The following is a 72,089-nucleotide window of genomic DNA, read 5'->3' as shown; positions in this document are numbered from 1 at the left end:
TGCGCTCAGCAAATCAATTATTTCTGCAATTTAATTAATTTAACTGGTTATAGCAATAATTGAAAATTAGAAAATTTTGCGCATTTATCTAACAAATATTATATGAATAATGATTTTTGCGATTACGGCTATGACAAATGAAATACATTAATTAAAGTGAAAATGCGTGTATTTATCGAAAAATGATACTTATGATTTTTAGATTTTATTTAAGGGCTCGGTGGTTGTGGCCATTTTTAGACTGTATTGATCTCCTTTTAAAGAAAAGCTTTGAAAATACAGGAATTTAAAGTACCAACATTTTCATAGTAAAAACAAAGACTTTTTTGACCTAAAATATAGTTTATAACTTAACAATTAATATCTTAAATTTTTTGGAAGATCTGATTATTAAATTGTTGAATATCCATCCTCCTTAATCTTCTTGATGAGAAGAAGAGCTCTGTATAACGATATAGAATAAAACATTTTTAAAGCTTAACTATCTGGATATTTTCTTTACTGGCTAAACATATTATACCTAAACATTTAAGGAAGATCTTACAGATAATTTGTTGGATAATATCTCGGATATTCAATTGAGATGTGATTCTGATTTTGTATGTGCGAGATCTCAAGGTTAAGGTATCTCACTACACATATACTAATACTTTTTAAGACACTACGTCACAAGATGGTGATTTAAATGTTTGTAAAATTGTTTTTCTAAAAATTGATTTGGTTACCGGTTGAATATCGTCATAGCTCAGTGGTTAAGTATCGAGTCTGTGAACCGCAGATTATGAGTTCGAATCCGCTTGGGGTTTTTGCTCATCTGCTCTAAACTAAATTTTTGAAAGCATTTTTTTTAAATCCAGAATTACATTTTTTTGGTCTATTAGACGTATCTACTTCGTCTTTATCATGACATCTATCATAATCAAGTAATATTCCGATGATTGGAGAAGCTATTGCAAGTGTATATTGTAGCCACCTTAGGTGATTGAACTTATTGAACTAAAACAGCTGTACAAATTAGATCTTAAAATTGAAAGGTGCGAAATAAGTATCAGCTATTTCTCCTTCACATATTTTTCACTTTTTTTGCATAACAATGCATTTTTAGGGGTGTATATCATCTATGCATTGCCAGATTTAATTTGCAACAAACATGATAAATAATATCAATGTATTACAACACCATGCACTGTCAAAAATTAACTTTAATGGAGGTATCCAAATTTTTTTTCTGTTTTCAGGAAATCGGTATGTTGCTGTACTGACTGACTACCTGACGAGGTGGGTTGAAGCAGAGGGCATTCCCGACAAAAGTGCGCAATCAGTCATGTCCGTTTTCATAAAATTTGTTTGCGCACATGGTGTACCAAATATCCTTATTACCGACCAAGGCAGAGAGTTTTGTAACGAAATAAATGATGCTTTCTGTGAGCAAATGGGAATAGAGCACAGAGTTGCAACAGCTTACCACCCGCAAACTTGTGGTCACACAGAAAGGTTTAATAGAACTCTTTGCACTATGCTAGCCAACGTTGTTAATCCAAAAAGTGATGACTGGGATGAACAAATACCGATGGTACTTTTTGCATACAGAACAGCTAAACATGATTCCACGAAAATGGACCCGTTTTCGTTGGTTTATGGACGACAGGCAAGATTGCCTGTAGAACTAGATCTCCCTGTCACTGATAGCTCTAGTGCCAACATAGAAGACAAAGATCTTGCATTAAAGCGACGCGCCGAAGCGTTTCTGACTGTTTCTGAGCAACGAAAAATTGCCAAAAAAAGAATAAATGATGCACAAAAAAAGCAAAAGAAGTACCATGACAGGGGTGTCTCTAAAGAAAGATTTAAGAAGGGGGAAATTGAAAAAAGAAAATAAAAGCAGCTTTTTTTTTTTATCATAGTTAATTAGTTTATTTACATTATCGGTAATCAAAAAGTTTGTTCACAACTTATGCACCAAAAAAAAACCCGTCGATGCGTTATATTGCTGATAAAAATTTTAAGATATGTAAGTAAAAGGTTTTTACGAAGGGACTTCCCTGTTAACTCTTTGTCTACAAGATTTTTGTATTCAGTTGACCAGACAAGTTGTTTATTGGTAACATGTATAATACACTATTCTTGTCCCTCTGTCGAATAAATACTGTTTACATCTGTATAACTGCCGCAGGTATGCCATTATTGTGGCAAGGATTGCAACGACAGATCTATCTGTTGAAAAGATGACATTTGTTGACGTGCTAAATGATCTCCATGAAAATGTGTAGAATAAAATTGACATTCAATTTTCCAACAATCTGTGGATCTACACATTATCAGACAGTTTTTTATTACTTTATAACAACTATTCGGATAATTATAACCCCTGCATTAAAAAATGATGTCAGATAGATATTTTCGAGAAAGTCTACTATTTTACCAGTTAAATTACATGTATGTTGGACTCGTATTTCAACTTGTAATATATATCGACAAGTTGATTTCAATTAAGGGACAATTATTTGACTCTGAGCTAGAGAGGCCTATTCGAAGGGGCTGTCTGATTAAAAAAATGAAGAAAATAAATCAGTTACAAAGAGGCATGAATTTCAATTAATGCGCAAAAATTAAGCTGCAAATCGTAATAATCGTGCCATGTGCGTGTCCGAAAATTCCTTAAATTTTATTTTATTCGATAAAGAATCATTATTAAAATGCAAAAATCAAAACCGATCAATGCTGTAAAATTAAAAGTGCTGACATTGTCATTGACATCATATGGCCTCAAACATATTTAACCGTGTATTGCTGAACTTTGGGTGTCTCAGACGAAATTATATTAATCTTCTGGGAAAATTAACTTTTATATTTTAAATTTGATAAGCAGCTTCGTAACATTTTATTTGTATTAAAACACATTCATTAAATTCAAAATTTGCAACATGACAGTAGATAAAGACCAGTCTCATAAATCAAATTTCACTGAAAGATATGTAAACAAAAATATTGTGTAGCTTGGGTCAATTTTCAACAGGGTCAATTTTCCATGTGTTGAGGTCTTCAGCAATTAAAAAAAAAATATCAAACCGTTGAAAAATGACCCCGGGTATAAATTTCACGTCTTTTGGTCTCAGTTTTCAACATTGAAAAAGCACCCGAGGGTCAATATGCAACGTTGAAAAATGACCCCCTTCAGCTGTCGAGGAGCACCAGCAGGCAGCAACTAGCACAGGCATTCAAAACCCGACAACTAGTGCAAGCATATGGCAAGGTACGCCTGAAATGCCCCAATTGTTGGCAAGCACTATGTACCAAATAGCAATTAATCATGTTTCTCAAAATATTAAGGCCAAAATTATTAGTTCAGCTTATGTAGACCTTGCTTTGCTGTTGAGTAATACAAATGTAATTCCTACAGAAAAATCTATCTGTATCAATGAAAAGGGGGAACTGATGACGAGAGAAACAAGTAAACCATCGGTCAAAATTGACAGTATTGAAAAGTGGACAGATGCGTTCATTATATATATAGCAGTATTTATTCATCAGCCCACATTCAGTTCAAGGTTTATTCAAATATTTGCATGATGTTAGATTGGGAGCGGTAAGAGTAAGGGGTCTGGGTTTTAAAAGCTACGATGAACAATTCCGCCTACGGCGTAACACGGATCCCTCAATTTCCATGGGAAAAGGTAGACAGCGAACTTTGGCTTATTTACATGTCTCCATCTAGCTCATTGCAAATTGCTTCCACTGTTTTCCAGCAGTCTACCAATTCAATTCAGCCGCTTCAGATTTTAACTTTATATTCGTATTTAATCCATTAAATTTATCTCTTCTCAGCCAAAGGCGCATCATTTTGAATACTGTTGCTGTTGTTGTTTTGTATTCATACGCGCCGCTTTATTTAAATCATTTCATTTTTGATCAATGACACTTCACATTTTTAATGAATTAAAATTGTTTTATTAAATGATAAGAAGTGAAAATTATAATTTTGCTATTGATCGACGTATCAAAAGAAAAAATGACCGGAAAACTTTTTCGTCTAAGCGCTACGCGCATTGTTGAAGTTTTACGATCAATTTTTCTTTTATACGTCGATCAATAGAAAAATTATTAATTTCATTTCTTAAATCATTATAAACACCGCCGTTATTCATATTAAGGTCATACACTGTATTATTACGTCATTATCGTTTACATGTCAGAGAAGTAAACGATAGAAGTGTTACAATGCACGTGCAAATCCAAATTTCACGCACTTTAAAACAAAATCAAAGTGCGTTAATCCTTGAAAAAATCAACTCTTTTGAAGCGTTCGTTGATATGGCTGAAACTAAGGCATTTTGAAAAAAAACAACTGTACAAGGCATAGTCTGAATTCTAAGACTTTGAATTATAATGGATTATTAATAGCAAATAAATATTAAGTGATATTTATAAATAAAAAGGTTTCAATTAAAAGAACCAAAATGCATGTTCCTTGTACAAAGTAGCATTCAAAAAGTAACATCCCTGAAACCATATATTTTCACATAAGGTAATTAGCAATTTTTATTAAGAATCTAAGGCTCGATTTCCGCTTAATTTTGGAAAAAAGGAGGTTTTTTTTATGAAACAGAATAATTACATTGATACCAATTACGATAAGTTGGGTTTTCCGTATGAAAAAGCGTGTTAAAGGCAGTTTAGATGAAGAAATAAATGAAATTTTGAGAGTTTTTTTGTTTACAAGAAGGCGTATGGAACTTACACATGCAATGTATCTCTGTTTTAAAGACAAGAAATTAAAAAAACAACTTTGATCATGCTAAGTGAAATATCAGTTTGTTACAAATTAAAAAAAGACAAACGCATGCAATTTTAAAATTTATTCTGTTTATGATAGATTACACAATAGCATGCATTGAATGAAACAAACAGAGAGTAATTGCTCCGCTTGAAAAAAAGATCATAACGAGGATATGGACAATAAATAATGAGTATTTATAGCAAGTATTCGAATGAACACAGAGCAGATTAAGTAGACTATAGTAAATGGTGCGGCTTTTTACAACAGAATTCCAGTGAATCCAATAATCTGTCAACAAAATAAGAGCAAAGTTTGAAATTGTATTGTGTTTGTTTTAAAATGAGTGTTGTTGTAAAAATTACTGACTAAATACAGGAATGAAGTGAATTGTAATAGTAAATTAAAATGAACTTGACATAATATGTGACAAAAACAGTTCTTAGAGGGTATAAAATTTATTTTATGAAAACAATAATTCATATACGATGAAAAAATTCAAGAAATGTTATTAACAATGAAACATACAAATTGCATCTATGGACCTAACAACTTTCCACAAAGATCACTTTAATTTTAGTTTTGGTCTATCCTAAGGAACTGTCAACCATCTCAAAAATCCTTTTAAATGATAGAAATAGTGCCAGGTCCCTAGAAGGAGTGAGCTTCCTCTGCTGACCGGTCACATCCGCCGTGTGCTCTTTGTCGGGAAAAAGGAAAAGTCCATAGACAATTAAGTTATCAATTATAGTCTAACAATAAGTATGAAAAAAAAGTATGAAAAAAAACCGTCAGTCAGCATGCGGCCCAGTGGAAGATTGTATTTGCGGACAAGATCGTTGTATCGTCCATAGAATTTATAAAAAGATGGTTTAAAAGAAAGTGTTAACAATCAACATCAAGAAAGAAACCACCAAAAATAGATAGATTTTCAAGTTTCAAATGAAATGTTTCAGCGGTTAAAATGGGGAAATTTCAGGGTAGTGGTATTTGACCGTAATCACAAAAATGATTGCATTTTGTAGGGACATTTCTTTTGCATAAAGAAAAGAAAAACAAGTCACACTTGCTTGATTTTTTTAACAACCCTTCTAAATTTTGACAGTGAGATATATGGATTATATCAATGTAATACTGTTGTTACTACTGGTGTTTCATTGTTCTGTTCTTTAAGAACGTGATTGAATAAGTATGACAATAAATCTTTTTTCCCCTTAAATCTAAAAATAAATTTCTACCTTCTTCAAACACTATAATTATCTTTCATGGAATTCAAATAAAAACAAATTAAACAAACATGGCCAAAAAGCAAACAATGTACAATGTAGATTGAAATTAATCATTCAAATTGCAAAAGTCATAATTCTTATTTAATGATAATATTAACGAGGCCGAGTACAGAATGAGATGAGTACGCACGCTTTCGCGCAGTGTTTTATTTGTATTGTGACGTCATCTTTTTGCTTGATTGATGCCATGGCGTGATAGTTTCAAACAACTGCAGATATTCAGCGAAATTTGTTGAAAATAGCTCGTTTGATGCGTAAAATTAATGTTTACTTATATTGTGGAATAAACGTAAATGTCTCGAGGTATAAGCTATATTTGGGCTCGGGTCGAAAACGTGAAGAGGGTTCAGCAAGCCTCGCCCTCTGTCACGTTTTCTTAACCCGCCTAAATATAGCTTAATTCATATATATTTTAAGACAGTGACCATGTATTTTATATAAATGACCCTTAATAGGTGATGTTATATATTTATTTATTACTTAAATACGTCTGAATGTTTTAATAATACTATAAAGATGACCATTTCCGCCTTTGTCAAAGAAAAATAGACGTTATCTGACATATCTAGGAAATTGGGCATACAAAAAACAACTTTGATAATACCCCTGGAACAAACCAGGAGGTAAAAGGTTTTTTTTATTTGACCATTTGATGCCTTTTAGCAATACCTAGTATGTAGAACAGAAAAAGAAATACCTAGGGCAGAAGTTTAAAAAAAAAAGATGTAAAAAATGTGCAAAATTGATACATTTCAAGTAAAATCCCATAGGTCCTATGTTAAAAATTAACAAACCTTGAGATAACCCCCTAAACAAACGGTGTGGTTAATGTCTTATTTTTTTTACATTTTAAAATAAAGATAATATCAGTAGAAATGCATGTTACTAATTTCATTCAAAATTCTAGGGCAGAACAAATTAGACCCGGCCTCGTTAAATACATTCTTATAGAAAATATCAATTGTATTCAAAGATAATCACGTACAAAATGTTCAAGTGAATCGGTCCATTGGTCGCTTTTGTACGTTTTGTATCCTCTCATTTGAGAATGTCTTTACATGTTCTTTAAGTGGGAACACTTGAGGATGTCCAGGAGAACCAGGCAACAAAGTATGAGAACCAGAATCACACCACCCACGTACCCTGTGGCACGGGATGACGGACGCTGATCACCAACGCTTTTCTTTGTATTAAGATAAGCTGTCAGATTTTTGGTTTCCATCTTCAATATGTTCTTGATTTGGGCAAGTTCCTGACTCAATTCGTTGTACTGTTTAATTTGGTTAGCTTCTTGACTCCAGTATTCGATTTTGTCGAAATATTCACAACTGCAAGGACACATGGCTTTGAAAAAATAACGAAAATTATTAAGATTATTATCAGTTTTAAAACAATACAATAAAGCAATAAATGCTCATTAAAGTTAGCAGTAAAATGAGAGAGAGAGAGAGAGACAGAGACAGACAGACAGAGACAGACAGACAGAGAGAAAATACAACACAAGTCATACAGAATAAGAATTGTGGCCTCTCCGTCTAGGCCTTTAAGCGATTTTCAACTATATTAGGTTACCAGAAACAAGTAATTCCTTCCTTCTAAAGATGTGTTATTCAAAAAATGTATTTCTTATTTATCCAATTAGACTTTATCCTTAGTGTTAAATATTACATTAAACTTTTTACATATTGTGTGTTCTTTACAATTAGGGATGGGTTAACCATAATCAGTAGTCGTATTCAGCTGTAATCGATTACTGGTTACTGAATTATCATAAGTAATCAGTAATCATTCGTTTTATTGATTACAATTAATCGTAATTTTTGTTTTACTTTTATGATTACGAAAGTAAAAAAAAAAACACCCTGATTAAAACCATAGATAATTCGAAATATTAGGTGAATAAGATTCAATGCTAGGTATGAAATAGTTTAGTAATGAATGAGTGTAAGTATGTAATTCAGCATCTCAAATAATACATGACTGTTTGTGTTAAGTCTGCAATACGATCTGTGTTGTAAGTCAACTAAGATGGGCGTGTTCCAAATATTCTAATTCAAACTTTGTAAAAACCGATACATAATTTCAAATAGCTAGTGGTTGGTGAATTTTAGTATCCGAATGTAACAACAAAACTGTATTATCAGAATGAATTTAAAAGTTTAAAAAAAAGTAAAAAAAAACAAGTTTTTTAAATCATAAATCTAAATAGGGTGCACAACATGTAAAATACATGTACAGTATTATACACTTAACTCTTTTTTCAAGTGCATTTGAAAAAAAAACAACATAAAAAGCAGACTATAATTGATATGAAAACACATTTCACACCTATTGTTTTGTGCCAAATTATCAAATGAATGGAAACATTAACACACCCTATGATGATACTGTTATATCAGAGTATTTGTCAACCATTGCGTGTGTAAAAGCATAGACATCAATTTTTAGTCGAAGTTCAACACATATCTGTAAATGTATCAGTGCAGTCAATTATGAGTAAACGGTTTTTCAGTAAAATCTATTTAATTAAAATTGTGTCTTATTTGATGTCTGAATAAATGTCCTTTCTTTTTAGAACACAGAGATCTTCACGCAACTCAAAAAGGTGGTAATGATGCTAAAATGACCCCAATTTAAAAAAAAAGAAAGAACAAAATTACTTTATATTAGTTTTGAAACTCCTACAGAAAATGCATTTATCTTTCCAAAACATTAAACAACTAAACTCATAATAAAAAACAGATAAAACGCCCTATCAAATACTGGTAATGTAATCAAAAGTAATCATAAGTTATCATAATAACGAGAAGAAAACTAATCTTATGGAATTCATTTCTTCTAAAATTGGATGTAATCAACTTGTAATCGATTACTATTAAAATCCTAAGTAATTGTAATCTAATCAATATTTTTTTTAAGTAATCGACCCCATCCCTGTTAACCATGAAAGTGAACATATTTATAACAATTTTACCATCACTTGTAGCTTGGTTCTGAACAGTATGTTCATTAGAAGATGTAATAAATGTGGTCTCGAGAGTTTCTGTTGATGACAAGGTCGTACTTTCACCTATGTTTATAAACAATAACGTATGTAGCTGACATGATATTATAAATCAAATAAATATTCAAAATTTATTTAGAAAATTTATTGCTTACAATAAAACATTAGCTTTATATCAACTATAAGATATCTCATTAAACCTTTCACGTTTTACCATTTTGTAATAATTATTTTTTTTAACCATGAAATTTAAAATATCTATAACAGTTTTACCTCCACTTGTAGGATGATTCTGAGAAGTATGTCCGTTAGAAGCTGTAATAAATGTGCTCTCGGGTTTTTCTGTGGATGACATGGTCGTGCTGTTCCCTATGTTAATTAACGTTAAAATGAGTAGCTGACAGAGTATTATATATCAAAAAAATATTCAATCATAAAATTGATTGCTTTCATATAATTATATTTAAGCCATATTTTTAAGTATGAATTATTTTATCAAAACTTATCACGTATTACAATTCATAATAGTTTTGCCAACGGTTGTAGCTTGATTCTTGACAGTATTTTCAGAAGCTGTCATTAAAGTGGTCTCGTGATTAACTGTTGTTGTCAAGGTCGTACTATCACCTATGTTGATAAACATAAAAATGTATATATTAATTTCGAACAAAGTCCATTTCATACAGGTACATGCATTTTAGATATGTTTACTCCTAAATACATGTAGTTCTCAAATTTGATTTCCTAATTTTTTAACCGCATTGTGCGCACGTTTTATTTTTTGTTTGTTTTTTTTTTTGGTTTTTGGGGGTTTTTTTTTATTAGCATTGATTCCCGGTCAAATGTGTGGCATCGCATAGTTTTGGAGTTGCAAAGGATTACTTCACCGAAAATGATCTATTAATCAAGAGCAAATTATAAAAAGGTTGAAATATCGTAAAGATATTTTTCTTTATACGGTAAATTTTATATAATTAATCATCAATCAATATTTTTTGGTTGAACTACCATTTTCTTTATTGACTATTGGTCTATAGCCTTTAGAGTTTAATAGTGATACATTGTATTATCCACTGAATTAAACATTTATAAATTCTCAAAAGGAAACCTGTTTTTCGAAGTCAGATACTGTATTCAGGGAAATATTCGCCCCGTTTTATTTTTGCCCTTGTCGTCAGCGGGCGAATTTGAGAATTCCAATGTCTCAAATTATCACTTTTTAAACAGAACTGAATCTGGACGAATTCAAAAAGGGGCAAAACTGTTTGCAAGTGTAGAAGGATACAGAAATTATGCGGGTCGAAAATAACCATGTATTCATTAACTTTTGGCAAAGAAAACAAAATATACATGCATTTTTTTAATTTGACGGAAATTGACTGTAAATGCACCAGCATAATAGTATGCCAAGGACGAAGCCAATCCAAGTTTACAAAGAAGAGGAGATCTATTTTATGCTAAAAATTATAGTGACATCACACCATATTCATTGATTGTAATAAAGTGGGATTATTTTGATACATAAGATTTTTTATCAATGAAAATATAAAACAAACGCTACAAAAATGTTAAGATATTAAATGCGAAAATATAAAATAGTGAAAATTTGTACAAATCAAGTTAAAACAGGATCATATCTAAAAAAAAATATTAAAGCATAATAACCTGTGAGTAACTGCCTACATGTTGTCTCATCTGGAAATTAAAACACTTTAGTACTTTATAAAGGTTAAAGAGAAGTTTATATTGTAACATTTACAATTTCCAGTGTATGCGATAAAAATAGTAAGATCGATATTTCAGAATTGGTCATGTAAAAAAACAACATTTTAATTTATTTTTGTGATCAATAACTCTCATAATTTGAAACAAATATATTGAACGTTATATCTGCATTAATTTATTGTGAAAATTCTCTGCATATGTATTTGAAACATATGTTTAACCGCGTCAGATAAAAATATATTATAATACCTGTCAATACTAAGGTTTTATAAAACTCGAGATGATCGACGAGCTCTATTAAAAAATAGTAAAATATGTCAGTATAATAAGGCACAATAAAATTCCTCATTATTCATTTCTTCATTTAAATGCACCACGATCATTAGTCGAAAAAAATAGAAGGATTTATTGACGTTTGTATTAGCCTCGTCATTTTTTATTTAAATGTTATAAATAAAATTACTGGTAAAATACAACGAAAAAAAAGATATCATTTTATTGTGTCCACCTTATGATTATGTACTCACTGGTATAAAGAAAATTATACAGACATTCCACAGCTTGATTGGTATCTGTATCTGATATAAAGACATTACTTTTTTTAAGTTTGACTTTTCGTAGTTGCATGTACAGTGTGCATTTACAGACAAAAAAACAAAATGACTGCAAATATTTAACGCTATTGGCATGCAAAATATTTTGTTTCTCCTTTTTTTAATGTTTATTTAAAATTGCCTTTGCTTGCGATTTTTTTTCCTTCAAATTAAAGTAAATGTTGTTTGCGTTCAAATAATACATATATAATTTAGTTAAATCTTAAAGATAAAAAATGCTTTGGCTTACTTGGACAACTGCAAATTAAGGAAAACGATTCTATAGTTGAGTCTACTTTTTTAATTTCGCTTGTTGTTGTTTGATACCAGTTATTCTTAATGCAAACACACAACTCATTTCTTTGGCAATGTCCCCAAAACCTGCCATCATCACAAGCATATGAACCTTTAAAGTAAAAATTTCGCAAATCTTAATATATTTGTCAAATGAACCTTCTTAAATTGCTCGTGGTCTTTTTTATACATTAAAATGAACCATTTGTCAAAACCTGCTCACAAAAAAAAAGAAACTTACTTGTTCCCGAAAAAACAATGATGCCAATAAGAACAACGTTCCATTTCATAGGCGGTTTAGTAAGCATTTTAGTCGCTTTCAGACTAGTCAAATTCACAGCGGTGTGGCTTTTAACTATCAAGCGCAGCAATGTAGATCGATACTAGACCACCTGATTTAAAACGTCTGCCCCCACAGAAAATGAAAACAAATGGTTTTTAAGATTTCTTGAAATATTTTATGCATATTGATAATGTCTGTTAAGTTCGCGAGAGTTATCTTTCTTGCGGTATTGTCAGAATTATACAGCATCTTCATAAATGGACAAAAAAAACAACGTCGCCGGATGTAACCAATGATTTTATTTCGCGGTAAAATCTTGGGAGCGTCATTTTAATAGCGTGGGTTCTCACTTTCTTTCAGGACGCCGATAGCTAAGCATTGGAAATTTTCAAAGCGACCTGTAAAGCGGTAAGGTTTATATTTTGGGTTTATTTTACTGATGGAGCCCATTGAAGTACTTATGTTGGGTCATTCTATTGTGCGCCGCTTTCAACAATTCCTAGTAAGTAATGACAGTGTTAGGTACTGTGAGGATCTTGGTCTAAGAGCAAATCATAGGATATTTTACAGAGGAATGGGAGATCGCACTATTTCGGGCGTTCTCCGCGAGGATGCGAGTTTCATTGAAAAAAGTAAAACCTCTTAACATTATTCTAATTGTTGAGGGCAATGATGTTCGACGTGTGACGTCTTCCAAAGAATTTGCAGCAAACATTGAATCTCTTGTATCGGTACTGCCCTATAGATTTGGAGTCGCTCAGATCCATGTATGTAAACTGTTGCCACGATTTAAGCAATGTTTTGATTACAACAGTACTTTAGATAAAGTAAATATCCTTCTCAAATCTTCTCTGCACACATTTTAATTCGCTTCATTTTGGGAGCATAATTACCTCTTCCCTTCGCGCAAGTTCAAGGCGTGTGACCATAAATTTCTTTTTGACGGCGTCCACCTCAATAAACAAGGCAATGTTTATCTCTAGAGAAGTTTGCGCGGACTTATTTTGTCTAGAATGCGTTTAAGTTATCTCTTGTAATTTCAAAGTTATCATATATATATATATATATATATATATATATATATATATATATATATATATATATATATATATATATATATATTTATATATGTATACTTAAATAAATAAAACAGAATGCGACAGTCCAAATTAAATAAATTGTTTACTGTTAGCGCTTTCAGCCATGTCGGCTCTTCAGACAGTTATACAAAATTAAAAACGTTGTTTGTAACGTTGTCAATGACGTCGTGTTTTTAAAGTTCATTATGACGTCACAGTGTACATCAAGGTAGCGATGGCGTAAACTTTATTAACGCCGTTAAGCAATGCATAGACATACCGGTATAATACAATACATATAAAAAATTATATATATGATAAATCTATTTTCGATTAAGTTTCGGGTTAAATATTTTTAATAAAATAGTCCTCTTTTATGGACAAACCACAAACAACAAATAAAGGACGAAACAGTGAGAAACACTCCATGTTCGGAACAAGTGCGGAAAGGGAACATTTAAAATATTTCCGTTTTACAAAATGTGGAATTCAAATGAAATCGCCCGAACCACAAAAGAGGACTATTTTATTAAAATATTTAACCCGAAACTTAATCGAAAATAGATTTATCATATATATAATTTTTTATATGTATTGTATTATATGTCTATGCATTGCTTAACGGCGTTGATAAAGTTTACGCCATCGCTACCTTGATGTACATTGTGACGTCATAATGAACTTTAAAACACGACGTCATTGACAACGTTACAAACAACGTTTTTAATTTTGTATAACTGTCTGAAGAGCCGACATGGCGGAAAGCGCTAACAGTAAACAATTTATTTAATTTGGACTGTTGCATTCTGTTTTATTTATTTAAGTATTTTTTGCTGTACCAAGGCTTTTTTTATCTACATATATATATATATATATATATATATATATATATATATATATATATATATATATATATAAATATAAATATAAATATATATAATATATATATATATATATATATATATATATATATATATATATATATATATATATATATATATATATATATACGTGTGTGTGTGTGTAGATTTACATACATATTTGAGTATTATTTTATTTCTTTGTAATAACTAAGGAATGGGTTTTTACGTATTTGATATCCATCACATAGTCTTATCATAATTAAGGTCTTCCGTTTCCAACGGAAGACCTTTCTATTATTGTGCGGGGAAAGATAATGAAGATTATTTTTTTTTTCTTCCTATACGCGAACTTTGAGGCTTCATATCGTGCTCATTTCTGAACGGTTTTTGCTCAAATTTTCAGGGCTAATGGACTTTACAAAACACTATCTTCATCAATTCATAAAAGTTAGAATTCCCTTTCCGTTAACGAGTTATTCCCCTTTAAAATTTTTTTAGGGCCTTTGGTTTCCAGACAAAGGCTCCGAGACTATGATAGCAGGGAATGGGAATCCAACGAATTTGAATAGCAGAGACATTGTAGTGGCGCACATCGGTTTTTGTTTTTAGATTACGTTTTTTATTTAGGAAAAGGTAGGGGGTCAAAAAACAGGATTAAAAAAGGTGCAAAAATTTCGACATATTTTCCTTTATATCTTTTTAACAAATAATATTTTGTTAAGACGTGTAGAATAAAAGTTGTGCAGCATATGAAGGGCTTTCATTTGACACCAATAAAAAAGGGCTGGCCAATTAAATTAAGGGCCAAAAGCTCTTAAAAGTTTTTGCTTAATAACTCAAAAACGGTTAGGATTTTGATATGGCTGTCGCTGGAAAAGTTGTTTGTTGGGATCTCATAAAAGTTGTAACAATGTTATTTTGTAAGTGATTTGTGTAGTATGAGTGTAAAAAGCTTTACATGTTGACATGTACCTGTTTTCATTTGACAAGTTAACGAAAGTCTTTGTGCGTACAACTAGCATAAAGTTGCCGCAGAAAGTATGCTGGTTTATACAAGAGGCATTAATTTATAAGAATTTTGTTGTTGTTGTTGGAGTACATGCTTTTTTTTAAGGAGTTTAAGTCATTGTTGTTAAGTTCTTGTAGTGCACAATCATTAAAAACGGCAATTGGAAAACAAAACATTCTTTTTCTTTTCTATTAAACCACAAAATATGGAATTAAACAATTCTATGCATTACATTTTATTTATTAACTCCATGCATTTAAAATCTACCTTGAATCAGAGCTGTGTGTGTGGGTACCATTACGTAAGCTCTCCCTCGCCCGCGGCCGAGAAAATCGGTCACCATGCTCGCGGCTGGACTACCTAGCGGTCAGCGGTTATCTAATACACGAGAGCTGTGTCTCTCATATACATGTATGAGTTTATATAGCCGCGAACTCAAGAATTGCTTTCGTTTTGATTACACATAATTTTTCTATGGATTAAACGATTGGGTGTCAATTAAGAAATCGTTCAGTTAATTGATAAAAGCAATGTCATTCTCAATCTAAAGCAATAATAGACACAGATCAATTGTGGGTTTTAAGTTTAAAATAAATAACTTTTATTTGATAGAGTATGGTCATTATACTGCAAACTTTTCAAATCTTCCTGGGTTCTGAGCTGTGCCTGTCTGTGCGTTGTACATGTACCTTTACGTAATATATCCTTCGCCCACGGCCGATGAGATCAGCCACGGCTGCACTACCTAGCGGTAATTAAGCGGTTATTGTATACACAAGATTCTCACACCGCGACGCACACTTACATGCATATGAACGTGTTTGAGTTAATATAGCCGTAAAAACAGGAACTGTATTATTTAATGCTATAAAAGTTTGTCCATCTTGTATTTATTCGATTGAACATTTGAGTGTAAATGAATATTAATGAGCGATATTACTCCAAATCGTAAACATCGTAAGACATAAATTAATGGTTAGTTTGTTTATGTAAAATATTTTAAAAACTGCACAAATAATTTTTTAACCCCCCCCCCCCCCCTCACACACACAAATAGTAAACCTTTAAATGATGATCGTCCCTCGCACATGGCTGAGGAGAACCGGCGCGAGTGGACAAGTAATCCGCGGTCGGCTCGTGTTCTTCTACATATACCTTATATCACGCGTTCATGTTTCTTATTTTGCACGGACACAACTATATTTTATTATGTTTTCAACTATTATATTCGTTTAAGATGAAAAGATAAATTCATTACATGTACAGTTGATTAAGCATTGATTTATAGATAGCGTACAAGGTAGTTTAAAAATCAAATTATAATCAAAGTTCCATGTAACATGTTTGCGGTAGGTGTTAGCACGATAAAAAAATGTCCTGAATTGAGGCATTCGATGATTTTTTTTTTTAATTTCACATGAATTTTAAACAACTTTAGATTAGATTCTATCGGTCACATATTTATCACTTCTGTAGTTTTTCTACATGGTCGTGCGTTTCTTTGTAGAAGCGAACTCATTGCTGCCCTCCCCTCCCCTCCCGCCCCGCTGACAGGAGCTCGCGCTGGAATTTTTTAATTGTCAAAACGATATCAAGATCTATCGAAAATCATTTTTGGTGGCTTCTTCTCATGTGTAACATTTTGTTTCACTTTCCAACCCGTTTGTTTATTCGGTCAGTCTGTGTAAATTCAATCGCCACGTGCGACCGAGAATCTTGTGTCGCTTCAGCGCACACAGCTCGGAACATATATAGCCCAGGTCATCAATTGTTATATAATTGAGTAACAGTTGGAATGGTGCTTTTACATAAAATAATGAATAATAAAATCATCCAGACCGTAACTCAATAGTCAATACCAAAAATAAAATACGTATGATTGCAAACTGAAATCGGTTTTTCAGTATTCGGCGGGATTTGATTTTTCTGATAACATTAGTATTATTATTGGTTTCAGAGATTACGATTTAAAAACACAAACAGTTAATACACCTGATATTATTTACATTGATAATGTTCAAAAATATTTAAAATTAAATTCAATTAAATTCTACGAACAACCATTTTTTTTCCTATGTCGTATCATTCGCGCGTAAATAAGTATGTTATGTACATATATGTACATGTACCTCAGAAAAAATTCAAATGATTACAAAAAAAAGAAAGTTGTAATTAGTATTTCGGAATATTTTCTGAAAGTAATTTCACATTGTATTGAAAAGAACAAGAAATAAAAATGATTTAATTTTTTGACTCAATATTCGTATATATTACCGGCGCTTCGTACATGTGTAACGGTGTACAGTGTATAGATTATTATAATCTGTTCGAATTAAGAATCATGCGTAAAGATTCCCATAATAATTACTAGTAATTGCATGACTGTGTACATTGTAGGCAAATCCATGTGTGTTAATTACTTCTAAGACTCTTAGTTTTCCGTTAACAGTGGTTTAAATAATTTTCAGATAATTAATAAATTGTTTGTCATTCAAATGGATGCTTCATCAAATACTGATTCCGATTACATTGAAGTCATTAATTTTCCATTGGCTATTGACAAAAAAAGAGACGCTTGACCACCCAATGAAAACAAATACACAGAGTTTGATTGACAGGTTCAGCCAGGTGCAGGAGACACCCGATGTCCGAAATTATGTGTGCTGCTTGTACAAAGTCGAATGGTCTCAGTAAGAGTTATCGATGTAAATAAATTAAAAAATATATATATGCTTATCAAAACATGATCGTTTAAGTTACAGCGAAGTACACTGAAGCGTTTAATAGGAGTTTACTCCAGAAAAGTTTCTACCTAATGTTTTGACCGACCTTTGTCCAATCAGATCGTAGCTGGGCGGAGTTAAGACATTGCCGCTCATGACTTGAATGAGAGAAAGAAATGAGAGAGGTTGAATTGAGTAAATTATAAGTGGTGCCGATAAAGAACTAATCATTAGTTACAAACTTGCAAACAAATTAATTAAGGTCTGTATATAAAAATTACATGTATATCCTATATTGTATAACTTTAAAGCGTTTTAAAAACGATTGTGAAAATTTCTTTAGCCGCACGCAGTCGACAACATGCACATGGATAAGAATGACGTAGCTTATATCCAACTAAATTTCCTAGCATGGAGTCCGAGAATACGGACATTAAGTATTTTGAAATGCGAACGAATGATCACTTATGAACATGATGAATTTAGATGTAGTGTTAAGGAAAGGCAACGAAGGCGGATGCTTAGTGGAAAAGTAAAACGTCTAAGGTAAAGAATGTTTCACACTGAGTAACCATGAAGAAAGTTTTCATACAAAGTAAATTTACAACCTATGTTTAATTCCAGGAAGATTCGGCAAACTTTGATTTGATTATTAACGGTAACACTTGTAATAAAAACAGTTTCTTAAAATTTAATATTTGTACAGTCTTCGATGTTTGACATTACCTTATCCTATTACTGATCTAGATATAGACATTGTTGTTCCCTGGTTAAAGAATTTCAAAACACTTCAAAGTTTCATGAATTTATAAGATATACTATACTATGTCCCAAGTTTTTTCTTCCACCACTTTTTGCTTGATATTTCAATAATAGTAAATACCTTTTTGCTCAAACTAAGTTCATCCACTTATATGAAAAATGTCCAGATTATATGTGTTGAAACGCCCCCTCTACCGCTTCAGGTTTCAATACACATCCCAATATTGAAAGTCTACGGGGATTTTGCATTGCATCAGCCATTAATAAGCCCGGATGATAACGTTAAAAAATTGCGCGAGGTATCCCGAGTACTTCCGAATGGAGAAAGTAGTTTATAATCTGCATTTGAATTATGCACATTTTTATAGTATGAATTCTCTGACTTTTCCGATAAGAATTTCGAGAAAACCTCTAATGAATCATTTTGTGCAATATTTTAAAATAGAACTGATTTCATCAAACTATGTTTTGGTATTCCAAATATTTCAAAAATTGTATGGATCCAACCAATAATGAACTCTAGTCTCGTTCAACCAGATGATCGACTGTATCCGTTAATCTTCGACAAGGAAGAGATACCAGGTCACATGGTAGCTTGATGATGCGACCTCTAAATAGAGACTGACTCTCTACTTGCCGGAGATGTAAGGACACAGCCGATGGTTAAACGAGACTTTATATTAAACTCTGGCGTAGGAATACACACGACTATAAAACACTTCTAATTGTTCGTACCGTTTAAAATCTGACTATTTCCAAGGTATTTATAAGTTTCCTTTAAAAAATGCTTCAGCGTACATAACATCGAATTTATCGATTATTTTCAAGAACTAAGTCTTGTCAGCAGCGATGATTTGTGCTTAGGTGCAAACACACAGTTTCGGTTTGCTAGAGTAACTGCATAGGAGAGTTGATTAAAATCAACTCCTAAAAAACACAATTCTTGACATCAATCATGAGTACATGTAACAATGCTTGCTACCCTCTGAAAATTTACAAGCCATTAAACATCTCATTTTTTAAAGAATGTTTGAAACGATTGCATAAACTGTGTTCGACAGATATTTTTCCTAAAACATTTTCTTTCTTTCTTTTTCAAAACATGTTTTATATACAGGCTTTCAATCACAACACATTTTTATAACAAAAGCAGAACTGAAAGTTTAGTCATTATAATTTATTGACACCATATCACATACATTTTCAACTCGCAGCAACAACGGAAGACCTACTCGTGGCTTTGCCACGAGCTCTGCTCTAGTTTACTTGTGTTTTCCTGAAATTTGCAAATTTATATTGAGGCAGATCTCATTGCACTGGAATCAGCACAATTTACTAGTGTTTTCATTATAATTTTCATATTTATTTTTAGCCTCTCCGAGGCGGATCTCATTGCACTGGAATCATCACAATTTACTGGTGTTTACCAGATATTTTTCATATTTGTTTAGCCTCCCTAAGGCGGATCTCATTGCACTGGAATCAACACAATTTACATTGTGTTTTCCTGAGATTTTTCATATTTATATTTTGCCTCTCCGAGGCGGATCACATTGAACTGGAATCATCACAATTTACTGGTGTTTTCCCGAGATTTTTCATATTTGTTTAGCCTCCCTGAGGCGGATCTCATTGCAGTGGAATCAACACAATTTACTGGTGTTTTTCTGAGATTTTTCATATTTAATTTTTGCCTCTCCGAGGCGGATCTCATTGCACTGGAATAAACGCAATTTACTTGTGTTTTCCTGAGATTTTTCATATCTGTTTACCTCCCCGAGGCTTGTCTTACTGCAAAACATTCAACACAAATTTATTTGTGTTTTCCTTACATATTTAAGAACTGCGAACGCTAACGCCCGTTTCCCGCCTACAGTTTACATCCAAATATTTCGGAATTTCTGTCAGATATTCAAAATCTAAGTTTTCTACGAAAGAGTATAATCAAATCCTAATCAATTTATATCAAAATAAAATTTGTAATCAAATTATTTATTTTTAAACAAAAGTTTTGCTAACGCGGGGTCTTAAAAATATTTCATTGAAATCGATCTCTATGAGTGAGAAAAATTTTATTCAGCGGCCAATATGTGCATAAATTCTTAATAATAACATATTTATGATACATATTAAAGTAAAATTTCATTTTAATTCATATCTGTTAATTATTTTTCGAAAATTTACAAAGGAAAATTCTTGCTTTGGAATGTATTTCGGTCTGTAGACATACGTCCCCCCCACCCCCACCCCCCCCCCCCCCCCCCCGTGAAACAACAAACCCTTTGGTAAAAATATGCTAAATAACAATAATTAAAACCCTTCAAAAGGAATTTTTGTTTCACGGGGGAAAAGATGTTTTAAAAATCATTTCCTTTTTCCATTATTTTCTATTATGAAATGAGCTATTTTAACCCAAAATACAAAGTTATCTCTCTTTATTTGACCAAATCATTTATATTTAATCAAAATATACATAAATGTTTACATTATTATAAAAAAAATAACTTTAATTAGACAACTTTCAAAAATGACTTTTAGTTAGGCGGCTAGACAATGCTATCGTTCGCAGTCCTTTATTGTTCTTACCTCCCCGAGGTTTATTTTATTACATTACAGTGTATTTACCACAATTTTATATGTATGTGTTGTTATTGGGTTTTAATTTTAAAAATACTTTACATTTATCTTTCCTTAGGTTTGTCATTTATTATTCAATAAACTACACAATAATTTAAAAAAAAAATGTGCGATTTTAAGTAGTCCGGAATTTTCATCTTTTATCATATATTGCCCAATTCTATTCAGACCGGATATTTACAATTGTTTACTAACCAATATCAGTGAATTTGTAATTTTAGTTATTCTATCGTCATCAAGAATAAGTATGCCACCAAAAAGAACAAGCCAAGCTCGCGCAAAACCATCAATTGTCTCAAAAAAAAGAAAAAAAAAGTAGGACATCAATGAACTTGGAAGCGGTTTCGCCAGCTTTATCCCCCGATGTACTGGAACCATTCCACACTTTACAAAAGTTATGTCCCTTGTCCGCCAACTTTGGGGAAAACCCCATATATTTCTCACATTAGCTTTTGTAGTTTAGAGGATCGTAACTTCCTCATTTGACATTAGAAATCCGTTTCCGCTGTGAATTTTATTGCCCCAAGTCGCGGCAACCCACACATTGAAGGAATAAATTAAATTCCAAGAGATTTCTTCACAGGACGCCCAAATATTTGGTTGCATAAAGAAGGGATAAGTTGTTTTTTCCCGTTTGACCTTTGGGTTGACCTCGCGAAGGGAAACAACTTTTGCAAAGTGTGGATCGGACTATCACAGCACAGGTGACCTAGCGGGTGACGGCCACAATTAGAGATGAGTTGACAACGCTGATAAACAACATAAACAGCAACAGTGCTTCAAATTGTCAGGGGTGTATTAGAATAAACCCTCTAGAGGCATCTAACAAGGATGAAAATGACGGGTTAGTAAGAGAATCTAGACATCTGGTTAACGCTATTTAACACTCAGTTGAAGCGGTAGTTGTGGATCACACTGACAAATTCGCTGGTAAGTGTTCGACAGGTTTTGTTAGTACAGCAGTACCAATTGATGCAAGGGTATCGGATCAAACTAAATCCAACATTTGGTCAAACCAGTATATAGCATTTTCAAGCCTTTTGTCGAAAGACAAACAAAAGAAGGGTAAGTTCTCTCTACAGGTCGAAGATGGTGACAGTCCAGGCAACCTGACAATCCACCAGGTCGAGAATGATTCCCAAAGCGAGGTAACTCTCTCATCTATGCATGACTGGCTTACAGCATTGAATAGATTTGCTGCAATTCATTGTATGAAATACCCAGAACAACAATCGAAATTAGCTAAACATTTAGAATCAGTCAGAGATATTGCAGACGCCAAGGGCAATTGGAAAGCTTACGACACCGATTTTAGGATGCTTGTTGCCCAAGGACAAGTTTCATGGGGTGATGTACACATGGAGTTATATGTTAATGCCAGACTGACGACAGCTCTATCTTCAAAACCTAACAAAATTCATAAAGATATGTCATATAGCTCTAGACCAAGAGGTGTCTGTTTCCAGTACCATTCAGGTAAGCATTGTTCAGCAGGCTTGTCTTGTCGCTTCCAACACAGATGTTATAACTGCGGCGGGTCACACCCTTTTATTCAATGTACAAATCAAGCCAAGCAGCCCTTTCGTATCATGCAGAAGTATCAAAACCAAACAGGTAGTACAAATACAAGGACACAACATAACCAATCAAAATCCTTTGGTACATCCAAGCAAGGGCCCAACACCAATCAAGGTAAATAGACTTGCTCATTGGTTATCAGGGTATGATGAAACTAGTTTTTAGTTCAGAGTTTTTCAAATGGTTTTTATTTATGCTTTGTTGGAGAATGTCCTGGAATAGAGTCAAACAATCTAAATTCGGCTCTTACAAAACCAGAAATTATTGATCAAAAAATACAAAAAGAAATTTCGTCTGGTAGAGTTCAAGGACTGTTTGAAAATAAACCATTTTCCAATTTACAGCGTTCCCCATTGGGTTTGGTTGAAAAGAAAGAGCCATGTGAATTTAGAATGATTCATCATTTGTCATATCCAGAAAATCAATCAATTAATGATGGCATACCACCTGATGAGTCATTTGTTCAATACTCATCTATTTCAGATGCTATTCATTTCATTAAAAAGTGTGGAAAAGGTGCTTTCTGTTGTAAAACTGACATTAAGTCAGCGTTTAGAATTATTAATATTCATCAATCTCAGTATCAATTTCTTAGGTTCAAGTGGAAGAGTAAATATTACTTTGATACATGTTTGCAGTTTGGTCTAAGCTCATCTTGTAAAATATTTGAAAGATTCTCAACAGCCCTACAATGGAAAGCACAAAATAAACTTGGTATACCATGTATATCACATGTTTTGGACGACTTTATCATTGTGGATACATCACCAACTCAATGTGTCTACAAGCTGAAATCTTTCTTGAATATGTGTTCAGATATTGGGGTTCCCATTTCACATGTGGTCAAACATGTGGTCCTAACCAAGTTTTAACTTACCTGCGTTATGAATTGGATTGAACAAAAATGGAATGCAGATTACCAATGGAAAAAATTGTAAAGTGTGTCAGCAAAATCCAGTTAGCGATTGAACAATCTTAAATTAATATTAAAACAGCTGCAGTCAATTATGGGTTTATTGAATGTTGCTGTAATGTAGTGTTGCCAGGCAGGGACTTTTTAAGGAGGCTAATAGATCTGACCATTGGAGTAAAAAAGTTGTATTATAGAATTAGGATGACAAAATAAGTTAAGGAGGATTTAAGTGTCTGGTATGATTTCTTGAGTAGTTTTAATGGTTCTTCAAAGTTCAATTGAACTAAGGTTATATACAGATGCATCTGGAACTGTGGAGTATGCTACAGTTTTTGGTAGTCAGTGGTTCAAAAGAGAATGGAATGACAGTTGGCGAAATCAGAACATGGCAGTTTTAGAATTATGCCCAATAGCTTTGGCTGTTGATGTCTGGTCAAAATATATGGCTAATAAGTGCATTTTGTTTGACACAGACAATCAAGCACTGGTTAATGTCATTAATAAACCAACTGCAAAAGATAACATCATGTTTCTTTTGCGAAAACTGGTATTGATAAGCTTGAAGTTTAATATTTATTTTAAAGCTCAGCATTTGACTTCAAAAGAAAATTTACTATGTGATTGACTTTCTCGTTCAAAGGTAAATCAGTTTTTACAACTGGCCCTGGGCCGACAGCAATCCAGTCAACATACATCCACTACCGCCATTTCCAAATTAAGAGGTGACATACAAAGACTATTGGATGTGAGCCTTACTAATTCTTCTTTAGCTTCGTACTCCCATGCTTGGACAGATTTTACCGAGAAATACGGGTTAATTATTGAGTTTCCAGTGAAGCAACACATATTGGTATACTATGTTGCATACCTATTTTTAAAGGACAATGCTGCAACAACTATTTCATCATATCTCTCTGCTATTAGTTACATCCATAAGCTCAACAGTTTTTGGGATCCATGCTCGTCCTTTTTAATACAACAATTGCTCTTATCAACACGCAAACTTAAACCTTCACAAGATGTTAGAATACATATTACAAAAATAGTTTGCATCACATTTGTGACTCCTTTACCATTTACAGTTTCCAATGCATTTGAAAAGGCCTTGTTTAGAGCAATGTTTTTGTTGGCCTTTTATGGATTCTTGAGAGTCGGGGAGATAGCATCATGTCAAATGGTAATTAACAAAACTTTAATTCAGTTTAATCAAATTTCCAAACAGCAAGATCATTTAATTATCAAATTTGTTACATATAAACATCACATGGGCAAACCATTTTGTCTCACTATTCACTCTACAAGTAACAAAAAGTATTATCCAGTTCAATGCCTAGAAGACTACATTAAGTTAAGAGGAGTACGAAATGGGCCACTCTTTTGTTATGTACCAAATATTCCAGTTTCCAGTGGTAACGATTCGGCGGTCTTAAAAAACCGTCTATCATTTGCAAAGTTTGATATGAGCCAAATTACTAGCCATTCTTTCCGGATAGGCATGGCGTTTCACTGTGAGGACATTAGCATGAGTGACAGCAAAATTACACTTTCAGGTCGATGGAAATCAGATGCATTCAAAAGTTATATTAGACCAGTTAATCTAGTATAGAGAGCAAAGACTGACTGTGAACTGATGGATAGACACTGTTATTCAGGAACATATGTATGTTTCTTGAGAAATTATAATGCGTAACTAGGACAGTCGGTTATAGTTTATTTCCTACCGTGGTCAGTGTTAAAATAATTTGAAATATAAATTGTTATTTTCATGTGAAAGCTTTGAATGGGTCGGACATATGTACATTCCTACCTATGATTACTATATATAACAAGTATTAGGTTCCCTTGTACCTCTTGTTGGGTGGGGCATATGTATATCCTTACCCATGCATGAATAGTAGTTGTATGTATTTGCATGTATATGGGACTAAGGTTTGTAAGGCATATGTATATCCTGGCAAATATTAGTCCATTTTTAAAGGTATTGGAATGCACTTTGCGACTTAAAATGTTCTCCCTCCCTCCTTGGGGTCTGAACTTGATTTAATTAGAATTAATCAAGTACATGGCGCTTTGAGACCAGAAGGATTATGTTTTGCATAGATTATCTAACCAATCACATCATTGATTACATCAGTATTGGGAGTTATGGATTATTTTTATTGTAAAATATTATGGCATAAAGTATGAAATATTCATAATTTTATGATTAATTTTATAAACTTATTAATTATTGTTATATAATCATCTATTGTTATTTTCCTGATTATTTCAAACCAAATTTGTTAAACAATAAAGCCACAAAAGTGGCAGAGTGCAAATACCTATTTGTTATGTGATGTTTTACTGTACAAAGATGAAGGGCTCAGGTGGATCAATTTCGAGCAGATAGAGGTTAATTATTTCATGAATATGCGTGGAATAATGCTAGATGCAGTAATGGTCTATTTTGAAAATTATCAATTTTGGATATTGATATTTTAATAATTCCTCACGTTTCTAGCTTAGATTAATACAAGTAACAGTTAAGTAGATATTTTAATGTTTTAATCATCTTCAGACGTATCAAAACTTTCATCCCATATAGTTGAAAAAAAAATGTTTCAATTGCTACAGAATTGGTCTTGAAAAGGTAAAAATCATAAAGCTCTGTAACCTATTTTTTATAAAAAAAAAATGTTCATGCATTTTTAAGACAAGACAATTTTATTTGCATTTTTAACTTTTTTTTTTTTCTAATAAAACATTTAATCAGATTTGTGATTTTTTTTTATTGATATCTTAACATAATATCCGTTACATTACTGATGCATACTAAATATCACTTTATACATTTTCTATGGAAGAGGAAGCTCACTCCTCCTAGGCAGCTGATCCTGCCTCTGGGGTTTCCCAGAGGTCCGTAATTGCTCTGCTCTGGTCTATTGATTGAATACCAAATTGTCCCTGGATTTTTCTCAGGTTTTCCCGATCATGATATTATCCCCAAATTTCAAGTTGAGCAGTGTTTCGATAATGCCATTTTTACCGATATACATTGTAACACTGGGCACACGGCGGACGTGACCGGTCAGCAGAGGATGCTTACTACTCCTAGTCACCTGATCCTACCTCTATCTATTGCTCTGCTTTGAATTTGTACTTCGTTTTATTGACTTTTGAGTTGGTTGACGGTTTGTTATTGCCATTTTGCATTGGGAGAATCATGGAAAGAGCTTAAAAAACGCGTCTGAAGCAATGGCGGATATATAAGGCCAATCGAGCCGCTACATACAAGAATGATGGGTCATGATCATTGCACAGGTATAGTACCTGAAATCTTTTCTGACATTTGTTTTTCTCAAATACAGAGTTATGGAAGTAACTTAAGCCACGTGGTGTCCATTAGATTAACAATTTAAATAGCAAATTGGGAGCATGTCAGTTTGGGCCAATTACTTGCTAACTTACACGAGGGTGACCCGACTGATGACGTATTTTCTTTTCTCCATGAAAGACGGTTACCTCATTTTAGCAACCAAGTCGAACGTTAAAACCATCAGGTACACTGAATTACATAAAAACAACACAGATAAGAAGGTCCACTTTTCTAAAATTGGATTAGACATGTTTTGTAAAGATTGCAACAGTCATTGCAAGCCTTTTTGAGTGATGCGATTGTCAAAGTGTCACCTAAAGTTGAGCAAAATAGGCCATGGCTGCGCTAGGACTAATTGTTGGGCCACAGGATATTTTTTTTTTGGCAAGAGTGACTTTTTGATTTTTGAACAACAGAATTGTAAAACAGTTTAGCAAATCTTCCAAGGACTCACTATTCTTGCTTGTATTGTTTGGGGATGCTCAACAAGGCAATAATTGATGCCTGGCACCCTTATTGTAAGCAGCTGTGACATATATTGCCAATAAAATCATTATGAGGTATTGTTTGCATTATAATTTCTATTACTGTTACGCTTTAAGCAGCTTTGAAAAAAAAATCTTGATGACAAAATGTTTTGTATTTCTTATTAAATGTTTGATTATTTAACCTCAGTCAAATCGTGTTTACGCATAGACATAATGTTTGTAAATCCTGTTGACTTTCACACCAATGAAATTCTGTTCAAATACGCCATCTGGCAACGTCATATGTACAACTTATTCAATGAATGTGAAAATTGTAAGAAATCAGCTCGATGCAAGGGCGTGCATTTAAAATCTAAAAATATTAGGTAACTCAAAAAAGTAAGGTGAACAATAAAATCAATGCACAAATCCTAATTAAATATAGAGAACCACACAGTCAACAAACACAGACGGCCTTTGTAATTTCCGTACTTTTCTTCTCAAAGTTTGCAAAAAAAATCATACCGATTTAATTGCAGACATTTGTTTACTCATATCATCAAAGTTTCGACCTTAATGCCCTTTATTTATCAACATTTGTTTAAAAGAAAGTAGCATATACTCTTGCGTCAGAGATGTTTATTTGCCGTTTTGCAACACACTTTGAAAATATTACTCATTTTGAAAATATTTCTCAAAGTGCGTTAATTTGGGTACAAATAACACACTTTAAAAAATATATTATGAATGTACATCAATCTTTATTTTATCATGAGTACACATAACGCACTTTGAAAAAAAATATATAAATCAGTAATTATTGTTTTCCATGAAATTGATCAGTCCCTCCTTTCTTAAAAGAATCAATATTCACAACGTAAAAAATAAACAACTTGCGGGACGGCTGACGGCTCTGTGGTACAATTCATGCGAGATTTTGATTAATATTATCTAATCAAACTCTTTTTGTATGAATCATTAAATCAAACTTAACAAATGATCATACTGACAAAATTTTGCAGTGTAAAATTGCTATTTGCATAGATAAAAAAAACATGGGTTCTCTTTTCAAAGTCCAATCGATCAAAGGTAGGTTTAAACATTTGTCAATCTTAGTTACTGGTCTTAGGATTAAGACAATATCTTGCATATTTAATTTTTCAAAGCGCATCATTATAAACCATATAAACGAACGTTTAGAAACAGAATTAATTTGTCTCAGTGTTAACGCACCTCGAAAAACTTTTTTTCAACGTGCGTACTTTTTTAAGGTGCTTTGTACATGCAACACTTATGCCGTTTATTTTTTCCGAGTTATAAACGATATTATTATACTTTCATGTTAAATACTGAAATCTGATTGGTAAAGACGCAGTTGATAATCCGTTCTATTACCCTGAGCGTAAGCAACACCCTCGGCAACGGGTAACACAACGAATTGTTACATGCGCATAAATTATGCGCGTACAGTTCGCCATAAAATTCACGTCATTTCTATGTAAAAACAGAAAGTTTTCTTTGTACTTAAGACATTCAGTATAATAAAATAAATAGTGCCTGTTTGGGAGGGTAAGAGTTGAAAATAACACCCCTCGAAAACCATTGTCAACCTCCGCTTCGCGTCGGTTGACAATGGTTTTCTCGGGGTGTCACTTTCAACTCTTACCCTCCCAAACAGGCACTATTTATATAATGATGTCATAATGTGGCCTAAATGTAAACTTAAAAGTGCATAGGAGAAAATCAATAAAATACACCAGTAAGGATAAAACATCTTATTTTTTTATTTTGAACAGAAGTAATTATTTGCATTGAATTTCCCAAAAATAGTTTGAAATTACATAAATAATTTATCCATCGAATTCATTTTATTTCTTATTTTTTTAATCATATTCTTTTTCTTTGTTTTTTTTTCTAATTTTAGGATCTTTGCAAATGGAACTGATGCTAAGAATTGAAAAAAAATGCTTAAATTAAAAGAACCAAGTACATGTACAAAGTGGCATTCATCTAACCATTAGTTTCCAGATTTGGAAATTAGCAATTTAAGATAAATTTGGCATTCCGTTGTTTTTTTTCGAAAAGTACGTTTTTTGATATAGAATAAATACATTCATAACTATTGACATGAAATAGGTTTTACATCTGTAAAAGCATGCATAAGACAGTTTAGGTGAAGAATTATATAACATTTTAGGGATGAATTGTTGGGTTTTTTAGCGTACGGACAATATACATGCAATGGGTATTTCCGTTTCAACGACAAGAGATATAAAAAAATGATAGACAAGAAGTCGCTAAATGAAATATTGATTTTTTTAGAATGAAAAATGAAAATTGAATGAAATTTTAAAATCTTATTTTGTTTTATGATAGGTTTCACTGTATCATGCATTCTAATTAAACAAATTTAAAGTCATTGCTCCGGTAAAACAGATGTTCATGAACAGGATGTGGCCAATAAATAATGCATATTTATTGCAATTGCTCAAATGAATAAACAACAGATGTTTTAGCAAATAATGTGACTTTTAAAAAGAAAATTGCACGGAATCCATTAATCTATCAACAGTTTAATTGTATGAATGTCATTGTAGAAGAGTGTTGTTTTAAAATGTACTATTGATTTGGATACATGAACGAAATGAATTCACAACTAAATATGAACATCGATAATAAAAACCTGCAGTTCATAGACGACTGCAGATATATCAAATATTGTTATGATTACAAAAGTTCACATATGATGGAAAAATTTTCATTAAATGATATTGCCAATGAGACAAGCAAATTACATATATAGACGTAAGAACATTCCAAAAAATCACCTACTTTAAGCTTTATTATATTCTAAACAGAAAGTGCCTTGAAAAACCCATAGGGTTCTATTTTAGATGTATTTGTAAAATGCCTATATGAAGAATGATTAGATACTGCAAAATTAAAATGACGTTAAATCTGATAACCTTTTAAAAATAATTAAAACAGTGTATATTTAACGTAACATCGGTTTGTAACCCATAAATATTTTAAAAACTTGTAGGTTGCTTTAAACTGGCTTATTCGTGTCAAAACCTCCCAATCAAGTCATTCTTATAACTTCAATGCCTTTTTCTTTTATAGAGTGGGTCTGAGCTCCATATTTTATCATAGTCTAAATGCGGTTTAATAGAATTTAAACCGATTTTAATCAGCAAAAATGTAGAGAGATGACCCACTATACTTAAAAAAATGTCATTTTGTAACCAAACAATTGATCGTTTAAGAAAAAAATATTAAGTTCGTAAATTCGTGGCCAATGTCTCATATAGCATTTAAACAACGCACTTTGTTGTGAATGAAATGGCTCAGTGCTTAGAGTAGCAGACATTAAGTAAATTTAAAGAACTTATAGAATTTAGGTTGTGGGTTTGATACCACCAAAACTTAAGGATTTATTTTTTTTTTCTTATCGTTTTATGAAATATTTCAAACTGAATAAAATTAGAAATTACTTTTTGTAATTTGTATTACAACATATCAAATATATTTAATTGAAAAAAAAATGTTAACATTGAAATTGTATTTTACGACTTAACCAAATGGGCAATTGCGCAATCTTACCCCCCCCCCCCCCCATCTTCTTTGAACAGCAGTGTTACTGTGAAAGTGTATAGGCCTTCATGTATATGTTCGTTATTATTATTTCTGGAAAAGGAACAGCCAGCCTCTCCGTAAATGTTGATCGTTGATCCCAGGCAGATGAAATCGTGAAAAGACGCTTAATTTTCCATTTCGTGAATTAAACAATGTGTTCCCCATTTTTTATGTTTATAAAGTTGTATTTTGTTTGCTAACAATTAAACAGACACAACTTTACATTTTGTTGACAGTGTTTATTTTTGGAAATTCCTGTTCTATATAATAGTCTTAGATCAGAACAGTTGAAAGAAGTAGATCCGGCACTTGTATTGATGCAGGTATGAAAAACATTTTTCGACCAATCAGAGGAGCCAATATCTTATCAAACGAATAAATATTAAATGACAGAAAAATATAAATTAAAAAAAAAAAACATACGTTTCTAAAGAACATTCAAAACTAAATAAACGACAAACATTTCACAATCAAGACCAAAAATTTGAAAGTAGTGGGTATTATCTGTAATCCCTAATCGACGGATACGAAGAGAAAATTTCTAAAAAGAAATAAATAGTTTAGGATGTACAGTTTAAAAAAACCCTCCAATTTGATGGTGTGATCATAGAGACTACATTAAAATAATTATTATTTTGATTACCAACATTTCTACCTACAACATTATTTTAATTTGATTAGAATGTTACGGCACATTTTTTATCATTTTTTGCCTTTTCGGATTGTTTATCAAAATTCTATTCAGAATTGACGCGTTTTTATCGAGACTATCATCTATTTGGAAAATTTCGGAGTTTTTCATTCTTTTCAAAACAATGTATCGGGATCGGTGTACGTGACATACTAAAGACCTGAGTAACATGAAAGATTCTGGGCAAATAAGCCGAGGCAAAAAACCATATAGTTTCATTAAAAAAAAAAAAAAAAATTATTTCTAGCAAATTTCACTTTCGTTACATTTATTAAACATGTGACGTGATCATATACATTCAGTGCTGCCATAACCCACAAAAAGTAACTTCACATTTAATTGATATTAAGACAACAAAATAGTTATATGCTAATTTGGCAACAAAATGATATAGAAATCTGATGACAAATTATATTTTTCATAGAGTGGGTCATCCTACCATTTTTTAAAGTACGAATATTGTTAACACATATCAACGTCTATCTTTTTCAATTTTCCAAAAATGGTACGAAAACCCACTCTATGATAAAAAGTAAGTTTTCTTCTTTTAATTTTTAAGATTGGTCTTTAAATGACTAAGTCCAGTCGTTTGCGTAAAACTGATAACAATAGAAACAGCTATTTTATAGCATCTTAACAAGAGAATCGGCGGTGTAGTGTTAAGCGAGGAGTTCTTTTAACAAATGTAACTAAAAAGATGGGTGTTCAAATCGTGCGCGTAATGAGGTTTTTTTGTTTTACTTTTACATTGTAAGAATGCAATTTTCTTTTTTTACTTAATAATATACATTTTTTTAATGTAATTTTCTTTTTTCTTCTTAATAATAAAAAATTGCTTATAATAACTTGAAATTATTTGATATGCGTTTTCCACTACTTTAATGAAATATAAAATGTATGTTATTCTCTTTGAGATTGCACGATTTCATATTGTAAACAAATGGTTGTTGTGCATGCAAAAAGGCAAAATAAAAAGTTCCATCTTTTAATCCTTGAGAGTCTTGTTAACACAACAAGGACATACGCTGGACAAAAGCATGTAATTGTGCACAAAATGCAGAATACAAGCCAAGTCAAATGTACAGTATGCGCCTAAAGAAAATTCAACGATTAACTAGGCATGTTTTTCACTTCCAATTGTATCTGCAGGAAACTCACATCAAATTACGTGTTTTGTTGTGAAATAAAAAGCATAGTAGTTTTACCAAAAGACACAAAGACCACTAGGACCAATGACCAACACAAAGTTTAACCAGTGACCTATAACAAGACCCCTTGTTATACATTACTGGTTTGACTATCACTGTCTTCCGTGTGGTATATATCAACCAGGAAGTAGGGGGAAGGCTAAGGGGGACTAAGGACTAAGGGGAAATTTATACATAGCAAAGACCTTTTTTTTTTTGCTTGTCAAGATTTTTTATGTCTAGCCCCCCCCCCCCCCCCCCCCCCCCCCTCCACTTTCAAAATAAGTTTCTACCGGATGAGCATGATCTTACATGTACGTTTAAAAGAATCCATTTCTTTGTTATCATGTGGTCCCTTGAAATCATATAAACTAATGCATTTTTAAATTAATACAATGCAACAAGAAAAAAAAAATGGTTTGAAGTACAGAATCTCCAAGAGAATACATGTACATGCAATGACATTGTATTTGAATAATGTATAAATCAATGTGTTTCCCATTACTTCATACATGTAATATGGCAATGGCCATACAATTATCGTTAGAAATGCCTACAGTAACGAACTCGATTCTTAATGATAATGGTAAAATGTTCAACTTCAAAACGTTGCTGAAAATATACTAAATTAGTGCAACCAACTCGTTATTTTCTTCTTTGTGGTGTGTTTGTTTTATGTATAAACAACCATGATGATTCAAACAACGATTATATGTTTTGCGGCCAATTTGACGCGTGCTTCAATATGTTTTCTTGTTTATTTGTTTATATCCATAATGTTATAAGGATAATGTAACTTGTCTTTTTAGCTGGTTTTAAAAAATAGCGATTCCGACTAACGCTTCAAACAGAAGAAAAGGTTTTCAACTCGTATGCATCAGCCGGACCCGTTGATACACAGAATGATGACATAACTACGAAAGCCGAAAGGATCATTCGAGATTCGAGATTCGAAATACGAGATTCGAGATTCGAAATTCGAGAATCAATATCTAAATTAACCAATCAAATCAAGGATCTGAAAATATGTATCCTAGCGACATCAAACTGTTCTAAATAAAAATCATACGTACATGCTCTTATATACAAATAAATGCTATGTTCACTTCTCCCTACCTAACTAAATAATTATTTGTATTTACTTTCACACAGAATATCTAAGTAGACTAGTAATAATACAGTGTGCTTCGCGGATCTAAGTGATTTTGTTTGCCCTGGTGCATTTCCACCTGATGCGTTTGAACCCAAAGGTATTTCAACACCAGTAATAGTTTAAAACCCGGGTTTATTCACCCCTTTTGTGTAAAAATGCGGTTATAGTAGAGAACTTCATAAGCGTAGCTAATTTTTTCTGTAGGGGATCCTAGGCCAATTTTAAAAAATTTTACTATGTAAATTTAATAAGCTCCAATTTTCCCGAGGACGGGGTCCAGATCCCCTGACCCCCTCCTTTCTAGATCCCTGCATGAAGATTACATAGTACATGTATCTAAATAATCTAAATATAAATAATCTGTCCTGTTTCACTAATAAATATAAGCATTACTCATCGTTTTTGTGAATGCATACAGTGATACACTAGTACTATGATTATAAACAAATCATTGAGATATTATCACATCATACGGAATTATTGATAAATACATTTTTTTTCCCTTTTCCTCAGTAAACAACTTATTATGAGTCTTACTTTTGGAATTGTTTTCAATATAGAAGGATACCTACTCTCTACAATTAAAGGTAGGGATGCTAGGGTGCCAATTTGTTCACATTGCCTATTTCTTGTGCAGAGAACAGGAAAACCTTTTATTTGATTATGCATGGATATTGTTGTACTGTACATATATTTTGTTATAATTCATTCATTGATATATCAACAAGAAAGAATAAAAGCATATGTTTCACAGCCAAGTTAAGTTTCTCTGTAGTTTCCTACCCCCCCCCCCCCCCACCGCACCAAAATTGACAATAATTACATATAAGTCATATAAATGTTTACTTTTTTTGTAAGTAAATCTCTAAAGATGTAAATAAGCACTGCAAACAAAGATGTGTGTATTTAATATACTTCTACATTACACTTAGCCAGATAAAATGTAATCAGGATGAAGCTACAAGGGGTGAGTGGTGCAAATTTACCAATTTTTCGCCATACACACAGAACACCAAATAAAGAAACTGTGAGTGGTGTGTGGAATGCATAAAAGATGGCGGCAAATTATCTCAAATAATCAGTGCAAAAACCCACAAATAGGCTGTTATTCGTTACATATCCTGCAAAAACATTGATAAAAAATGTTATCGTCCCATAACATAGCCGATTAAGTTAATGTGTACATATGGTCAACGTACATGTAATTCTAATGTCCATGGAGGCGGACGTATTAGGCGGGGATCCAGAAAATTAAATTTCAAAAATGATCGGTTGAATTACATTAAATGCTTTGAAAATTGTTTTAAACTATCGCACGGGTCAAAATGCGTGATAGAAGCTATGTACAGTGTAATTGGAAACTTTCATTTTATATCAATATGTAGTATTACCTATTATAACAAATGAGAGTATAGCACAACTGCCACAAGCAATACATGTCCTTTACCGGCACCACCTCCCTCCCCATAAAAAAATGAAACAATTGTCGTTTTATTTGCTAAAATGTGTGTGGTTCAAGATTTTTCGAAAGGACATACCCGATTAGAATTGAAAAAGAGTCGTACGTTTAAAACTAATTTTGTCAAAATTTCTAGATTCATTTGGTTATATGTTGGTCCATTTGGGTAAATATATGCACCAGCGCAGCTCTAATGTATATATAATCAGGCCATAAATTCAAAATATTTTAAAAAATTAATAGCTTTAAATCCAGTAGATAAAAAAAGGAAAGCAAGTCGAACTCGATGAGTGCTAATACCTGTGTTGAATAGTAGGATATGCGCAAAAAAGTCCCGTCTACTCTTTCCTACCCTGTAATTATTGGAATATTAAATCCGATTATAAGAGTCAAATTAAAAATCAAGTACGGATATGTACCTGTTTATCAAAAGTAAAACTACTCATGATTTATCTACAGTGCATCGTTATGGAGCTACACAGAAAGTTTTATATTAATTTGCCGAGCCAAATAAGAAAAACCTGGAAAACGAAGAGAAAACAAAGTGGGGTCAGAATAACTGACAAATTAATGAGGACTATATAGCCCCCCCCCCCCCCCCCCCTCTTGAAATGTATATACTGAAAACAGATTATTGGCGTACAACATCCGCACACACTTTAAAGAAAATTTCATGTTTTTTTTATTATTTTCGCTAGCTAATGTAAGACATCACAAATACCCCAAACCCCCTCACGGAACAGGAAATGCTAGGTGACGAGAGAGAGAGAGAGAGAGAGAGAGAGAGAGAGAGAGAGAGAGAGAGAGAGAGAGAGAGAGAGAGAGAGAAAGAGAGTCGATGTAAATCACAGGTGCGCTAACACCGTTAAAATTAAAGCTTTCTAGTTGGTCTGCCCCACCCTAGCTACCTCCTCTCTTTTCTCGTTTTAGAGGCTTAAATATTGTCTATATATGCTTGTAACAAATCAAATCAATTTCAAATTCTAAATCAAAACTGAATTTGACACTACAAAACTCTCTCTGTGTCTGTCTGTCTGTCTGTCTGTCTGTCTGTCTGTCTCTCTCTCTCTCTCTCTCTCTCTCTCTCTCTCTCTCTCTCTCTCTCTCTCTCTCATATCGACAATGGCATTGCCATACCCTACAATACACTATTCTTATCTGGATTTTTGTCTTTGAGGTTGTAAATCATTATATCTTCTATGGTTTAAAACTTTATCATAACCTATATATTGACATGTCGATTATTTCATTGAGTTTCGTTTCATAGCTAAAACATTTAGATTAAACAGATCTTTCTTCGCGAGCCGATTTTTACACAGTTGGGGCGAATACACTTCGGGTTAAAATTGTTCGGGGGGAAATACATACAGGGCAAACAAAACCACTTAGATTCGCAAAGCCAACAGTGTTATTTCTAATTTAATTGTTTATACTGTGTGGGGGTTAATTCATCAATGTTAATTAAACCATTTTATAACCACTATATAAGAGCTATTAAGACATGTATTTGTAGGAAAGAGCATGTACGAATGATCTTTATTTAGAACAGTTTGATGTTGCTAGGATACAGGTTTCAGATCCATGATTTGATTGGTTAATTTAGATATTGAATCTCGAATTGCGAATCTCGAATCTCGTATTTCGAATCTCGTATTTCGAATCTCGAATGATCCTTCTCGGCTTTCGTACATAACGGACTCGATTACGCCCTAACTTTCGCCAATGTTTTAAGCGTAAATATTCATACACAGATATCTTACGTATCAAAAATCGTTAGAAGAAAAACTGATCATGCGACCCAACCATAGTTTCGACTTAATAACATTTTACCTTCCAACAAATTTTGAATTTTAGGATATAAATTGTTTTTAATGCATAAATACATGTACAGAGCAAAGATCATTTTTAGGAGTTAAAGTTCTTTTCCCTACGTGCCAGCTGATGCATTCAAACACAATTTACCGAGATAAGCGTGATAAATCTCCAAATTGGTGCATCTTAAATTTAAAAAAGAACAAATAAAGAGAATCAGAGTACTGAAAGTACTAAAAAACGCTAAGTCGGGAAGAAAGTGTTCAAAATATATCGATTGATCCGAAAATACATGTAAAGAATCATATTGTTCGTTATTAAGAAAAATGCACTTACTCAGAATTCAGAAATGATGTAGAATTTGGATATGTTATAGAATGCATATTTTTTTTAAATGAATAATGCATGCTGTCGTGTTACATGAATCAAAACAAAATGCTAATGACGTTTTTAAAATTCATAATAAAAGCATTTCACAATAAATGTCAGTGTATCTTTATTTTCGAAGCATAGAATGATTTATCCATTTGACTATAATTTAATTCTTGTTGTAATGCGTTTTCTGATTGGTTAAAAAATTATTTTAAATAATAAAAGAATGTTGCCTGCGTCATCATAAGACTTACGTCAAAATCGTATTAATACGCCTGACGTTACGTTTGAATTTTGTACAATTTTTCGTCATTTTAAAGGTCAAATGACCTTTGTTATCTACAATGAAGAGTGAAAAATTAAATTATAAGCAATGAATTCAATATTTATTAGTTTTATACGATATAAAATGGTTTGAAACAGTTTACGGGTTTTTTTTAACCGCTTCGCGGTTTATAAAGCGTAAACTGCCCCAAACCATTTTATATCGTATAAAACAAATAAATATTGAATTCATTCCTTAAGTTAAGTCAAAATTTACAATTTACAGTATAATAATCTGCCTTAAAGCATGTTGAAAAAATACTTGATTTTAAATTTTTTAGCAATTTCTGGAAATCGAGATCATTTGTAGTAATTTTTTTATGACATTGCTTGTTAGTTTTAAACAGATTTCGCAACTGTTTAGCAGAGCTGCAGAGTGCATGCTTCTTGTGAAGAAAATTAAGTAAAATAAGATTGTCGCCAATAACAACGATCAAATGATGATTAATATATATTTATGGTTAAAATACTTGCTAATTTTCATCTCTTCTGGTGTATATTTTATGGTATATCATTGAATTTGATGAAGTTTATCTCACATCTCATCAGACGTAAAAAGTATCGTGTTTTTAACAAGTTTTATTAAAAGGATGTTGTCATGGGCGTCTATGCAGATGTCACAACCGTATTTCACCGTACTAGGTTCACGTCAAAACCTAGCTGAGGCAAAACCATTCCAGAAATTCTCCTTCAAATTTGGGCCGTTTCCGCCTGCGACAGGGGCTACCTTTATATGGATGGAAAAAAATGTGTATTAAGATGTCTGACTATTCACGTTTTGTAATAATGCGAGCTAGTTCATTTTTTGTGATGTGTGTTTTTTTATGGGAAGAAGTGTGATAAGTTCTTGGCTTGTGGTTTTGTGCTTTTCAAGCACACGTGTAACTTCGACGTAAAAAAAACTCTTCTGCCTTGCTTGTGTTTTTGATACCAAATCGGAGAAGAAGTGTTGTTTTAAAAAAACATCAAAAGGATTTTCGCAGAAGTTTGTTTTGAATTTATAACTTGTATCTAAAGATGCGCATTTATGGTAGGAATACAGTAAAACACGCTTATAACGAGGTCCCGGGGACGGGCATTATAACTTCGTTATAAGCGTAATTCGTTATATCCGTCAAGTTGACAACATGAAATAGGGACTTGGGGAATGAAATTCACTTCGCTGTAAGCGTCAATTCATTATAAGCGTGTTCGCTATAACTGTGTTTTACTGTATATAGTAAACTTGAATACTGTAGTGACACCTGCAATACATACAAAGTCTGCCGGAAAGGCCAGAGAAGTTGTCATTGGATGGAAGAACTGTTTTCACCAGCGTAACAGAGGTCGTATTAAAGAAAACACGTAGCCATGTAATATGGTACGGGTTCTTATAGTAAACTTGAACTCAGATAGAAAACTTTTAGTATATTTTCGACGTTATCAAGCAATATTAAATTGGTAAGAAGATTTATTTCATATATACCAATATAATAGGTACAGATATCACATAATACGCGAATTCATTTAAATATCTAAAAGTTATATTTAATTCATAGCAATGTTGAATCTTACACATCACTTTCAATTTTTACTGTTACTAAGTGCTTTTATTATACAAATATGGACTCAAAGGAGGATATCGACCGAGGGCGCTAGCCCGAGGTCGATATCCTCCATGTATCTGAGGTCAATATCTGTCATCCTGGGTCATTATAAATGCATATTGACCGTGCATTGAGTCCATATTTATTATATTATATAATATCCCAAATTTATGAGTACAATGTATATCTTCTTAATGTTTACAGAGATAGTGATTTACTGTTGTTGTAAAGCACAATTTGAATGAAAATGTTTCAAAGTTTATTGAATATTACTTCCACACCTAACAACCAGTTTCTTTTCATTGAGCAACAGTCCTCATATTGTAAGACAGAAATCATAATAATCAACAATAACAATAATTGTAAATCTATCACAACATGAATAACAAATTAATAAAGAATAGATATCACATATATGTATTATTTTATCTTGGCAATGAAAAGTGTCAATATTTTCAACATAAAAACAACTTATAACAATTTGTAACAATAACAGTAATAAATTTAATAACAGTAACAACACTAAAATAAATATTCCTGAATTATTTCTTTTACTGATTTCACCAATATACTTCGTCTACTGATTACTCTTAAAACTGATATTGTAGGTGATTGTTACATTTGAACAATTGTACATGGTTGGTAAAACGGGTACATTTGGCATGGGAATGTTTGCATAAAGATTGTCTAAACCATCATTCAAGGTTGCTTCATCATTACAAGTCGTCAAAGTTGAAGAACAGGGCTTTGGCAGTGGTAACCCAATATCAAAATTAGCATTGGTAGCCAACGAAGCTTGGGTAATGGTGGATGATGCTTTAGACTTGGAATTTGATGACACAACTCCTGAACGTGCGCTTAAAGTTTCTGACATTAGACGTTTTGTACTTTCCGTTGTTTGGCCCGAGTAAGTTTTCAAGGAACTTTCGGATTTGTGCCCTGTAACACTCATGATATGTCTACTCGGCACACGTGCTTCGTCTACAATGTGGACAGTGGTTGCCCGGAGAGAATGATTGGTATAACGCCTCGATAAGGAGGCTGCCTCACTGATGACACTCATCATGTTACCCATCTTGTTGTGGCCTAACACTACATTATTGAAGTGTATGTTATCCTTTGGTACCGCACGCAGCTGCTGAAATAAAAAAGGGCACTGTGGGTTCAACCTTCGGATTAGTTTCACAAAGCTCCTCAAGGGACAGCGGTCACTATCTAAAAAAAATTAAATAATTACCAGATTTTTTTTCAATTTTAATATAACTTTTGTTAACTTAATATAGTATTAGAACATACCTTTTATTTCATACATTCTGCCTCTGCTTTGCAGCTGTCATCTTGATGATTCTTTGTTTGTTCATCTCGAATTTTCTCCACATACATACATCCCTCTCCGTCAGTACTAACAGAAAAGTCTGTTCTTCGAAGAGTTCTTAAATTTTCACGGCCCCTTCTGCCAAAGTGCATCATGATGTCCACAAAGACCTATCATAAAAAAAGTATCTATATAATAATGCTTGTGATCTATAATATGACCATTTGCTGTTATCAGTTTTAAAACTTACCTTGTGTTGCAACACCTGGGCCGAGTCAGTGCTTGAAAGGTAGTCGTACATTTTTATCAAGTCAGCATCAGATATTGGAGGGTGATGGTCAATGTTAGCCTGCCCCTGCCTCTTCAACTCCATTGTCATCCCTATAGTTGTTGTCAAGAAATAAATACATTTTTAAATCCTCTAAATATACCTCATAATCAAATATTGAAACGAGTATGCTCAATGACTAGATAATTCGGGAAATTAATATGAGCTGATAGTATTAATTAAATGAAATCGGAAGTCCTACCTTTGAAAAATTTGTTTGACTCTCGGAATAATGGACCCTTGATAATGTCAACGTCTGGTCGAATAGATTGCAAAAATCTCTGTATACCTTGACGATATGATAAGAGAGTGGTTTTTTTGTACATCATAAAATCTCCCCAGCAGACGATCCAGTTCTTCACACGATAGGCCTTCAAATTCTGCACTGATTTGCTTAGAAAGTAAATATTCCCGAAAAACGTTTACAGCTATCCTTGTTAATTTTTTGGTATTCTCGGCCTCAGAGTTGTTTACTATTTCTTTCAAATCTTCCTCACTGAAAGTCGCAAACCTGCGAGCTTTCGTATTCGACGCCATATTTGACTGAAGCGAAAGTGAAAACGAGACAGCTCGTGCGAGTCAATATTCGCTTTCAGCGGTCATTATAAAAAAATAATGACTTCGTATTGACCAATCAGATTACCGGATTTCACAAAAGTATATAATATTACTGCGTAATTTGTCCATACTGCACATAAATTAAATCATTAATAAAATCATATTTGCAAATTAAACGAGGTTAGCTGGTATCATTTTATAAAGATTATAACATATATTTACTGTAGTATTTTAAGTAACTCAACAGTTATAGTTTTTTCATAAATAATAATCAAATCATTGGTTTTGGATAATTATAAAATTACATATCAAAGAAAATTGAAAGAAAAATATTTTTGAAATATTGCATTCAGGAAACAAAGTCTAAAATAACGTTTATAAAAAGCACCACAAATTATCATGGAAAGGGCCCGGTGTTAATCGAAAAATTTTGTATATTAAAATTCTGCATTTTTATATAAAACATGGTGTTCATAACTGTAGCATATTACATTTAAAAACACTCAAAACCTATTGATAGTGTAGAATTTTTCCAATTACTACTAAACACCTAAAACACAACTTAATGCATATAACATCCATTTTTTCTCGAAAAAAAATCATCATGATATGGCTTTTAGAGCATCCATATCTGATATATAATAATGACATTTAAATGAAACTTATTGATAATTTAATACTGGTGCATCTGCATGCAGGACAACTTGAATATAATTAAGTTCTCCCAATTGCATGGTTGTGATTTTTCCAGCATCCGCCAGTAGGTGGCGATATATAGGAAACGCCAAAAACGAAAGTGGAAGTAGGTTTAGAAATCTGGTGACAAAAAAGCGCTGCAGCTATGCTTAGCGCTTTAAAAATGACTTACAAATTTAGTGTAGTAACTATTTCCATATATTGTCACGCTTTCAATATAAAACCATAGGAAGTTTAAGCGAGGTAGAAAGGCGTCGAAGGAATATTTGCAGGCCTTCTCTCTTTTTATATGTCAGTCGAAAATATTTAAAAATAACGCATTGAGTCGAAACTGATTTGCCTCTTTTATGTTCTATAAAAATATATGCAAATTATAAATTAACTATTTACATAATATGAAGAATAGGAGTGTCGTCATCAGATTTGTTTTTTATTTAAAACAAATTTAAAATGAAGGAGTCCATGTTTAAATGCCTTTTTTCAGAGACATAAAGAGAAGTACTCTGCCAAAGTAATCTATTGCAATTTATTTATTGTACATTGATTTAGGAACAATAATCTTTCCTGCGAGAAAAAGTGGGGGGGGGGGAGGGGGCTGAACCCTCTATCATGCTATGTTTCTAATGGTTAGGTAAAACTTTGCAAAAAAAGCCCCCCCCCCCCCCCCCCGGTTCCGACGCCTATGATTGATATCTAATCCATAAGAATTATTACGTTTTAGCGCTGAATTTATTGTCTATAAAAAGCACGAAGCTTTAAAACATACATGTAGTACGGGTCAGCATGCATTCGTGATTTTGTATAGTAAATCGAGGACGGGCATTAATTTCAAAGCCTTTGTTTACTGTCAGCCTAACCGAGTACAAACTTGTGGTAAAGAGAAAATACGCATTATACATTTAGAAAACTCCTGTGAAAGTAAGAAGTTTGTACTACATTAGGCTGGTACCTAAAAACTGAAAAACGTTTGAACATTTCAAAGTTTTTCCTCTAGTAAGCGACAGCTATTACCTGGCTGACCCGTGTTTGAACCTACGAATGGAATAAATTATTTCAAACAATCACGTGGGTTCTATCCAGGTAAACGTTCGTCAAATGTGCTCACTGTAAATGATTGACACGTTTTAAATCGCTTTTCATCATCTGTGTATGGTCAGGAATGATTGTTTCACTATTGTAATATGCAACTTCAAAGCTTTATTCTATTTTTTTTCAGACGTAAAATATCTAAAATAGCGCATAAAGTATAATTCTGCAAACACGCCAATCGATCCACCAACAGAGCAATGTTGATTTAAAAGTCTCTGATTTAAATAGGCACAATTCAAGTAGGTCCAGTTCGATTTTTCCGGATTTAAATTATTTATAGGCATTAAACAATCCTTAACTTTTTAAACTGTATGCTAGTTTTGGTAAATTTAAGCGTGCATATAAATCAGAAGTATCCATCAGTGCTTAACTATTACAAGAAAAAAGCAATTTGTTGATATTTTCTACATAAAAACGGCACAGAAAAAGGGCCGATTCTAATAGTACTTTTCATAGTATTTTTACTAATTTCATACGTAATATGCCTCATGTTGCTCTAGGAAATTCTATTTTACATACTTTTTTGTATGATCAACCCCTCTCACGGACTTCAGAAGATAATGAAAGTGACAGAATGACGAATTTTTGAAAATGTAAATCACAGCATCAAATTATCGTCTTTCTAAATTCAAAAATTTAAGTCTTTGTTAATAAGAAATTTTTTTATAGAATTGCTACGTTATCGTTTCCTATAATCTTTTAAATCCATGATGTGACCCTTTCCTGACCCCTAGGGTCATGATTTAAACGCGCTCTTTTTTAACATGTTTACAATTTCCAATGTATTTGTCTGTGATAACTCTACGAATCGAGTTTACACATGTAACGTATACTCCAATTAATGTCATCACTCATCACTGACTGAAAAAATGGGACTTCGTGTTATGCGCATGCAACGACGAAACACAAAATGTTTTACATTTATGATAAAATATTTATTTCATAATGTACCATTCCGTGTAAATCAATTTTAATCAAATTAAATTGGTGCCAGAAGTGCAATAAGGGACTTCTCTGAAATGAAAGTAAAACACAATTTTTTTATGTATAAAATATGTGTTTCTTTTTGTAACAGTTGGGGTAAATTAATCAATATTGGTGCCAGGATGGCAATTTAAAAAATCCTTGAACTTTAAGTAAAACACAATTTTTTTTCTGTATAAAATATTAATTGATAATGTGACATTCCGTTTAGATCAATCAAAATGAAAATTAAAACAGGGAAATGCTTTGAAAAAATTCCTTGAACTTAAATTAAATGAAATATGTGTTTTCGTAACAGAATTTTATTCCTTTTAGATATACCAGTCAATTAAAATTCTGTTACGAATGATGCGGATGAAATTAATTTTTCGAATAATTAACAAAGATACATTTACTACATATTGGAAGATTGTATTCGATTCGGAATAAAATAAATTCTATAAGGTGACCATTTTACATGTGTCACAGGGTCGTTAAGAAATATCGATCGAAGTCTGGATTCGTGCTTATATATGCTTTTATATGATATAAGAAAAGAAACCTAGAAAACACAGAAAACACATTCACAACACAACACACACGCGTTGACGAGAGACGATTACATGTACTACATATTTAATAAATTACAAACACAATGGTTTTCCCAATTATAATACCGGTGATTTACCGACAGTATCACTGAATATTATATTACAATAATATGTTTAAAGGTGATCTTACCAGGTATCCTGGACATTAAATAATAAATGGATATACTGAATCTTTGAAGATCAGGAGTACATTGGTACATGAATCTAGCGCCGTAAAGGGTAGAATATTTGGGTACTGGATTTGGCGGGACTTCCGCTTATATAGTGAATGAAGTTAGTAACGCATGCATATTAATGACTTAAAAGTCGTCTGTCATTGGTCAATAAAACATGTATACCTGGTCACTTATAAGAACCATGTGACATATCACAACATTCACACGTGCATTCATTCATACATACTGCAATGCGTTCTATCAGCAATGCGCGCTGGTGATAAATAAATAATAAATTTACATAAATAAATATATATGAACTGTGACAATCTCCCCTGCGAAGGAAAATGGCTCCTGACATTTTTTTCAATAATGGAATCACAATCTAAAAAAGTAGCAAACAACAAGCAATCTGATCAAAGTTACACCTGAAATCAGACTTTATAAAACTGAAATCAAACTATATGTGACAATCTCCCCTGAATACACTACACAAAATACACAGGAGTTATTGGATGACTCACCCACTCACCATACCTATTTTGTGGCCTAATCTGCCTGGTAGACTTCCGCAGAATTGGTGATTCTCTTACAGAAGGAGAGTGAACAGACACATTACGATTCATAGTAGAAGGACGGTAAGAATTACCTGCATCAAATAAGGATCTAGGAGTACTAGAATGGTTCTGATTTTAAGAATAAATAGAACTAAGGGGTGAAAAACCTATCAATCTCGGTGCAGCATTAACCCGTCTCTGGGGTATAATATAAACAATACCACCATCAGATGATCCAGAATCTGAATCCTCTGACTCAGACTCAGAACTAGATTGAAGAGAAACAACATCATCAACCCTAGAAGATTTGCTTGTGAGGTTCTCTGGTTGTTGACAAGCTTTAGATTGATTACTGTGTTTGGGCAAAGTTGTGCTAGGTTTGCTCTTGTCAGACAAGTTGGGGATATAGGAAATGGGGAGTAGCATATTTCTAAGCAATGTCTTAGTTTTGTCATTCCCAAACTCTTTCCTAACCTGAAACACCGGGATGTCGGAATTGGGCTGATTTATAACTATATATGTATCTCTGGCCCACTTATCTGTCAGTTTGTTTTTGCCCTTTAAGCCAACAATTCTAATGAGAACACGGTCTCTGACATGAACGGTAGCCTCTCTTACCTCCGAGTCGTAGTGCGATTTATAGCGGTGAGCACTTTTATCTGCTTCTCGGGGAGCTATCTTGTATGAGAAATCTAACCGCTTTTTGATTTTTTTTCGCATAGTTATCATGACTACGAATTTGTTCCGCGTTAGGGTCTAACACGAGGTAGGCATCGATTGCCGGACGCGGATGCCTGCCAAACATGAGATAAAATGGCGATTAACCTGTACTATCGTGTCTTGTAGCATTGTATGCATGCACAAGAGTAGTTACGTACGCTTTCCAATCTTCTTTTTGCTTATCATTTAGATTACCTAGCATTTTTATTAAAGTTTGGTTGAATCTTTCAACCATCCCATTACTAATTGGGTGATAGGGCGTCGTTCGTGATTGCTGCACTCCTGCTAGTCTGCACAGCTCCTTAATAACATTGCTAATAAAATTTCTACCTTGGTCACTTTGCAACCTGTTTGGAAAGCCATAATGAACTATAAAATGTTAAAACAAAATCTCTGCATGGGTTTTCGCTTTTTGGTTTCTGGAAGGAAAAGCTTGTGAGTAACGAGAAAAATGATCTGTTATGACCATGATGTTTTCAAAACCACCCTTACTTTTTTTCCAGTGATAAATAATCCATACAAACAAGATCTAATGGTTGATAACTTTCTATAGAAACAAGTTCTGCAGAATTTTTTTCAGGAGTAGCTCAGTCAGAAGAGCACGAGACTCTTAATCTCGGTGTCATGGGTTCGAGCCCCACGTTGGGTGCCATTGTCACAGGGTCGTAAAGAAATAACGATCGAAGATCTGGTTTCTTATATCGTATAAAAGCATATATAAGCACGAATCCAAGTCTTCGATCGATATTTCTTTACGACCCTGTGACACATGTTTTCTTAAGAATTTGTTATTCTTCACATAATAATGAAGCTTGATATTAAAGCAATTAAAACAATATCATTCTTCGCTGCTGTATTTAAATATAACATCGACTTTACAGTTTGAATTCAAAAAAAAGTCAATAATTTGTACTGCAAATGTACCCGGATTATAACGTGGAAAATTGTTGTGAGGTATTCCAGGTGACTTCCGAATGGAAAAAAGATTTACATGTAAACATTTCCCATCATAAATCTCCACAAAAAATCTGTTTTTGTTCCAGTGAATTTTTTAGAAGGAAGACTGATAATGTGTCAATGATATTTTCCTTTCAATCAAATTGGTTTTCTTTCACAGGTGTTCCTATTGTAATCAAAAATCGTCCATAAGTGACAAAAACGATAAATTGTTACAGACTATAGTCAATATAATATTATAGGTGTTGTTCAAAACTTCGAATACTTGCACCATTTGAGTTTATTTTAAATTTATAAATATAAACCGTCAAACCAATGAACTGACAATCTTTTGAACTTAAGGATTACTGTACCATCAGGATCATAAACCTTCAGACTATAGTTACGTATACTTGACAGTGACTGCCTCAAAGTCTATTTATAAAAACACAAAAAATATATTGAAGTTACATATATTGAAGGTTTATTACATCGTGTATACACTCTGCCAAAATAAAGGGATTGTTGCTCTTATCTTTAAAATGGAAGCAAATTGTACACATGTGTATTGGTCAATTATCCATCAAATCATGTTTTTTAAAACTGTATAGTGTGTGCAAAATACCTTTAGGTTTATACAAATCAATTTAAATTGCTGAAAACATTAAAATCAACAAGCAATCGAATATCTATTCCTGAAATTAAGCAATTTTAGATAATTAAATAATTTAGCCCCTATTGTTCATGAATAACGAAATAATGTAAAAGAAAGAAGCACGCAACACGTACATTAAATTTAATAATAAAATATTTTTACAGCATAGCCGATACCTAACAAGCATATTTCGATATATCTAAAATAAAAAATGAAAGAAAAATCAATATGAATTTTTCGATACAGCTTTAAAAGCTAACCAAATTGTAAACATGGCGACATCAATCTACCAAACTAACCAACCATGGAAAACAAAATGTGTCAATAATGTCATAACACCCTTTCCTATGGTTTTAAGTATATATTGTACCTGGTATCATCATCACATACAAATTTCAAGATATTTACGTCCAAAATGTTGACACGCACTTTACACTTCTGTGAATTTTTTTTCCAAAATATGGATTTCCTCTTCTCAAAATGCCTTAATATGTTTTTATTATTAACTTTTAATAGGAACATTTGAGGATGTCCAGGAGAACCAGGCAACAAAGTATGAGGACCATTATCACACCACCCAAGTACCCTGTGGCACGGGCTGATGGACGCTTATCACCAACGCTTAACTTTGTATTAAGATAAGCTGTCAGATTTTTGGTTTCCATCTTCAATATGTTCTTGATTTGGGCAAGTTGCTGACTCAGTTCATTGTACTGTTTGATTTGGTTAGCTTCTTGACTCCAGTATTCGATTTTGTCGAAATAGTCACAACTGCAAGGACACATGGCTTTGTAATAAAGAAACGTATTATTAATTCCTTTTCTGTATGAATAGTAGTGCTATATCTAAGTACCAACTGTATTCCCAAAGGCACGATGAAAACGTACCATTTGCATTCATTAACAATTAACTGTCATGCTATATACAGATAATTCTCTTTATACGAATGCAATTGTCTACTAGTATTCTTTTTTATTTAAGTTTATGAAAGGTATTCACTGTTTTAAGTAAAATGTTTCGTATGATAAACAAATGGCAGAAATGATTGCATTTGAATGAGTAACAGCTCTTCTAAAATATCATTTTAAGGACATCAAATAGCTTATAACATAGTTCGGCTGAAATGGATTACTAGTATATAAGCTCACTTAAGTGTCGTATCACCAGTCTTAGCTTTAATCATATCCATGGTTTTGTTTTGTTTTCTAATATTACTGTAATTTAAACTATGGTAAAAATATATTCGTCTGTTTCTGAACAAAACACAATACGTTAATACAAGAGTCTTCATTTTTTTCTAATTCATTTTAAATTTACATTTTCCATTTGAATTTATATTGACCAAACATGGTTTGAATAAGGTTGGGTTTTAAACACCAAAACATTTTTAAAAATCTTGAAAAAATGATGTGTTATGTTATTTTTATTATTTTGCTTGCATATTAAAATAGTTTGTTTGATGAAATGGCTTGAACTATTTTACCAATCTTAGGTTAAATAAACAAAACACCTTACTTGTTATTGAAGCAGTAGTACAGAATCCTAGGAGAACAATTATCCATATCCCGAGCAGTTTGCACTGGTAAATCATGGCTGTCTTTGCGAGCTAGTGTCATTCCCTACACTTTGACTTTACAATGTTGCAGGCATTCGATGAAAATCAATATTAAAATCTTCATATATCACTGGTATACCCGCAGAAATTGATCATAGGGATTACTCGTTTATTTTTCTATTTCTTTGTTATGTTGTTCAAGCTTTTTAATAAGAACATTAAATGCACTATTCCGGTTAAAGACTACTTGAAAAAACTCAAAAGATGCCAATGTTGTCTGCAAGCATGATTCTTTTGTGTTTTGCTTTCCTTTTAGTTATCAGTTAAAAAAAAGTCTCTCTACCGTGGCGGTTGTCTGTTAAATAATTATTTTTGGGCTAAAAACTTCTTTCCGCATGTCCAACTCTATGTTCAACATATTGTTACTCTTCTATTTCTACAATTCAATCGATTTGTTTCTCCTCATTTGATTGCATGTATAGATGCATCATGTTCATCAAGATCGATTTACAAATTTGGTTCAGAAGGAAGTACAGTAATTCTATTCCAGAACAGGACAGTTACGAACAATTATCGGAAAAAAACAAATTTTTGCAAGCAGGAGAAGTTTTTCTTTTCAAAATCCCCAATGTGTATCTATGTGTAGGGCAATTTTGCATATATTTGAGATTTTTACAGAACTTGATTAAACACATATCAAACTATTAAATCTGACATTGTAAGGCTTTACACCAGTTTTAATTTGAGTTTTCTCCGTTTAGCGAAGCTATTTCAACTAGAAAGAAGAGGCCCATGGGCCACATCGCTCACCACGAGGAACAATAGTTATGATAAAATCAGCTTAATGGAGTCATAGTACAAACTATCTGGACAATGTACAATAATATATGTAGATCCTGTATAAATAAAATCCATTTTCCCCCCTGGATATTCTTATGTTTATAATCATTAGTCTCATTTCTAACAGGATGATTTTATAGTCATATCACATGTTGAGTATTGCAGTTCTCAAAAAGATCCTTAACAATTGTTTATATATGGACTATAAAGCTACATCAAACTCTGAACCTTCTTGTGAGGCCAAAGAATCGTCCTCGAGCCAAAGTCTTAACAATTACTAGTATAAAGAATCATCTGGCTGATTAGTTTCTGAGAAGAAGATTTTTAAAGATTTTCTCTATATCACTATGTTAAACTTTGATCCACTATTGTGGCCCGACCCTAACACCCGGGGGTCATAATTTTCACAACTTTGAATCTACAATACCTGAGGATGCTTCCACACAAGTTGCAGCATTCTTAGCTGATTAGTTTCTGAGAAGAAGATTTTTAAAGATTTACTCTATATATTCCTATGTTAAACTTCGACCCCCCCCCCCCCATTATGGCCCCACCCTATCCCCGGGAGTCATGATTTTCACAACTAAATCTACACTACCTGAGGATGCTTCCACACAAATTTCAGCTTTCCTGGCTGATTATTAGTTTTTGAGAAGAAAATTTTTAAAGATTTACTCTATATATTCCTACAATGACCTCCATTTCGCCCCACCCTACCCCATGGGGGTATTGATTTTCACAACTTTGAATCTACACTATCTGAGGATGCTTCCACATAAGTTTCAGCCTGACTTTATGGTTCTTGAGAAGAAGATTTTTGAAAATTTCTCAAAATTTCTCATTAATTTCTAATTATCTCCCCTTGAAAAAGGGTGTGGCCCTTAAATTTCTCAACTTTGAATTCTTTTTGCCTTACAATAAGTTTTGCCAAGTTTGGTTGAAATTGGCCCAGTAGTTCTTGAGAAAATGTTGAAAATGTGTAAAAAGTTTACGGACAGAGAGACAGACGGACAGACGGACGACAGACAAAATGTGATCAGAAAAGCTCACATGAGCTTTCAGCTCAGGTGATCTAAAAAAAAATGGGACCTCGTGTTATGTGCAAGTAACGTAGAAACACAAAATGATTTATGATAAAGTATTTATTTCATAAAGAACATGTACCATTTCTTGTAAATCAACTTAAATAAATAAAATAAATCGGTGCCAGAAGTTGCAATAAGGGATTTTTCTGAAATAAAATTCAAAATGTTTTTAATGTATACATAATATTTGTTTCTTAACGCAACAGTCAGTGTAAATCAATCATTAATGGTGCCGGGAATGGCAATGTAAAAATTCCCCGAATTTCAAGTTAAACACAATTTTTTTCTTTCCTGTAACTGTATAAAATATTAATTTGATAATTTAACATTCCGTGTATATCAATTAAAATGATAACAGGGAAATGCCTTTTATAAATTCCCTGAACTTTAATAAAATTAAATATGTGTTTTAACAACAAAATTTTATTATTTTAGATATACCAGTCCATCTAAATGAATCAAAATTTATCAAAAATGATGCAGATGACAGCAATGAAACTTTTTCGGAATTTTAATTTAAAAAATACACACCCTATATATTGGAAGATGCAATTTAGCTTAAAATAAATTCATTACTTGACCATTTAATATGGGTTTTTTTTAAGAATTTGTCATTCGCTACATAATAATGAAGCTTGATTTTAAAACAATTACAAAAGGCATTGTTGACTGCGTCATTTGAATATAACATCGACTTTACGGTTTGAATTCGAACAAAGTAAATATTTTGTATTGCAAAAATTATGAAAGTACAAAATGTACCAAGAAAATAACATTGAGAAATGTTGCGAGGTTTTACAGGTGACTTCCGAATGGAGAAAAGATTTACATGTAAACATTCCCTATTATAAATCTGCATAAGAAATCTGTTTTTGTTCCTGTGAATTTTATAAAGCGAAGAATGATAATGTGTCAATGATATTTTCCTGTCAATGATATTTTCCTGTCAATGATATTTTCCTTGTCATCGAACTCAATTGTTTTTTTCTTTCATAGGTAAGTGTATTGTTATTAAAAAGCGTCCAAATGTGACGGAAACGATAACTTGATACAGACAATAGTCAATATATTTTAGTGCTGTTCCGAACTTCAGAAACTTGCACTATTTTGAATTTATTTTGAATTTATAAATATAAACCATTAAACCAATGAACAACGATCTTCTGAACTAAGGGATTACTGGACCCATTAGGGTCATAAACCGTCAGACCATAGTTACGTACACTGGACAGTGACTGCTTCAATGTCTATAAAAACGCAAACAAATATTGAAGATACGGTTTATTAACCCGTTTATTTACTCGGCCAAAATAAAGGGATTGTTGCCTTTAACTTTAGAATGGAAGCAAATTGTAAACATTTGAATTGGCGAATTATCCATCAAATCATGTATTTTAAAACGTAATTGACTATATAGTGTGTGCAAAATACCCTTAGGTTTATTTAAATGAATTTGAATTGTTGAAAATAGTAACATAAAAAGTCTTTGTTAAAGAATGATAATATTTGCCAGGTTCCCGTTTTCCTTTCCTGAAATCAAGCAGATTGAGATATTCTGAATAATTTAGCCCCTGTTGTTCATGAATAACGATATGATGTAAATAAAAAAAAGCACGCAACACGTACACTAAATTTAATAATAAAATATTTTTACAACATAGCCAATACTAAATTAGCATATTTAAAAACAATCTAAAATAAAATAAGAGAAAAATCAAAATGAATTTGTGGATACAGCTTAAAAAGTTAACCAAATTGTAAAAATGGCGACAACAATCTCCTAAACTAACCCACCATGGAGAAAATAACTTTGCTGAATTTAAAAAAATCAAGTAAATATTACTACACGTTGTGAAATTAACGCGCTTTATGCTGTCAACTTTTCGGACAACGCTATGAAATAGCATCATATATTTGTGACGTCATTTCTCTGTTTTGTCAATAACGTCATTAATGTCCTATGGGTCTAAGCATATATAGTTACTTTTAGTATCAATCTGTATTCAAAATTTGAAGATATTTACGTCCAAATTATTGACACGCAATTGCACTTCTGTGACTTTTTTTCTTCAAAATATGGCTTTGGATCCTGTGAAAATGCCTTAATATGTTTTTGATTATCAACTTTTAGTGGGAACACTTGAAGATGTCCAGGAGAACCAGGCAACAAAGTATGAGAACCAGTATGACACCACCCACGTACCCTGTGGCTCGGGCTGACGGACGCTTATCGCCTACGCTTTTCTTTGTATTAAGATAAGCTGTCAGATTTTTAGTTTCCATCTTCAATATGTTCTTGATTTGGGCAAGTTGCTGACTCAATTCGTTATATTGTTTGATTTGGTTAGCTTCTTGACTCCAGTATTCGATTTTGTCGAAATATTCACAACTGCAAGGACACATGGCTTTGAAAATATAAGGGAAATTATTAATATCATAATTAGATTTTAAAAAATACAATAAAGCAATAAATGTTCAGTAAAGTTAGCAGTACAATGAGAGAGAGAGAGAGAGAGAGAGAGAGAGAGAGAGGGGGGAGAGAATACAACACCAGTTTTACAGATTAAGAAATGTGGCCTCTCCTTCTAGGCCTTTATGCGATTTGCAATTTAGATTAGGTTACCAGAAACAAATAATTGCTTCCGTCAAAAGATGTGTGATTCGTAAATTGAATGTTTATTTATTCAATTAAACTTTATCCTTAGTGTTAAATATTTCATTAAACTTTTTACGTATTGTTTTATTGTTTACAATCAGCGATGGGTTTACCATATTCAGTTATTCAGCTGTAGTCGAATACTGGTCGCTAAGTTATCATGAGTAATCAGAAATTATTCGTTTTTCTTATAACAAGTACCTGTTTACCTTTATAGTAAAACAAGAGGCCCATGGGGCCACATCGCTCACCTGAGCAACAATGGGCGTTCAAAAAATATTGTGCCATATGGTCCCTCGGTAGAATAACAAAAAATAAATATTGTAAAATATTCGAATTTTACCCTTATTTTTGCATACACGTTATCTTTGACAGTGTACCTTCATGAAATACTATTTTTTACCAGAATAAGAAAATCCTACGCAAGATTTAAAACTAAACATTTGGTAGGGGTACACTGTTAAATTGTTAACTTCCTATTTCCTATATTTTCGTTCTCCCCCCCCCCCACACTTTGTAAAGCGATCAAAATATATGAGAGCATATAGGTACATTTTTTTCATCAACCACTTACTAGTTATTGTGTTTAAAAAAAAATAATAGTTATTATTTTTTTTTAAAAAAATCATACATGTATAGAGGTGAAAAAGAAAATTGTACCTCAATGTGCTCAATTCCTCAAATTAAAAACATTCAAAAATTTAATTTGTCTTCTCCATTATAATTAAATGACTGTTATTTACCTTGCGTACAAACCAGGATAATTTTTCCGCTGTGATATTTTCTTAAGAATAGCAATAATTACTTTATCCCCGCAACAGAAATATGTAAGAACTATGGAAACTGTTTTAAAGATGTCGTTTTTATTTACTCGTGTCTGAAAAACTATCAAAATTGATGTAGATTTCACATTATTTATTGTATAAAGAGGGGGCCCCAGACAGTAGGTATATACAAAATATCATTCTTTTATTTTGTCTGTACAAGTATTTAACGTACTCTAATTCATATAGAATTTCTAATGTTCAACCAAAATTTCAGCGTCAATCGTAGAATTATAAGCAAGATACAGAGTTCACAGTTCGCCTAGGTTTGAGTCATATTTTGTTCACATGAGTTTATTACATTCAGCTTAAGATTTTTAACTTGGTATTTCCTATTCAGCAGTTAAAATGGAAAAAAAAGAATGGCCTAAGATGTTCAATTCTTTTATTCACTCAAGACCAGTTCACTGGTATTTGAGGTTCAAAATCAGTTTATACAAATGTACACAAACACAGTCAAGTATCACATGAACAGTAGGAGTAATAATGACGAAAAAAGGTGAAGTTTACAATACAATAAGTTGTTAAAGTTGGTTTCTGGAAGAACAGACTTTGAAAATTTTATTTACAAATATTGACAATTTTTTTACTTTTTTAATCTTTAGTTTTTAAGATATGTGTACAAACATAGAATTTTGAGCAAATCTCTGTATCTTGCTTATAATTCGAAGCTTAACACTCAAATATGGTTAGTAAATAGAAATTGTAAACAATTAAACACAAGAAACATGCACTATAACAAATAAAGAACACAATTTATTTTTTCGAAACGAATCATATACATGTATATACATGTATATATACCTACATATTTCCGTCAGCGGTATCAAACTCTATTTAAACTGAATAAACTCGAGAAAATGCCGAGCATCTTAATAAAACCTATTGCATTTATCTACCATTACGCAAAAGATAATACCGAATTACCGATAGAATAAATTGTATTTCAGTACTTTTTTGATACATCAGATTTTGCTTAATTTGCGCAGGTAAATAGTTAACTGTTTGATTTACCTAAGTCTCTTTTTGATTTGATACGTAAAAATCACGAAATACAGACGTTAGTTCCCAGGTCACAAAGCATAAATAATGAAAACGAAACGAAAATCAGAACAAGCTAACACCAACGTCATGTGTGAAAACTGTCAACGCATTGAACTATTTAGCCTCAATTTACTTCACAAAATCGGCACCAATATATTTTGCATGTTTCAAAAATTTCCCTTCATACGCTAACTGTTGCACAACAAGCAAATTCATCATAGTCAGATCGACCCTTTTTCGTATAATGTCATGGCTGCTTTAAACAAAGAACGTTGTTTTAGAAGTATGGAATACGAGTCTTGGTAAAATCGGTATGAAAACCCGGACCGTGGCAAAATAAAAGCCAGGGCATATCGGCAATCGTCAATTCTAAATACGCATTATTTTGCAGCAATATCTACAGCGAATACAAATATACTGGTCCATCAAATATCCTGAAATTTTAATATGATTGGCAGATTAATAACTGCCAATCTTTTGTTTTGCCCAGGCCAAGTCTTGCCTACCCATTTTACAGGATGCCGAACCGGAAGCTATTAAATTGATTGAAAAACGCCTTTCTTTTATTATTATTTTCGTAATAACTCAGATTTGAAACAGGAAAGGATTATTTATGCTAAACTACGTTGAATTGGACTCAGTAGTTCTTGAGAAGAAGATTTTTAAAAATGCACCTCCTTTTTCTACAGTTTCGAGGTTTTCTCCGCTTTGAATACAGATCGGACTTTTATTTCTGCAATTTACATTCGCCCTCCCAAAAGGATGCTTTGTGCCAAATTTGGTTGAAATTGGATAAGCGGTTTTAGAGAAGAAGTTCAAAATGTAAAAAGTTTACAGACGGACAGACGGACAGACAGACGGACGGACGGACGACGGACAAAATGTGATCAGAATAGCTCACTTGAGCTTTCAGCTCAGGTGAGCTAAAAAAAAATGATTAAAATCATAGTTCATTCGAAATATTAGGTGAATAAGGTTTAATGCTAGGTATGAAATAATTCAGTAATGAATGAGTGTAAGTGTGTAATTCAGCAACTAAGATAATATATGTTTGTGTTAAGTCTGCAATACGGCCTGTGTTTTAAATCAGCTAAGATGGGGGTGTTCCAAATTCCAATTTAAACTTTGTAAATAACAATTCATAATTTCAAGAAGCTAGGAATCGGTGAATTTAGCTACCTGAATGTAACAACAAAACTGTATTATCAGAATGAATTTAAAAGTGAAAAAAAATATTTTTTAAATCATTAATCTTAAAAAGGTGCACAACTAAAATACATGTACAGTATTATAAACTAAAATCTTTTTTTCAAATGCATTTGAAAAATACAGATAAAAAGCTGACTATAATTGATATTAAAACACATTTTACACTTATTGTTTTGTGCCCAATTATCAAATGTATGAAAACAGTAACACACGCTATGATGATACCGTTATAGCTGCAATGATATATACGTGTATTTGTCAACCATTGAGTGAGTAAAGGCATATACCAGTTTGTAGTCGAAGTTCAACCATGCATGTGTATGTAAATGTATGTGTACAATAAATTACGTGTAAACGATTTTTAGTTAAATATACTTAATATACTTAATAAAAATTGTGTCTTATTTGATGGATGAATTAATGTCCTTTATTTTTAGACCACATATATCTTCACGCAACTCAAAAAAGTGGTAATGATGCTAAAATGATCCAAAAAAAATAAAGAAAACATTATAACTTTATATTAGTATTAATACTCCTGTAGAAAATACATTTATCTTTCCAAAATATTAAACAACTAAACTCACGATAAAAAAAAAATCAGATAAAAAGCCTGATTGATACTGGTAATGTAATAAAAAATATTCATAAGTTATCATAATTACAAGAAGGAAAATGATCTTATGCAATCCATTACTTCTAAAATTGGATGTAATCAGCTTTGAACTGTAATTTAATCAATTTTTTTTAAAGTAATCGACCCAATCCCTGTTTACTATGAAAGTGAACTAATTTATAACAGTCTTACCTTCACTTGTAGCTTGGTTCTGAACAGTATGTTCATAAGCAGATGTGGTTTCGAATGTTTCTGTTGATGACAAGGTCGTCATTTCACCAACGTTTATAAACATTTACGTATGTAGCTGACATAATATCATAAATCAAATAAATATTGGATATTCAATTAGAAAGTGTATTGCCAACAATAAAAAAAAGCTTTGAATTAAGTCTAAAATATTTCATTTAACTCTTCACGTATTAACACTTTGTTTTTTTAACCATGAAAGTGAACATATTGATAACAGTTTAACCACATGGAGCTTGATTCTGAAAATTGTGTCTATTAGAAGCTGTAATAAATGTGCTCCCGGGTTTTTTCTGTTCATGATAAGGTCGTGCTGTTCCCTATGTTAATAAACATGAAAATGAGCTGCTGACAAAGTAAGTATTATAAATCAGATATACCGGGTATATCAAACAAATCTTCTTTTTAAAAATTGATTGCTTTCACATTTAATTTAGCCCTTGTTTAAGTTTGAACTATTTCATCAAACCTATCACGTATTACAATTCATAACAGTGTTACCAACGGTTGCAGCTTGATTCTGGACTGTATTTTCAGAAGCTGTCATAAAAGTGGTCTCGTGTTTTTCTGTTGATGTCAAGGTCGGGCGTTCATTTATATTAATGAACAAAAAAATGTATATATTGTTTTCGAGCAAAGTCCATTTCATACAGATTCATGCATTGTAGATATGTTTACTCCTAAATACATGTAGTTCCCAAATTTATATACTGATATTTTTTTTTTTGGCCGCATTGTGCGCACGTTTTTTTTGGGTTTTTTTTGTTGTTGTTGTTGTTGTTGTTGTTTGTTTGTTGTTTTTTTTTTGTTTGTTTTTTTTTGGTTTTTTTTTTTTTTGGGGGGGGGGGGGGTTAATTAGCATTGATTCCCTGTCAAAGGTTTGGCATCACATTGTTTTTGGAGTCGCAAAGGATTACGTCACCGAATATGATCTATTAATCAAGAGCAAATAATTAAAAAAATGTTGAGATTTCGTATAGATATTACCTTTATACGGTCAATTTAAAAAAAAAATTAATGATCAGTCAATATATTTTTTTTTTTTTTGGTTGAACTACCATTTCCTTTATTGACTATTAGCTATAGCCTACAGAGTTTAATAGTGATACATTGTAGTATCCACTGAATTAATAAATTATAAATTCTGAAAAGGAAACCTATGTTTTTCGAAGTCAGATACAGTATTTAGGGAAATATTCGGCCCGTTTTATTCTCGCCCCTTTTGCCCTTGTCGTCAGCGGGCAAATTTAAGACTGGGCTAATTTCAATGTCTCAAATTATCACTTTTTAAACAGAACTGTATCTGGACGAATTCAAAAAGGGGCAAAACTGTTTGCAAGTGTAGAAGGGTACAGAAATTATATGTAGCGAAAATAACCCTGTATGCATTAACTTTTGGCAAAGAAAACAAAATATACATGCATTTCTATAATGTAAATGCACCAGCATAATAGTGTGCCAAATTTACAAAGAAGAGGAGATTAAATTTATGCTAAAACACTATATTCATTGATTGTAATGAGGTGGGCTTATTTTGATACATAAGATTTATTTTCAATGAAAATATAAAACAAACGCTATAAAAATGTTTAAATATTAAATGCGAAAAGATACAAATATAGTGAAAATATGTACAAATCAAGTTAAAACAGGATTAATATCAAAAATAATTTTAAAGTATAATTACCTGTGAGTAACTGCCTACATGTTGTATCATCTGAAAATTAAAACGCTTTAGCACGTTATAAAGGTTAAAGAGAAGTTCAACTTTATATTTTAACATTTACAATTTCCAGTGTATGTGATTAAAAAAAATCGATATTTCAGAAGTGGTCATATATAACAAGAGCATGTTATTTTATTCTTTTGATCAATAACTCTAATAATTTGAAACAAATAGATTGAACGTTATATCTGCATTATTTATTGCTAAAATTCTCTGCATATGTATTTAAAAACGATGTTAACCTGCGTCAGAGATAAATGTATAATAATACCTGTCAAAACTAAGGTTTTATTAAACTCGAGATGATCGACGAGCTCTATTAAAAAAATAGTAAAATACGTCAGTATAATAAAAATCCTCATAATGCATTTCTTCATTTAGATGCACCACGATCATTAGTGAACAAAAATTAGAATGATTTATTGATGTTTGTATTAGCGTCGTTATTTTTTATTTAAATGTTATAAATAAAATTACTGGTAAATTACAACGAAAATAAATATATCATTTTAGTGTGTCTCCCTTAATGATTATGTACTTACTATTATAAAGATCAGGATTACGACAGTCCACAGTTTGACTGGTATCTGTATCTGATATAAAAACATTACTTTTTCATGTTTTACTTTTCTTTGTTGCATGTACAGTGTGCATTTATAAAAAAGACAAAATGATTGCAAATATATAACATTATTGGCATGCAAAATATTTTCTTGCGGTTTTTTTCTTCAAATTAAATTTAATTTTGTTTGCGTTCAAATAATAAATAAATGATTTATTTAATTGTTAAAGATAAAAAATGCTTCGACTTACTAAGACAACTGCAAATTGAGGAAAAAGATGTTTTAGTTGAGTCTACTTTTTTAATTTCGCTTGTTGTTGTTTGATACCAGTTTTTCTTATTGCAAACACACAACTCATTTCTTTGGCAATGTCCCCAAAACCTGCCATCATCACAAGCATATGAACCTTTAAAAAACAAATTTTGCTAATCTTAATATGTTTGTCAAATGAACCTTCTTAAATTGCTCATGGTCTTTTTTATACATTGAAGTTAACCATTTGTCCAAACTTGCTCAAAAAAAAAAGAAACTTACCTCCTCCCGAAAAAACAATGATGCTGATAAGAACAACGATCCATTCCATAGGCAGTTTAGTAAGCATCATTGTCGCTTTCAAACTAACCAAATTCACAGCGATGTGGCTTTTAACTATTAAATGCAGCAATGTGAATCGATACTAGACCACCTGATTTGAAACGTCTGCCCCCACAGAGAATGAAAACAATTTTTTTTATTATATTCTAATAATTCCTTACGTTTCTAGCTTAGATTAATAAAAGGTGCATGTTAATTAGCTATTATAATGTTTCAATCATCTCCAGACGTATCAGAAATTTTATCCCATATAGTTGAAAAAAAAGTTTCAATTGCTACAGAATTGGTCTTGAAAAGGTAAAATTCATAAAGCTCTGTAACCAATTTTCTAAAAAAAAATGTTAATGCATTTTTAAGACAAGACAATCATTTTTGCATTTTAAACATGTTTTTCTAATTAAAAATTTAATCATATGTGTGATTAATTATTGACATTTTAACTTAATATCCTTTACATTACTGTTGCATACAAAATATCTCTTTATACATTTTCTATGGTAGAGGAAACTCACTCCTCCTAGGCAGCTGATCCTGTCTCTGGGGTTTCCCAGAGGTCCTTAATTGCTCTGCTCTGGACTATTGATTGAATACCTAATTGTCCACGGATTTTTCTCAGTTTTTCCCGATCATAAAATTTTTCCCAAATTACAACAATTTTCCCGATAATGCCATTTATACCGTTATGACATTGGGCGCACGACGGGTGTGACCGGTCAGCAGAAGATGCTTACTCCTCCTAGGCACCTGATCCTACATGTACCTCTATCTATTTGAAGGTCCGTGTTGCTCTGCTTTAAATTTGTATTTAGTTTTATGGTCTTTTGAGTTGGTTGACGGTTTGTTGTTGTCATTTTTTCATTAAAAGAATCATAGAAAAGATCTTTAAAACGCGTCTGAAGCAGTGGCAGATATATTTGGCCCATCGAGCTGCTACCGACAAGAATGATGGGCCATGATCATTGTACAGGTACTAATGACGTATTTTTTTTCTCCATGAAAGACGGTTACCTCATTTTAGCAACCAAGTCGAACGTTAAAAGCATCAGGTACACTGAATTACATAAAAACAACACAGATATGAAGGTCCACTTTTCTAAAAAGGAATCGGACATGTTTTTGCATAGACTTCAACATGCATTGCAAGCCTTTTTGAGTGATGCAATTGTCAAAGTGTCACCTATAGTTGGCCAAAATAGGCCATGGCTACGCTAGAACTAATTGTTGGGTCATAGGTTATCATATGTTATTTTGATCATAATTGATTTTTGCCTCCTTTTTTTTTTTGGCAATGCTGTCTTTTTGATTTTTGAACAACTGGAGTGTAAAGCAGGTTAGCCTGTATTGTTTGGAGATACTCAACAAAGCATTAATTGATGCCTGGCTCCTGGCTGTGGTATATATCGCCAATAAAATCATTATGAGCCATTGTTTGCATGATAATCTTTTTTACTTTAATGCTTTAAGAAGCTTTGAAAAAAAAAATCTTTATGACGAATTGTTTTTTGTTTCTAATTAAATGTTTGACTATTTAACTTCAGTCAAATCGTGTTTCCCCTTTCTTTAAAGAATAGATATTAACAACGTAAAAAGATAATCAACTTGCGGGACGGATAACAACCCTGTGATAAAATTCATGCGATATTTTAATGAGTAATAACTCATTAAACTCTTGAGTTATTTTTTTTTTTGGCATGATTTATTAAATCAAACTAAATAGATGATCACAGTGACGAAACTTTGCAGTGTAAAGTTGCTATTTCCTTAAAAAATAATGTGTTCTCTTTTCAATGTCCAATCGAGCAAAAGTAGGTTCAAACATTTATCCATTAGTTATTGGTCTTACATTGTACAATTTAGACTATACCTTGCACATTTTATTTTTCAGAGTGCATTCTATGTAAACCATATTAACGAACGTTTAAAAAATAGAATTAACTGTGTCCTTCTTTTTTTCAAACGGGGAATTTTTTACGTGTGTTGTAACATGTGCCGTTTACTTTTCCGAGATATTATTGATAACGAAGGCATAATTTGACCTCAATATAATTAACTGCCCTTAATGATGAATAGCAGAAAGTCGATGAAATAGTATACATCAGTAAGGATATACCATTCCATTTTTGTTATTTATGAGTATTTTGCCTTGAATTTTCCAAATGCAGTTTTAAAGGGGCATGGTCACGAATTTTGTCAAAAATCATTTTTTTCGATTTTAATGTTTATAATTCTCCAGTATGGCATTTTTGATAGGCAACCAATAGTTGAGGGTCAATCGTTGAGTTCATAGCGACTTACGGAAAAATGACGTTGAAAATAAAACATAATGCATAAAAATATTGGGAGTCCTCTCTAAACAACATATACTAAAATATTTGACAAGATTGTTTACATATCATAACTCACAATATGACATTTTTACGGAGCGAATGTGACTATTGTGCTAAACGTTAGAAATGTTATTTATGCTTGAAATGATTAAGAACATAGTCAAATTAGCTTGAAAAATATATTGATTTGTATATCAATCCTATGCACTGAGAAGTGTAGTAACATTCTGCCCGATGTATTGTAAAGTATTAAAACAGAAAATAAAAAGTTTTCGATCTGACTCAAAACAGTTAATGAATCTTACGATTTTATATTTGACAGTCAAAACAAGACTTTAAATTGTCCATTAAAAGTATGCTTCCTAGACCTACCCGCGTTATTAAAAGGGATATATACACATTTTTTTATTATTTACCACCTATTCGAAACAACAAGGGCTGCCACTAAAAATAAATAAGTATATTTTTACTACAGACTCATTTTTTGTTAGAAATAGGTAATATCGACATAAAGTGGTGTTGTTAAAGTTAGAACATTGAAGGAACAATTTTGTTTCTGCATTTTATATCTTTATATGATGCAAAGGAATTGCATATAACGCTAGGAAAACATATTATCGACTGTTAGTTCAATAATTCTAGTATAAAAATCATATATATAGAAAGGGGCTCCAAAACACAGAAAAGCACTGACAATGAAATGCACGGCAACTCTACTTGACCAATGAAAATGTATCTTGAATCAATAAAATGGTTGATTTTCTATCTTATGCAGATTCTGTTCTATGATAAGATACATATACAATGTATTTGCTTGAATAATATTGTTGGAAGACAATAACTCGGCAGAAAAAGGTCTAATATTATACAAATATTGACTGGGGTTGAGGGCAACATTGATTATATTAGCCCCCGAGGGACGAAATATTGCCCTCCGCTTCGCGTCGGGCAATATTTTCGTCCCAAGGGGGCTAATATAATCAATGTTGCCCGAAAACACAGTCAACATTTGTTTTGTTATATGAAGAAACAAACCAAAATTAAAGAAAGTAATTGAAAACAGATCGCCGTAATTTTCTCAGCTCAACAAAGAATTCACGATTTCAATTTTGTGCAAAGTTCATTTCCAAACTATCCTCAGCATCAAACGGTCACTGGTGATATTCCACCGCCCGTAAGAATTAACATACAGATGTTCTACCTGATTTTACTTCACAGTAATTCGCAAATCCTTATATCCGTTATGATAGCAAACCGTCGCATTGCGCGTCCGTTGTTTACTTGCCTTGACTGACTGTCTATTATGAGGTCACCTTGTTTTGGAGTCGCGAAGAATTATTTACGTCATCGTTTACGAATCAACAAATCAGAGCCGATTATTTGAAATAGGGGGAATGTTCTCTAGATGTTATTCCTAGCCGGTCAATATCAAAAAATTATTGACCGGTCAATATTTTTCGGACGAGCTAATATTACAATTATTGACTATTTGTCTATATAGAGTTATATAGTGAGAATATACTACTGAATATAACAATGCTTAATTTGTAAAAAGAACTACTGGTTCAGTACATGCATTCTCTCTCTCTCTCTCTCTCTCTCTCTCTCTCTCTCTCTCTCTCTCTCTCTCTCTCTCTCTCTCTCTCTCTCTCCTGTCTGACAAACTGTATTAAGTTGGTATAAAGTTAACACGACTTTACCATGTCGCCATGCACTCTGTAATACTTGATCTTTTTTTAGCACGGTAGGACTAACTACCGGTTAGCATTACGTTGTATCCCGCATCGAATTGATTTGTTTACATGTGATTCGCTGCATATGGCAAAACATATTGAATTAAAACATTAAGAATGATATTTAACGTCTACAAATTGAACATGAAAAAAAATAGGCATCGCCAGTCATTCGTTAACTCCAACTCCAATTCCACCCCCTTCATATATGTACAACGCAATTTTGTGTGTAACAAATAAAGCCCCATATTCCACTTTTTTTTTAAATTACGACTATTTTTTTCTAATCATAATTTTTTTGTGAACATTAAACAAATTAAATATTATTTAACAGACCCAGTTAATACTTCAAAATTAATATCAGTCTGTATAAACTGTACAGTGTCCCTTAAGGTAGCTTAATTAATTAATGGTGAAAAATGACATGAAAAAAAAGATCAGGTAAAATTTCATTCAGTAAGAGTAAGAACAATGGTGTCAGTACTTATCAGTACTTGTCAGTACTTCTCTAAGTTTTTCAGTACCGTCAGTAAAAAGTGTCAGTACTTCTCTTAGTTAATCAGTACTGTCTAAGTTTTGCAGTACTCTTCTAAGTTTCTCAGTACCGTCAGTAAAAACGTCAGTACTTTTCTAAATTTATCAGGAATGTCAGTACATTGTCAGTAAATGTCTAAGTTTATCAGTAAAAAATGGGAATGTCAGTACATTTTTGACTTAGTAGTGCACTACCAAGTTTTTTACTGAAATGCTATTTGAAAACATTTTTTTAAAAGACCATAAGAACAATTAATTCAAGTTAATAGAGATTTATACACTGTACTAAATACGTTTTCATGTTTATATAGCAACGAATTTATTTTATTCTCTCTGGTAAAAACAGTATGACAAGACAAAACAGTTACATGTAGCATACGAAGGTTGAGCATAAGAGTGAAACAAAATAATACATTACTTTATTTCTAAAATATCCAGGGGCTCGTAACATAAAGGGTATTTGAGTCTAAGACAGTGCTTAAGTAGGACTTAAGTACATTCTTAGACTTAAGTCCGTAACTAGAATGTGCTTAGCTAGGACAATTTATCCAAAACTTATGCGGCCGGTAGAGGTAATTTAAGTATGTCTTAAGTATTGTTTTCACACATTTAGAAGACTTATTATTAATAATTTCAATTCAACATATGATTACAGAGTATTAACCACATTATGATATTTACACAGAATAAATATCACATGATAATACTCATCAATATAAATAGGTTGTAAACACGAAATGGTCATTTCAATATATCGACTTGTTGAAGAAATTATACCCAGAATATATGAATTGCCTTATTGGTGAGGTAAGATGTAGAACAACAGATAAAAAGAAATCCACTATATAGTTATATCAAGTTCTTACGGCCTCGCGATATTACCCCACAGGCAGTCTTCGAGAACGACTAAAATAGTGAATATTCGTCAAAACAGAAGCGACAACAATAACCTGAATATATTGCCCGAGAATCATCGCTTTGAGTTATGTTTAAAATTTTAGGTACAAACGTATATATACTCATGCCACCTTGAATGGTGTGTTTGTACATTTATACCTACCCCCATCTAATATCAAAGATGTCATGCACGTGTATCTATAAAAATATGATTTTATTACCAATACATTCAAATTCGACAAAAGAAATGAAAAATATGTTTATACTTTTTAACATAAACATGACTTAGCTAAGACATTGCTAAGTTTGCTTTATGTTACGGTATAAGACATCCTTAAGCAGGACTTATGTAGGTCCTAAAACTCCGCCTAAGTCACACTTATGACCCTACTTAAGTCAAAATCTTAGCATGCTTTATGTTACGAGCCCCTGATGCTTTAATACTTTTGTATAAAAAAACAGAAATTTTAATTTCACGACTTATTTTAAAAACGACGTATTCAATTGTTGTTCGATGAATATGATAAATGAATATTTCTGAAATGTAAGAGAGAAGCAATAAATTATTCCCAATCCCCCGAAAAACATATCTGTCTTGTGCGATGCCCTCGGAAAACATGGTTTTTCTCGGGGAATAATAGTGCTTCAGTTTTCCTGACCATTCATGCAATAAATGTTTATCAGCATTTATTTACATGCCATTATTACGATCTTTATAACTTTTATACTCAAAAATTTCTGTAACCATATGTTAACCATAATTTAAAGTTTTGAGAGGCCATAAAGAAGGGGTGTGCTTAGATTGGTTTCTTTGGTTTTTGAATTGGTCTATAGACATTGTTGTAGGAATTTTTGGCCCGATTCCGTACAGTTCTTTAACCTTACGGGCCTACGTGACTGTAAAAGTAAAAACAATCGATTTCTTTAACAGGATATGAACAACAGATGATGGATTTCAATTTACAGCAATTCAATAGTCTGAACAAACACAACGGCACCAACTGAATGATTCATGGCTTTTTAAAACATTGCAAAGTATACAATATAAAAAGCATTCGAAATTGTATGGATGTCATGAAAGATGAATGCAGTAGTAAAAATATAAATGAGTTGCTAATGAGCCGAATGTATTCACAGCTAAATGAAAGAGATTTTCTTTCACAACAAGATATCTGTGAGCCAATGCTCACTAGTGATACCCCCACTCTGATGTAAATATGCAAAATAAGCAAAGTCGTCATTTATCAGGAAGTTGACGTCCGAATGGTGCAAAAATATATCCTATGAAGTAGCATGCCTGAACAAAAGGTGTGTTAATATTTCAAGCATCTGCGATAAATAGTTGCTTAGAAAAATGTGACAGAAATTGCTGTTACGGACGGACAGACAGACAGACGGACAAACAGATAGACACACACATACACACCCACAAGGGTAAATCAGTTTACCCCTACTTCTTCGGAGCGGGGGTATAAAAATCAGCAATTGAGAGAGAATTGTCATACATCTATAGATCACTACAATTTACTACATGTATGGTGTAAAAAAAAAAATAAATGAAAGTACCAATGAATCACAACATACTAATAACGCAATTCCAAAATTCAGAGAAGAAACAACCTTGCAGAGAGCTTACCCGACGTTTGAGTTTATTTCATTTTAAGCACAATGTACTATGAGGAAAATATGTTCGATGTGTCATACTTTTAAACTGTAGTGAAATACATGTTTGTTACTAACAGCGTAATTAAAGCTGTTATTTACAGTAATTCATCGTGCATTCCCATTGCATCGTTCTTAAATTTATGAAACTATTTTAACTGAATGGCAATAACATCTAGAAAAAATAATGACAAGGAAGCTTGAAAGCAAATTTAAATGATCAAAAGGTTATTGTCAGGTTTGGCTTTTTAAGTGAGGTGTACGGTCAATCTTTAATAACTTTTTATATACATGATATAAACATTTAATGATATGTGTTTTATTAACAACGAAACAACACAACGACACAAACTGAAAAGTAAACTAATATCGATTTCTGAAACATCACAAACTTTAGTGTTTTGAAGTATTGATAGAAATTAAAACCTGAAAATATGAATTAATATAACATAAAAAATAAAATTGATTGGTCTCATAAGGCAAGGAAATCACAGATAACTGAATCATACATGTGTCTTTAATAAAAAAAAAAACAAGGGTGACGTAAATACATTTTCGCGACTCTAAAACAAGGTAACGTAATAATGGGCAATCCGACAATGCAAGTAAACAACGGACGCGCAATGCGACGGTTCGCTATCATAACGGGGATATGGAATTACGAATTATTTAAGGAACTAGAGCAGAGCTCGTGGCAAAGCCACGAGTAGGTCTTCCGTTGTTGCTGCGAGTTGAAAATGTATGTGATATGGTGTCAATAAATTATAATGACTAAACTTTCAGTTCTGCTTTTGTTATAAAAATGTGTTGTGATTGAAAGCCTGTATATAAAACGTGTTTTGAAAAAGAAAGAAAGAAAATGTTTAAGGAAAACTATCTGTCGAACACAGTTTATGTAATCGTTTCAAACATTTTTTTGAAAATGAGATGTTTAATGGGGAGTTAAATTTTCAGAGGGTAGCAAGCATTGTTACATGTACTCATGATTCATGTCAGGAATTGTGTTTTTGGGGAGTTGATTTTAATCATCTCTCCTATGCAGTTACTCTAGCAAACCGAAACTAAAACTGTGTTTGCACCTAAGCACAAATCATCGCCGCTGACAAGACTTCGTTCTTGAAAATAATCGATAAATTCGATGTTATATACGCTGAAGCATTTTTTAAAGGAAACTTATTTATAAATACCTTGGAAATAGTCAGATTTTTAATGGTACGAACAATTAGAAGTTTTTTGTAGTCGTGTGTATTCCTACGCCAGAGTTCAATATATAGTTTCGTTCAACCATCGGCTGTCTCCTTACATCTCCGGCAAGTAGAGAGTCAGTCTATATTTAGAGGTCGCATCATCAAGCTATCACGTGACCTGGTATCTCTTACTTGTCGGAGATTAACGGAGACAGCCGAAGATCTGGTTGAACGAGACTAGAGTTCATTATTGGTTGGATCCATACAATTTTTGAAATATTTGGAATACCAAAACACAGTTTGATGAAATCAATTCTATTACAAAATATAACACAACATGATTCATTAGAGGTTTTCTCGAAATTCTTGTCGGAAAAGTCAGAGAAATCATATTACAAAAATGTGCATAATTTAAATGCAGATTACAAACTACTTGCCAAGCAAACTAGCATATCGTTGATTTTAAAATAAATAATATTCGATAAAATCAACTCCCGTCAGTACATCAGTACTTTGATTTAAAAACCGAACCCGCCTACAAAACACGTAACCTTTTCTGTAAGATAACTTCTTTATTTAAAAATATTTCTAAATTTTTTAAAACTATGTGCAAGTTTAGAATTGTTGCGCGATGACAAAATTTACAGACCCTGAAACGTACTACTACACCAAAAACGTGCGACTTACGTGCGAGAAACGTTTCGTGTAGACCGTTTAGCGTTTCGTGTGATTGTGAAGCGTTTCGTGTAAACCGTTTACTGTTTCGGGCAAAGCTTGTAAATCGTTTCGGGCAAAGCGTGCTAGAACCGCGTGAAACATTCATCAGATTTCATTTGGAACTCTCTGACAATTTAATTGTTTCAAAATGGCGCCCGTGTTTTACATTACTTTAAACTGTTTGTGATTGGCAAAACTCTTTTGTACATGTAGATATTTTAATGAAAAAAATTCTACAAGAAATGATGAAGCTTTTAATAGGCATTTCCTCCAGATAGGTTGTTACGTAGTGTTTTGACTGACTTTTGTCCATTCAGATTGTAGAAGGCGGAGTTGAGACAATACTGGTCGTGACTTAATTTGAGAGAGAGAGAGAGAGAGAGAGAGAGAGAGAGAGAGAGAGAGAGAGAGAGAGAGAGAGAGAGAGAGAGTTAACTGGTTAATGGAGTAAATTATAGATGACGCAGATGAGTGAACTATCTATCAACAATAGTTATCGTATAAAGTGACAAATCACGGTCTATAGTATGTCCCAAGTTATTGTTTCCATCAATTTTTGATGATTTTTAATAAAAATACACATACCTGTGAAAGAAACACAACTGAAATTGATGAAAGGGAATATATCAAGATATCTTTATTGAACAATTTTCACTCATAAAATTTCACAGGAACGAAAACAATTTTCTTACGGATATTTATAATGGGAAATGTTAACATCTTTTCTTCATTCGGAAGTAATCGGGATACCTCGCGCAATTTTTTAACGTTATCATCCGGGCTTATCAATGGCTGATGCAATGCAAAATCCCCTTAGACTTTCAATATTGGGATGTGTATTGAAACCTGAAGCGGTAGAGGGGGCGTTTCAACACATAATCTGGACATTTTTCATATACATGTAAGTGGATGAACGTAGTTTGAGCAATAAGGTATTTACTATTATTGAATCATATATTGAATATATCAAGCAAAAAGTGGTGGAAGAAAAAACTCGGGACATAGTATAGTATATCTTATAAATTTATGAAACTTTGAAGTGTTTTGAAATTCTTTAACCAGGGAACAACGATATCTAGATATAGATCAGTAATTTAATAGGATAAGGTAATGTCAAACATCGAAGACTGTACGAATATTTAAGAAACTGTTTTTATTACAAGTGTTACCGTTAATAATCAAATCAAAGTTTGACGAATCTTTCTGGAATTAAACATAGGTTGTAAATTTACTTTGTATAAAAACTTTCTTCATGGTTACTCAGTGTGAAACATTCTTTACCTTAGACGTTTTACTTTTCCACTAAGCATCCGCCTTCGTTGCCTTTCCTTTACACTACATCTAAATTCATCATGTTCATAAGTGATCATTCGTTCGCATTTCAAAATATTTAATGTCCGTATTCTCGGACTCCATGCTCGGAAATTTAGTTGGATATAAGCTACGTCATTCTTATCCATGTGCATGTTGTCGACGGCGCGCGGCCGAAGAAATTTTCACAATCGTTTTTAAAACGCTTTAAAGTTATACAATATAGGATATACATGTAATTTTTACATACAGACTTTAATTAATTTGTTTGCAAGTTTATAATTAATGATTATTCCTTTATCGGCACCACTTATAATCTCTCTCTCTCTCTTTTCTTTCTCTCATTCAAGTCACGAGCGGCAATGTCTTAACTCCGCCCAGCTACGATCTGATTGGACAAAGGTCAGTCAAAACATTAGGTATAAACTTTTCTGGAGTAAACCCCTAAAAACGCTTCAATGTACTTTGCTGTAACTTAAACGATCATGTTTTTATAAGCATATATATTTTTTTATTTATTTACATCGATAACTCTTACTGAGACCATTTGACTGTGTACAAGCAGGACACATAACCTCGGACATCGGGTGTCTTCTGCACCTGGCTGAA

At 32.5% G+C, this 72,089-nt stretch overlaps 2 protein-coding genes and 2 pseudogenes across 3 annotated transcripts; 1 reads left to right on the top strand and 3 right to left on the bottom strand.

Moving 5' to 3' along the window:
- Positions 1 to 7,117: 7,117 nt before the first annotated feature.
- On the bottom strand, positions 7,118 to 9,710 carry LOC128162627 (uncharacterized). The gene is made up of 4 exons (XM_052825868.1): positions 9,584 to 9,710; positions 9,341 to 9,436; positions 9,038 to 9,133; positions 7,118 to 7,407 (listed from the first exon to the last, which is right to left on the bottom strand). Exons 1-4 carry the CDS (start codon positions 9,708 to 9,710, stop codon positions 7,118 to 7,120), a joined length of 609 nt encoding a protein of 202 aa, XP_052681828.1.
- An 11,572-nt stretch (positions 9,711 to 21,282) lies between these two features.
- LOC128163353 (uncharacterized) lies at positions 21,283 to 40,479 on the top strand (annotated as a pseudogene).
- On the bottom strand, positions 39,612 to 41,537 carry LOC128163869 (uncharacterized; annotated as a pseudogene).
- An 11,712-nt stretch (positions 41,538 to 53,249) lies between these two features.
- Positions 53,250 to 61,177, bottom strand: LOC128163823 (uncharacterized). 2 transcript variants are annotated; one of them, XM_052827489.1, is made up of 7 exons: positions 61,053 to 61,177; positions 60,769 to 60,924; positions 60,498 to 60,548; positions 60,227 to 60,271; positions 59,917 to 59,946; positions 58,173 to 58,232; positions 53,250 to 54,036 (listed from the first exon to the last, which is right to left on the bottom strand). In XM_052827489.1, exons 1-7 carry the CDS (start codon positions 61,120 to 61,122, stop codon positions 53,759 to 53,761), a joined length of 690 nt encoding a protein of 229 aa, XP_052683449.1. In that variant the 5' UTR covers positions 61,123 to 61,177; the 3' UTR covers positions 53,250 to 53,758. The 2 variants fall into 2 exon arrangements, with proteins under 2 accessions (XP_052683449.1, XP_052683450.1); XM_052827490.1 differs by lacking the exon at positions 58,173 to 58,232.
- Between the last annotated feature and the right edge of the window lie 10,912 nt (positions 61,178 to 72,089).

Source organism: Crassostrea angulata, chromosome 9 (genome assembly GCF_025612915.1).
Source record: "Crassostrea angulata isolate pt1a10 chromosome 9, ASM2561291v2, whole genome shotgun sequence".
Taxonomy (NCBI): Eukaryota; Metazoa; Mollusca; class Bivalvia; order Ostreida; family Ostreidae; genus Magallana; species Magallana angulata.
Note: the sequence above shows the minus strand (reverse complement) of the source record. Positions and strands in the feature narration are given on the sequence as shown.

What these genes read in the sequence shown, in the direction of transcription:
- LOC128162627 (XM_052825868.1), bottom strand. Translation starts at nt 9,710, where the DNA reads ATGTTTATCAACATAGGTGATAGTACGACCTTGACAACAACAGTTAAT. An exon ending in TGGCAAAACTATTATGAATT is followed by an intron (nt 9,437 to 9,583) that starts GTAATACGTGAT and finishes TAATTAACATAG; the next exon opens with GGAACAGCACGACCATGTCA. An exon ending in GAATCATCCTACAAGTGGAG is followed by an intron (nt 9,134 to 9,340) that starts GTAAAACTGTTA and finishes TTATAAACATAG; the next exon opens with GTGAAAGTACGACCTTGTCA.
- LOC128163823 (XM_052827489.1), bottom strand. Translation starts at nt 61,122, where the DNA reads ATGATGCTTACTAAACTGCCTATGGAATGGATCGTTGTTCTTATCAGC. An exon ending in CATTGTTTTTTCGGGAGGAG is followed by an intron (nt 60,925 to 61,052) that starts GTAAGTTTCTTT and finishes TGTTTTTTAAAG; the next exon opens with GTTCATATGCTTGTGATGAT. An exon ending in ATGTAGGCAGTTACTCACAG is followed by an intron (nt 58,233 to 59,916) that starts GTAATTATACTT and finishes TGTCATCAACAG; the next exon opens with AAACATTCGAAACCACATCT.